This window comes from Arachis ipaensis, chromosome B7 (assembly GCF_059453495.1).
Source record: "Arachis ipaensis isolate K30076 ecotype BB chromosome B7, ASM5945349v1, whole genome shotgun sequence".
Lineage (NCBI taxonomy): Eukaryota > Viridiplantae > Streptophyta > Magnoliopsida > Fabales > Fabaceae > Arachis > Arachis ipaensis.
In genome coordinates, this window is record NC_142442.1 from 91,288,661 (window position 1) to 91,360,749 (window position 72,089).

At 39.9% G+C, this 72,089-nt stretch overlaps 1 pseudogene; it reads left to right on the forward strand.

The window, feature by feature from the left end:
* Positions 1 to 16,895: 16,895 nt before the first annotated feature.
* Positions 16,896 to 30,140, forward strand: LOC148553352 (uncharacterized; annotated as a pseudogene).
* Positions 30,141 to 72,089: the final 41,949 nt, after the last annotated feature.

Consider the following 72,089-nt stretch of genomic DNA (forward strand, 5'->3'; position numbering starts at 1 on the left):
GATCCGAAAGAAAAAGGCAAGGCTAAGGCCAGTTTCGGTAAGAGGAAGAGAGGACCGTCATCCGTTGCTCTGGCGGATATCCTCTCGAATGAGTCTTGGTGTGAAAAGAACTTTACTGATTAAGAAAATGTTGATCAACTAGTGCCTGCAAATGACCCAGTCAAATTCACCAATCTTTACTATGAACACAAGTTTCTGGTCTTTGCGGACAAATGGCACCTCTACTTAGAAAGATCGCTTAAAATACCAACTGAATTAAGGAAGTACACTGAAGATTAGATCAAACAGAGAGGTTAGGTGTTTCTGGAAAGAGATCTGACAGAGGTAAACACATTATGGGTCCGTGAGTTCTATTAAAACTATTATAAGACGACCCTTGATGCCGTGCAGCTTAGAGAAAAGCAGATCTTAGTCACAGAGGAGGCGATAGAGGATATCCTCCACTTCCAGCCTAAAACAAATTCTACAGATGGTTATTAGAAGGCCAAGAATTCTATTAGATTCATGAGTTTTGATTGGGATACTGTCCGGCATACCATAGCCATTGATCCTAATGTTCCGTGGGCTATGGGAAAGTCGAAATTAACTCCACGGGGTATGAAGATTATTTATCTCAATGATGAGGCTAGGCTGTGGCAACAGATACTGAGTAATTATGATATACCTAGTACTCACTTTTCAGAAGTGCCAGCTGCCATGATCATTCTTCTTTGGTGCGTCATGGAAAGAAAGGACCTATACCTTCCAAGAATCATTAGAATTTACATGTCTAGAGTTCATGTCAGAGGTACCCTGCCCTTTCCCTATTTGATCACACACATGGCTCGTCGAGCTGAGGTGCCTTGGGAGCAAGAGGATGAAAAACCACCGATTACTGACCGCAAGAAGGTTATTCCGCACGACAAGTGGTTCGGACCTCTAGGCCACAGACCACCTATTACTACTACCTCTACTGATGCAGCCACATCCTCAGCAGCACCTTCAGCACCTGCCACACCACCTGCTTTCACAGCTCCATCATCCGCTTCTCAGCCAGTCTACCATCTTGTGCACCGTCTTTTTGAGCGCCTTGATTAGATGGAGCGCCACAATCAGCGGCGTTATGAGCAGTCCGAGTGTCGCAGCAAGCGATGCTATACCCATCTGAAGCTGATTGTGACTACTGGGCGTACTGACATCCCTCCGAGCCTAACACGACCTCGGAGCACTCTGAGGAGGAGGAGCAAGAGGAGGCACAAAGGGAGGATCAGTAGCATGCAAAGTACGAGGAGACTCAGCCTGAGCCGCATGCAGAGCCACAGGCACCTGCACTGCCACCGCAGACAGAGTCAACGGCACACCCTTCAGCAGGCGATGACCCTTCACACCCGGCTTGACTAGGGCATCGAGGACGATGATATGATATAAGTGTGGGGAGGTCACCATTTCTGGCAAATGATATTTTGGTGAACTATTTCAGACTTTTTATCCTATTTTTCTTTATTCTGTATTTTGCTTTATTTTATTTTTCTTTTAGTACTTGCACATTTCTATTTCATTATACTCTTGCTTATTTTTACTTTGTTGCATTTTGCACTTTGGACTTGTATATATCTTGGATATTTAGCTTGAATTGCACTTTTAGTTTATTAGTTGTGATGTGGAAAAACATGGATTATTAAGTTTAGTCTACCCTTTTGGCATATGAGCATTTGGTTTGATTGAAAAGAGGGATAAACTAAAAACTTTTAGCTTTTCATATTCACAACATCTCATTTAGTATACATATATAATATAAAAAATGTTGGTCAAATTGATGAAATTTTTAAGGAATGTATCTTTTTCTTGAAAAGGGCATTTAGGATTCACATTGCTTTGAGATAAAACTTTTTGTAACTTGCATGATATATATATAGATAATTAGAATATGGTATTTGAGCTAAGAACATACAACCCATGAGTTTTGAGCTTAATTATATGGTTACATTATTTAACCATAATTTTTATTCTTGTGTGTTCTCTTTTCTATCATTGTAATCTTTACTTTACTCCATTCTATATGTCCATTATTTAGTGTATATTCATGCATACATATAATTGAGGCCATCATTTGTTATTAGCTCACTTATCCCAAATAGCCTACCCTTTTATTTACATTTATTTGCCACTTTGATCATTTTTAACCCCCAATTGTTCTTTATGTTACCACATCACTAGCCTTAAGCGAAAAACAATTAATTACCCTAATTGAATCTTTGGTTAGCTTAAAATAGAGATTGTGCATCAACCAAGTGTGGGGAATTGTGGGAACTTGGGTTGATGAGAAAGTGTTGAGTTTTATTGACAAGATATTGGGAATTTGGGTGCCTACTCATGTGAAACCAGAAAAACCATATGTATTGATATGTTGTGTTTGCTTTTATATATAAAAAAAAGTTTAAGTTTAATAAATAGGGGACAAAATTACCCCAATGTTGAGTTTAACAAAGGATCAATGCATATATGGTGAAATTAAAGAAAATTTGATGCATGAGTATGTGAAATATGCAAAAGTGGGAATTATGAGTAGCTAGGAATAATTTCATATATATAGAGTGTGTGTATGTTAGGTGAGAGCTTAGGTTAGTCAAAGATTCATATTATAGCTCACTTGGCCATACATATATCCTCACCCTTACCTTAGCCCCATTACAACCTTGAAATGACCTCATGATGTTTACATTTGTACACTAAATTTTTGTTGATTGGTTAGATGAAGAGCAAAGTTTTAGAAAGCATGACTGGAGGAAACTAGAGTGGATTAACCCTAGACACTTGAGTGATTAGAGTGCATATACAAATCCAGTGAGGGTTCAATAGCTCATTTCCATATGTCCATGTTTGATCATTGCCTATCTTGCAAGTATGTGAACTCTTTTGATTAACTCAACTCAGTTGTGAATATATTTTGATTGATTTAGCCCTTGAGTGTGCATATGTGGTTTCTTAGAAATTTGACTCAATTTGACCACATGTATGCTTATATATATATAGATAGATAGTAATTAGAATAGCATGACGCATGTAGGTGTCTCACATCTAAATAGGTTACATTGCATAAGTTCCACCCTTCTGCCTTCACTCTTTTGGCTTTCTTGAGCTTAGCATGAAGACATGCTAATGTTTAAGTGTGGGGAGATTGATAAACCACTATTTTATAGTCTATCTTGTGCTAAATGGAGTGGTCTTTATCAATTCTTTGTACACTTATTCATAAAAATTGCATGGTTTTACAAGTCCTTCCCAAATTTGTTCTATGATTAAAAACTCGCTTCCTAAGCCTTTAAATTGTGTAATTTTTATCCCTCTATATACCATTCGAAGCCGTGATCTGTGTGTTAAGTGTTTTCAGGCTTTATAGGGAAGGAATGGCTTAGAGGATGGAGAGAAGGCTTGCAAAAATGGAAGAAACATAAGAACAAAGGAGAAAGCTAGCGAGAATCGACGCGCACGCAAGGCTCACACGTGCGTGTGACTTGAAGATTTTCACAGCGATGCGTGCGCGTACCTGACGCGTGCGCGTGACTTGGAGACTTGCACATCGACGAGTATGCATGACTGATGCGTATGTGTGACATGTGCCACATGCAGAAAGTGTAGAAAGCGCTGGGGGCGATTTCTGGGCTCCATTTTTGGCCTAGTTCCAAGCTCGAAAACACAGAATAGAAGCTGCAAAGTGGGGGAATCATGTAGGGGAGAACGGATTCATTCACGGATCATCATTCATAATTTTAGGTTTTAGATGTAGTTTTCTAAAGAAGGAGGTTTTTAGGTTTATTTCTTCCCAATTCCAGGTTTAATGTTCCTTTAATTTAGTTCTCCTACACTCTTATTCATTCTAGTACTTTGGTTTATCTATTCCTCTTGTTGATTCTCTTCTTTTCGAATTTGGTTTATGAACTTCATGTTAGATTTGATTTTCTATTTAATGTAATTTGAGGTATTTCATATTTATGAACGCTTTCTTTAATTTATGTTATTGATGCTCTCAATTGGTTATTTGGATTTTATTATCTGTTATTGCTTTTCTATGCTTTTGTGTTGTGCCTTCCAAGTGTTTGATAAAATGCTTGGGAGGGTTTTAAGTTAGATTTTTCTCCTTTTGGCCTTGGTTGAGTAATTGGTGACACTTGAGTTATCAAGCTCCTTTGTTGATTGATAATTGAAAGTTGCTTATTGATTTGGATTCCACTAAAGCTAGTCTTTCCTTAGGAGTTGACTAGGACTTGAGGAATCAAATTGATTCGTCCACTTGACTTTCCTTCATAATTAGAGGGTTAACTAAGTGGGAGCAATGAAAAATTCTTATCACAATTGATAAGGATAGCTAAGGTAGGACTTCCAGTTCATATACCTTGCCAAGAGCCTTTCTAGTTATTAGTCTATTCCTTTTGAAATTTACTTTACTTGTTTCATATCCAAAACCCCCAAAACACACTTTTCCATAACAAATTATAAGCACACTTCTCTGTAATTCCTTGAGAGACGACCCGAGGTTCAAATATTTCGGTTATCAATTTTACTAGGGTTTGTTACTTGTGACAACCAAATTTTTGTATGAAAGGACGTTTGTCGGTCTAGAAGCTATACTTGCAACGAGAACTTATTTGTAAATTCTAGACCACGCAAAAGTCCGTTCATCAGTGGCATTGGCTAAGGGTTCTGCCTCAATCCATTTTGTAAAATAGTCTATTCCCACAATGAGGAATTTGACTTGTCCTGACCCCTGGGGGAGGGGTCAAAGAAGGTCAAGCCCCCATTTTGCAAATGGCCAGGGCGATGTAACACTGATGAGCTCCTCTGGTGTAGCGATATGGAAATTAGCATGCTTCTAACATGGTGGGCACATTTTAACAAACTCAGTTGCTTCTTTCTGCAAAGTTGGCCAAAAGAACCCAGCTCGGAGTACCTTTTTGGAAGGAGCTCGTGCCCCCAAGTGGTTGCCACACATGCCGCTATGTACTTCTTCCAGGACTTCCCTAGTATTGGAGGTCGGCACACATTTTAGGAGTGGTGTTGAGATCCCTCTCCTATATAAGATGTCGCCCACTATAGTGCAGTACTGTGCTTCTCGTATTAGCCTTTTTGCCTCCTTCTTATCTATGGGGAGTGTCTCTGACTTGAGGTAGTTGATTATGGGTGTCATCCATCCTTGATCCTGACCTGATATAGTTAGGACATTTTCTTCCTCCGAGATTGATGGGCTTTGTAATGTCTCCTGGATGAGGCTTCTATTATTGCCCCCTGGTTTGGTGCTGGCTAGTTTCGAGAGTGTATCAGCTCGAGCATTTTGTTCCCGAGGTATATGTTGGACCTCATATTCCCCAAATTGTCCTAGATGTTCTCTGATTTTATCCAGGTACTTTTTCATTGCGGGATCCTTGGCTTGGTAACTCCCTTCTATTTGTGAGGTGACTACTTATGAATCACTGAATATGGTAAGTTTTTGTACTCCTACCTCCCTGGCCAGCCTCAAACCAGCTAGTAGTGCCTCGTATTCAGCTTGGTTGTTTGAGGCAGGGAATTCGAACTTTAGTGAGAGCTCAATTTGGGTTCCTTGATCACTTTCTATAATTACACCTGCTCCACTCCCGATTTTATTTGAAGAACCATCCACGTAGAGATTCCATTTCGTGGGGGTTCCTGGGGTGTCAATGTACTCGACAATGAAGTCGGCCAAGTACTGTGACTTGATGGCTGTCCGGGCTTCGTATTGAAGATTAAATTCGGATAGCTCGACTGCCCACTGTAGGATTCTTCCAACTAAGTCTATTTTCTGTAGGATACCTTTTATGGGCTGGTTGGTCCGAACCTTAATAGTGTGAGATTGGAAGTATGGACATAGTCGTCAAGAAGTAAGTATGCGGGCGTAGAGCCTTGCTGATGAAGTAGATGGGTTGCTGTCCGCTTTCATCTTCTCTGACTAGTGCTGAGGCTATTGCTCGACTTCCTACTGCGAGATATAGTACGAGTTCTTCATTTTCCCGTGGTCGTGTGAGAATGGGTGGTTGCCCCAAGATTTTTTTGAAATCTTGGAATGTTTGCTCAAACTCTGTCGTCCATTCGAACCTCTTTCCCTTCTTTAATGTTGTGTGAAAGGGGAGAGATCTTATGGCTGATCCGGCTAGAAATCTGGATAAAGCTGCCAGTCTGCCATTGAGCTGTTGTACCTCTTTGATGCAGGTCGAACTTTTCATGTTGAGTATAGCCCGGCATTTATCCGGATTCGCTTCGATTCCTCTTTGTGTGAGTATAAAGCCTAAGAATTCGCCAACTTCTACCGTAAAGGTGCACTTTGCGGGATTAAGTCGCATACCATGCTTTCTTATGGTGTCGAACACTGTGGTGAAGTCAGACAACAATGATTCCTCACTTTGTGTTTTTATCAGCATGTCGTCTACATAGACCTCTATCAACTTTCCAATATGGTCAGCAAATACTTTGTTCATCAATCTTTGGTAGGTAGCTCCTGCGTTTTTTAGCCCGAATGGCATGACATGTAGCAGTAATTTGCTTTGGGGTTAAGAACGAGGTATTTTCTTGGTCGGAGGGATACATCGGGATTTGGTTGTATCCTGAATAAGCATCCATGAAGGAGAGGTACTTGTATCCAGAAGAAGCATCCACTAGAGTGTCAATATTTGGGAGTGGGTACGGATCTTTTACGCAGTCCTTATTGAGATCGGTGTAATCTGTGCACATCCGCCACTTTCTCTTTGACTTTTTTACCAAGACAACGTTGGCTAGTGATAAACCATTATTTTATGGTTTATATTGTGTTTAATTGTGTAGTTTTATCAAATCTTTACCCACTTATTCATATGATTAGCATGTATTTACAATTCCTTCCCAAAATTACTCCATGGTTGAAAACTTGCTTCCTAGAGACTTTTAATTATGTATTTTAATTCTCCTTTATTCCATTCGATGTCGTGATCCGTGTGTTAAGTGTTTCAGGCTTTATAGGGCATGAATGACTTGGAGATTGGAGAGGAAGCTTGCAAAAATAGAAGGAACACAAGAAATTAAGGAGATGACCAGTGAGAAGCGACGCGGACGCATGGCTCACGCGACCGCGCGAAATGGAGAAAATGGAGTGACGCGCTCGCGTGCCTAACGCGAACGCGTGAATTGGAAGCTGAACGAGTGAGGCGAATGCATGGACAACGCGCACGCGTGGCAAGCCAAAATGCTGGATAACGTGAATGCGTGAATGACGCGATCGCGTGACGTGCGCGATCTGCAGAATCTGCAGAATTCGTTTGGGGTGATTTTGGCCCATGTTTTGGCCCAGTTTTCATTCCGCATAATTTTTAGTTTTTAGATCTGAATTTACTCCTCCTCTAGGTTTTCTCTCTACGCATTCATAGTTCTTAGGATTTTGTTTTTATTGCTTTTTGGATTGGGATATTGAGAAGAGTTATTACCTCCGCCAAGACTTCATCATTCTAGTTTGTTTTCCTTACTTGTCACTTACTCTTTCATATCCTTAATTTGTTCAGAGTTACTATTGGATTATTTTTAATTTATTAATACAAGAACTATTTTTATTTTTAATTGATCTTTTTGATTATTATTCATCATGTCTTTCTTTATTTTCCTTTTTTATTTTGTGAAGTTTACATTCATAATGAGCGAGTAGTTCCATAACTTAATTGGGAGTTGATTGAAAGGAGAACCATGAGTTGGAATGCTCAAGAGTAAAATTGTAATTGAGTTTATTGTTGGATCGTCCTCTAGTCACTGACACTAATCCTTCCCAAGGGAGAGGATTAGAACTTGTGAATAGAAATAGACTTCCAATTTGCTTGACTTTCCTCTACTTGGGAAAGGATAACTGAGCAGAACAACCTTTAATTATCAATTAATCTTGGGAGAACTCCAACAAGGATAGACTTTCCGACTAATCTACTCCTGGTCAAGATTTTTATTTAAATTACATAAATTCTCTGATTTAATTTCCTGTTATCAAACTCAAAACTATTTTTGAAAACATCTGATTAATAAAATAGCACATCTTTCTGCAACTCGTTGGGAGACGACCTGGGATTCATACTCCCAGTACTTTAATTCTAATTTTGTGACAACCCTTCTAAATTGATAAGCAGATTTTTGTTGGTTAAGAACTATACTTGCAACGTATCTCTTATAATAATTTCTTAACCCGCCAATTTCCGCCACGTCAATTTTTGGCGCCGTTGCCGGGGAGTTGCAATAGAGTGCTAAGTTATTGATTGGAATTTATTTATTTGGATTTTATATTATTTTGTTACTATGAGCTGCATGTTTCTTTCATTAAATGACGCATTCATTTCCTGATCCAAGCTTGCCAGTATTTGATCCTGAGATTGAAAGAACTATTTCACGTATAAGGCAAGCTCAGCATCGGTTAGTCCTCTCCGAGGGCGAATCTGAAACGTCACGTAAGGAAGAAACAAGCTCCCTTTCTACTGATTCGGTTGATTTACGTGCAGGTGACATGGCAGCACCTAGGAGAGTTACTATCCAGGAGGCTAGAGCCCCTGATTTTACAATGCAACCGTTTCAAGTGCATCACCCAGTGGTGGCTACAGATTTTGAAATAAAGACTGCACTACTCAACTTGATGCCTAAGTTTCATGGCTTACCTGGTCAAGAGCCTATCAAGCACTTTAGGGATTTCCAAGCAGCCTGTTCTACTGTCAGGCGCGATGGTACAGATGAAACTTCTATTTTGTTAAAAGCCTTCCTATTCTCTCTTAAGGGAAAGGCAAGAGAGTGGTACTACACTCAACCCGCAGCAATTATTTCTGACTGGGATATGCTTAGAAGAGAATTTTTGGAAAAATTCTTTCCAGCTGAAGTTACTGATAAATTGAGGAAAGACATTTCCATGATTGTTCAAGACGAATCCGAGACTCTCTACGAATACTGGTAGCGCTTCAACAATCTTCTGGAAGCATGACCCCACCATATGATTGACAAGATAGTGTTGCTCAGCTACGTCACACAGGGCATGAGGCCTTAAGATAAGACCACATTGGAAAGTGCTAGCAATGGGTCTATAAAAAAGTACAAGACCACTGATGAGGCATGGCAATTGTTCAGCGATTTAGCTGAATCTACTCAGAATCATAGGCAGAAACAAAGCCGGTCAAAAGCTGTTGCAGAGGTATCTTCTAGCAAAGAGACTACTGCTCTGACTCAGAGTATATGTGAAATGACCAAGTTACTGAAGCAGATGCAGTTGAGTCAACAACAAGCGCAACAAAGCCAACAGTTAGTCTCATAGAGAGTGTGCAGAATCTGTGCTGATTATAGCCATTATACTGATGAATGTCCCCAGCTCCAACAGGAAGACAACACTGTGGTAGCCACTCATAACTTCTATAACCGCCCCAATCAAGGATACAATCAAGGTGGCAGCTACAACCATGGATGGCAGGGCAATTCCAACCAAGGTTGGAGAAATAATTCTAACCAGGGTTGGAGGGACAACAATAATAACAGAGGAGGCAGAGACAATCAAGGAAATCAGAGGTGGAATAATAACAACAACAGGCAGCAGAACCAGAACCAGCCTTACAGAACACCCACCTGAGGTAATCCCAAGGACCACAGCACAACCAACAACAAGTTCCTCAGATCACTTATTCTAATTCCTCTCCGAATGACGAGGTGTTTCAATCCATTGTGCAAGGACAAAAGAACGTGGAAAGTTCACTTAACGGTCTAACATCCGCTATACAAGCTCTCATCTCTCAGATGGGATCATCCAATACTTCAAACACTCAACATGCAAGCTCCAGTGGAATTCCTTCTCAACCCTTACCCAATCCAAAGGGTGGCATCAATGCCATCACCCTAAGGTCCAGAACAACACTGCAAGAGAGGAATCAGGAGGAGCCAAACCCACTAGAACACGCCTTAGCTGAAGAGGTAGTGAAAGTAGAGGATGCTGAAGAGGAAGAGAACATACAAGACATGGTTGAAGAAGAAGAAGCTCAACCACAAAAAGAAGCACCAAAGGATACAGACACTGCAGAAAACGCCCTTCCTATTCCATTTCCACAAATTGCAAGGAAGCCCAGGAAGCAGATGGAACTTGATCGCAACATGGTAGAAATATTCAAAAAGGTTGAGGTAACTGACGTTAGGATTTTTGCCAGTAAAGAATGTCATAAAAACAGTCGCGTTGTAGATATAGTCTCTAAACCGACAAAAATCCCTTCGTACAAACGTTTTGGGTGTCACAAGTAACAAACCCCTTCAAAAATTGTTAACCGAGTATTCAAACCTCGGGTCGTCTTCTCAAGGAACTGCGAGGAGGTATGTTCTTATTATTGGCTATAAAGGTTGTAATCGGGGTTTAGAAGATGAGAAGCAAGTAATTTAAATGACAAGTAAAGTAATTGGCAATTAAAATAAATAAATACTGTAAAGCAGACTTTTGGCAAGGTAAGAGAAGTTGGAGGTCCAATGTAGTTATCTCTCTCAACTATAATGAAAGTTGAATCTAAACTCCACTTGGTCAACCTTTACTAGGGCAAAGGAAAGTCAAGGGACTAATTAAATTGACCTTTGAATCCTATTTATTTCCTAAGAAAAGGTTGGGATTACTTAAGTTCAGCTCAATTAGCGAGATAACGATTATCAATTATGTTGAGTTTAATAACTGTTGAGTTACTGAATTCTTAACCAGAACCAAAAGGGGAAAAAGTAAAATTGCTGAAATAATAAAAATGTCCTTAGATGGGAAGCAATGGTAACTTAAATCAAAGATAACAATCATAAACTGAAAATACCTCAATTATCATTAATTCAAATAACAATCTGTAACATGGAAGAATTCATAGATTCAATTATAAAGGTAAATAGCCAACTCAGATACTGAAATAAATAAATAAAGTGAAAGGGAAGTTTAGAACAAAGAAATATAAAACCTGGATTGAGAGTCACTCTTAAAGCAAGAAGAAATCCTAAATCCTAAGAGAGAGAGCAGAAGATCTCCCTCTCAACTAAATCTAAATCATTGAAAAATAAAATATGCGAGCTCTCTTTTGAATGGGTGCATTCCCACACTTTATAACCTCTGGTCTATGTTGTCTGTACTTGGATCTGGGCAAAAAAGGGCTTCAGAAATCGCTGGGGGCGTATTCTGTAAATTCTGATATGTGGCCTCTGTTACGCGTCCGCGTGGGTCACGCGGTCGCGTCATTCGGAGCTTTTCCTTGCCACGCGGTCGTGTCAGTCACGCGTCCGCGTCGTATGCGTTCTGCTTATGTCACGCGGTCGCGTCAGTCATGCGGCCGCGTCGCTGCATCTTCGCTTCTGGCATGCGATCGCGTCGTCCATGCGATCACGTGAATACCAGTTTCCTTCAAAGCTCCATTTTGCTTTCTCCTTCCATTTTTGTATGTTTTTTTTCCATCCTTTAAGTCATTCTGCCTTAGAAAATCTGAAACTACTCAACACACTAATCACGGCATCGAATGGAAATGAAGGTAATTAAAATAATTAATTTTTAAAGCTTAGAAAAACATGTTTTTTCACAATATGACATAATAAGGAAGGGAAAGTAAAACCATGCAGTTATTATGAATAAGTAGGTGGAGGATTGAATAAATCACTCAAATTAAGCACAAAAAAACTCATGAAATATGGGTTTATCAGTAACTGTTCCCCTTTTTGATGTTATTCAGCAGGTACCTAAATACGCAAAGTTTCTAAAAGATCTATGTATACATAAGGACAAAATTAATGAATTAGAAACTATTCCTTTAGGTAGTTCTATATCTACTTTAATGGGAGGTATACCTGAGAAGGGTAGTGATCCAGGTCCATGTATGGTTAATTATACTATTGGTGGTGTGATATTTTCTGACTGCATGTGTGATTTAGGAGCGTGTGTTAGTATAATGCTTTTGTCTATATATGATACTTTGAGGCTCCCTCCCTTAAAAAGGTCAGCAGCTCGTTTTGTGTTAGAAAATAAAAGCATTATTACAGTGATTGGAATTGCTGAAGATGTATTAGTGAGCATTAAGGGGCTCATATTTCCCATTGACTTCTATATCCTGGAAATGCCCCCTAATGACTTAGGAAGGCCATCATCAATCCTGCTTGGAAGACCATTCCTGAAGACTTCAAAGTTCAAGCTGGACGCATTTTCTGGAACTTATTCTTTTGAAATAGATGGCAGAATAGTGAAATTCAGTTTAAATGGAGCTATGAAGTACCCTCCGGATGATCATTCTATCTCCCAGTGTGACATCATAGATGAAACCATGGCTGAAGTTTACCAGGAGGAATTAGAAGAGAAGTACATAGGGCAAGTCCAAGTGTGGGGACATTCTCGGAGGACAATGAGAGCACTTCACCATTATCACGAGCTCCAGATAATCCAGAGCCTGACCATGAGCAGAAATTAGAATTAAAACCCCTCCCTCCACACCTCAAGTATGCTTACCTTGAGGACAAGCAGAAGTTTCCAGTTATCATTGCAAGGGAACTCACTTTCCAACAAGAAGAACAGCTACTCATTGTGCTGAGAAAACACAAGAAAGCAATTGGATGTAGCCTAGCGGATATTGTAGGCATCAACCCTCAAGTTTGTGAGCACAGAATATTCCTAGAAGAGGGAGAAAAGCCTGTCCATCAACCTCAGAGAATACTGAATTCCACCATCCTAGAAGTTGTCAAGAAAGAAGTGACCAGGCTACTTGAAGCAGATATCATTTACCCCATCTCAGATAGCGAATGGGTCAGTCCAGTACAAGTGGTGCCCAAGACGTCTGGAATCACAACAGTAAGAAATGAGCATGGAGAGCTTCTGACAACTAGAGTGCAGAATTCATGGAGAGTTTGCATTGACTATAGGCATCTCAACCAAGCCACTCGCAAGGATCATTACCCCTTGCCATTCATTGATCAGATGCTTGATCACCTGTCAGGTAAATCCCATTATTGCTTTTTAGATGGTTATACAGGTTATTTTCAAATCCATATAGCTCCTGAAGATCAGGAAGATTACTTTTACATGTCCTTTTAGAACTTATGATTATAAGAGAATGCCCTTTGGCTTATGCAATGCACCAGCTACTTTCCAAAGGTGCATGATGAGTCTTTTCTCTGACATTATTGAGAACTGTATGGAGGTTTTTATGGATGATTTTAGCGTTTATAATGATTCATTTAGCCTTTGCTTGGATAGTTTATCTACAGTATTAGATAGATGTGTCAGTACAAACCTTGTATTGAATTTTGAAAAATGTCACTTTATGGTAAAACAAGGGATTGTACTAGGACATGTTGTGTCTAATACTAGCATTTCTGTAGATCCAGCAAAGGTGGATTTTAATTCTAGTTTGCCTTACCCCTCCTCTGTGAGGGAAGTCCGTTGGTTCCTTGGCCATGCAGGTTTTTACTAGAGATTCATTAAGGACTTTAGTAAGGTAGCACTACCTTTATCCAGACTACTGCAGAAAGATATTGAGTTTGAGTTTAGTGAGGATTGTAAACAAGCGTTTGATAAACTGAAGACCGCCCTAACTCAAGCTCCAATTGTGAGAGGACCAGACTGGAGCTAGCCATTTGAAATCTTGTGCGATGCTTCCAACCATGCAGTGGGAGCGGCGCTGGCTCAGCGTGAAGGTAAGGATCCTTTTGTAATTGCTTATGTGTCTAAGACTTTAGACGCTGCTCAGTCTAATTACACTACTACTGAGAAAGAGCTTCTTGCTATTGTTATTGCTCTGGATGAATTCTGAGCCTATTTACTTGGTGCTAAAGTAGTAGTGTACTCAGACCACGGAGCTCTAAAGTATTTATTAGCTAAAAAGGAATCCAAACCAAGGCTTATACGTTGGATACTGCTACTACAAGAATTTGATTTAGAAATTAAGGATAGGAGTGGTAACCAGAATCTAGTGGCAGACCACTTGAGTCGCCTTGAGCACATTAGGGATGACTCCACTCCTATAGATGATAATTTTCCATTTGATAACCTGCAAGCAGTATCTGAAGTAGTCCCTTGGTATGCGCCTGTAGCTAATTATCTAGTTAGCCGCACTTTTCCTCCAAACTTTACTAAGCAACAAAGAGACAAGCTGAAAAATGAGTCCAAATATTATATATGGGATGACCCATATTTATGGAGATGTGGTGCTGACCAGGTAATTAGACGATGTGTGCCTCAATCAGAATTCTAGTCCATTTTAGAGGCCTGCCACTCATCTGATAGTGGAGGACATTTTGGCCCTCAAAGAACAGCTAGAAAAATTTTAGACTGTGGATTCTGGTGGCCTACTCTTTTTAAAGACGCTGCTGAATTTTGCAAATCTTGTTCCCCATGCCAAATGTTTGGTAATATATCCAAGAGGGATGAGATGCCTCAACAGATTATGCTTTTCTGTGAAATTTTTGATGTTTGGGGCATTGACTTCATGGGTCCATTTCCAAATTCTAATGGTTATTTTTATATATTGTTAGCTGTAGATTACGTTTCTAAATGGGTGGAAGTAATTCCTACCCGCACTGATGATGCTAACACTGTTGTTTCCTTTGTTAGAAACCATATCATTTGTCACTTTGGATTACCACGAGCAATCGTGAGCGATCAAGGCACCCATTTTTGTAACAGGAGACTAACAAGATTACTGAAGAAGCATGGGATAATTCATAAAGTGGCAACAGCCTACCATCCCCAGACCAATGGGCAAGCCGAGGTGTCTAATAGAGAGATAAAGCGTATATTGCAGAAAATAGTCAAACTTCATAGAAGAGATTGGAGCACCAGGCTACAAGATGCACTCTGGGCATACATAACAGCATACAAGACACCCAATTGGATGAGTCCCTTCCGCTTAGTTTATGGAAAAGCCTGTCACCTCCCAGTTGAGGTAGAGCACAAAGCCTTTTGGGCAGTAAAGGAGTGCAACATGGGATTTGAGAAAGCCGGAGCTGAAAGGAAGTTGCAACTGCAAGAATTAGAAAGCCTTCGCCTAGAAGCTTATGATAACTCAAGGCTGTACAAGGAAAAGATGAAGGCTGTGCATGATAAGCACATCAGAAGGAGAGAGTTCCAACCTGGGGACTTAGTCCTCCTTTACAACTCTAGACTGAGGCTCATGTCAGGCAAGTTTAGATCAAGATGGGAAGGTCCATATAGAGTAGAGAAGGCTGAGCCATTCAGAATTTTCCACCTGAGTCATCCTTCAAGCTCTGAATTCATCAAAGTTAATGGACATCGCTTAAAGCTATATCATGGTGAGAAGGCGACAAAAAACAAGGAGCTAGAGATCTTCCTCTTAGAGGATCCACCCATAGCAGAAGACTGAGCTAGTGGAGCGTCCAACTTAAGGACGTTAAAGCAAAGTGCTAGGTGGGAGACAACCCACCATGGTATGATCGTTCCTTTCTTTCTTCTTAGTTTTCTTTTTCAATAACTCTTCTCATTATTAGCACATTTAGTTTCCCTATTCATTTGCACAATTGCATATAAAAAAAAGCGAAAGGAGGAAAGCGGCATGCGACGCGACAGCGTCACCGACGCGTCCGCATCGTATTGGCCCAGGAAAGCAAAAGCAAACTTAACAGAAAGTCACGCGAGAGCGTGGCTGGAGGCGTGCCTTTGGCACAAATTGACCCACACGACCGCGTCGTTAACGCGTCTGCGTCATTTGCGAAAAATGCCTCCCACGCGTCCGCGTCACCCATGCGAACGCGTGACCTGAAAATCAGCGTAATAAGGGGTGCATGGCAGCAAGTTGTGATGGAATGGGGCTGGAATGGCGCTAGCCGCACAAGCCCTACCACGCGAGCGTGTGCCCCACGCGTCCACATCGTCTTCCAACCTTGGCCATTCACACGATCGCGTCCACCACGCGAACGCGTCACCCTAAAATTTGGCAACAATGAGTTTCGAACAGAGAGTTGTGCGAGTGCGAGGCTGCCCCCGCGCCAGTAGCACAGAATGAGTCACGCGTTCGCGTGAGTGACGCGTCCGCGTCGATTCACATAAGCGCCATCTGCGCGAACGCGTACCCCACGAGTCCGCGTCGCTGGCGCCGCACAACATATCCATATCTGCCAAAATATCTTATCTTTCTCTTCCCCAAATCCTATTTTTTCTTTTTCCTTCTTATTTCTTTCTTCCCCTTTCTTCTTTCTTCCTTCTTTCTCACTTTCTACTCTCTCCCCTTCTCACCACCATTATCAAGATTTTTCTTTTTTTCTTCCCTCCTTACTTTTCTATTCTTCTTCTTATTTTTATGTTTTCTTCTTCTTTTCTTTTTCTTTTTACTTTCATTATCCATGTATTCTTTTTCTTTCCTTTTCTTTTAGTTGGTGTTGGAAATTTATTTGGGTCATTATTATTTCTTTTGATTTGCTTGTGGACTGTTAAGGAATTGTTTGACAATTATATATTACTTTTTAAAGGGTTGCTTGCATGTTCAATTTATTATTTTCATTAGCTTATTTACCATGCATGCTATGTGTTTGTGAAAACGCCCGTATGACATTATGCACTGTTTTTCGATATCTTTTATTCTACTACTCTAAATGCTTGCTTTTCACAAAACCATTTTATATTATATTATTTAAATATAATTGTTATTACAAACAGGTTATTAGTTTGAAAGGCTTGGTAATCTAACTTGGACATTGAATGCTTGATCTATGCTACTCATGCATTTGCCTGCATGCCAATAAACACCTTGCATTTAATTGTCATCACATGCACTTGCTATATTTCCATTGATGATTTTTCACATGTAGTCATGACCATGTGTTAACATCATTCATCTTTTAATGTGCATTGATTACCCCCTTTCCCGTTCTCTTCTTTGCTCTAACCCTTGACATTTTAACATACTTTCTCTTTTCTTTCTTTTAGGATGGCCACCAAGAAAGGCAAAGAGAAAGCTACTCCCAAATCAATAGCAAGAAAAGGAATAAAAAGAGCATTAGTGGCAAAGCCATCTTCAACTGCAGTTAAGCCCTCAAAAAAAAGAATTAAGAGGATTATAAAGGTTGATGAAAAAGAGAAAGCCTTCCCAGCAAAGGACACTGCACGATTTACCAACCGCTAATGTGAGCAGATGTTCCCCATCCTGGCAGAAAGGAGTTACAACAATGAATACCTTCTTATCCTCCCGACTCATATTGCTAAATTTGTTGAGCCGCGAATTGAGCGACAACAATGGGGATTCCTACAGAGACAGCCACGGCAGGTTAATCTTTCCTGGGTAGTTGAGTTCTACTCTAATTTCCACCTACCAACCTTGCAGTCTGTCTATGTCTGTCAGAAGCAAGTCCCCATTACAGAAGAGGCCATTAAACGAGCTTTAGATCTTCCCCCCACGGCAGAAGGACCGGACGCATTTCAAGAGGCCGCACTCAAGCGCCAGACGTACCAATTTGATTGGGACGCTGTTCTCAGAGTTATCGCACTACCTGGCAGTAGATGGATTTATGGATACCATCGTTCCCATCCTAAGGGAATATCGGCTTCCGCACTTACCTTGGAGGCTCGCGTATGGGCATAGATTATGTCCCATTACGTTTTCCCGAGCACTCACGAGTCCTCCTTCACTGCAGACAAGGCCGTTCTACTATGGTGCATCCTTACAGACCAGCCTCTAAACCTACTAAGACACATCCGTAATGCCATGGGACACGTATAAATTGCGGGCAACTTACCTTTTCCCGCCTTGATCTCAGATCTTGTCTCAGCAGCCGGAGTCTCCTACAGAGCTGGAGACACCACAGCCATGCTCCCACGGGATGATCAGTACGTCCCTAACGGGAAATATATCAGACCTCCAGCAGCCACTACAAGCCAGCCTACTGAACCGGCTGAAGACATTCCCCCTTCAACACCACAAGCACCTACAACAAACCAACTGCTCCATCAGATACTTGAGAGGTTGGATCAGCAGGAACACAAAGCAAAGCTAAGAGAGTGCCGTAACAAGCGCCTATTCACATACCTCAAGGAGCTACTTATGGGGAAATACAAAGACCCAGACACCCCGGACTCCACTTCCTTTACCAGCACAGGGAGCCATGACGGTCCCGACTGTGGAGATACTGCTACCAGCCCACCTTTGTTCCTGACAGATGGTACCGAGGACGGTGCAAAGCCTTAAGTGTGGGGAGGTCAGTCAGTACCTGACTTCCGGAGGTAATTTCTCTTCCTTAACATCAATAAAATAGGATATTTAGTTAGTTTTTCAATTTTTTTTTTTGTTTTAGAATGTGATAGATTGCATAGTAATAGGTTAGTTGCATGCATATTCTACTTGATTGAAAAGATAATAAGTTTCTTCTAAGACCCTATCTTTTTGAACAAAATTTTACTAATTTTAATCAAAACTTTTATGTTAAATTTGCTTGAAGTTATATTTGGAACATAGTTTAAAAAGCTAAGAACACAAAACCCGTAAAATTTGAGCTTAGTTACATGGTTACATTATTTAACCATAATTATTTTATTCTTGTGTGTTTACTTCTCTATGATTGTAATCTATTTTTTCCTTCATTCTATATGTCCAATGCTTAGTATATTTATATGCTTGCATATGATTGAGGTCATTATTTGTTTAGCTCACTTATCCAAATTAAGCCTACCCCTTAAGTTACCCTTGTTAGCCACTTTGAGCGTTTAAATCCCATTTGTTCTGTATTTTACCACATCACTAGTCTTAAGCGAAAAAACAATTATATATCCCAATTGAATCTTTGGTTAGCTTAAGATAGATTTGTGTGTTAATTGAGTATGGGAAGATTGTGGGAACAAAAGATAATAAGGGAATGTGTCATGATAATGTAATGGGAATTTGGGTACCTACTCATGTGAAACTATAAAAGAATTAAGAATCCATGTGCATTGATAAGCTATGTTTATTTTTAATTAAAAAAAATCCAAACAATATTCAATAAATAAATAAGGGGACAAAATTACCCCAATGCCAAGTTAAAATTCAAGGATCAATGCATATATGATAAAATTAAAATAAAAGTTGATACATGAGTATAGAATGTGAAAGGGAAATTTTGGGTAGCTAGGTATGAAATTTAAGTTATATAGAATATATATATGTGTGTTAGGTGAAAGCTTGGGTTAATTAAAGATTCAATTTATAAGCTTACTTAGCCATATATGTACCCTTACCCTTACCTTGGCCCCATTACAACCTTGAAAAGACCTCATGATGTTTGCATTGGTACATTAAATGTTGTTGATTGGTTAGGTGAAGAACAAAAAAATTAGAGAGCATGATTAGAGAAGGATAGAGTGATTACCCTATACACTTGAGAGATCAGAGTGTACATACATCATCAGTGAGGGTTCAATGCTTGAATTTTATGTTCCCTACTTTCATGAGCTACCTTCTTGCTTTTTTATCTGTTGTTACTATATAAGAATTGAATTAGTGGAATTTGATTTGTGATTGTCTTGATGAGCTTATTTAATTTTGACCAGTGGACAAGAATCATATAGTTGCATTCATATGCATAGGTTGCATTGCACTGCATGAGTTTTACATGTTCCTACTCATTTATTTTATCTCCTCCAACTAAGCATGAGGACATGCTAATGTTTAAGTGTGGGGAGGTTGATAAACCATTATTTTGTGGTTTATATTGTGTTTAATTGTGTGGTTTTATCAAATCTTTACCCACTTATTCATATGATTAGGCTGTATTTACAATTCCTTCCCAAAATTACTCCATGGTTGAAAACTTGCTTCCTAGAGACTTTTAATTATGTATTTTAATTCTCCTTTATTCCATTCGATGCCGTGATCCGTGTGTTAAGTGTTTCAGGCTTTATAGGGCATGAATGACTTGGAGATTGGAGAGGAGGCTTGAAAAACTGGAAGGAACACAAGAAATTAAGGAGATGACCAGCGAGAAGCGACGCGGACGAATGGCTCACACAACCACGCAAAATGGAGAAATCGGAGTGACGCGCTCCCGTGCCTAACACGAACGCGTGAATTGGAAGCTACACGAGTGACGCGAATGCATGGACGACGCGCACGCGTGGCAAGGCAAAACGCTGGATGACGCGATCGTGTGACGTGCGCGATCTGCAGAATCTGCAGAATTCACTGGGGGCGATTTTGGGCCATGTTTTGACCCAATTTTCGGCCCAGAAATGCAGATTAGAGCCAGGAAACATGCAGAAATGAAGAGACATTCATTCTACATAATTTTTAGTTTTTAGATCTGAATTTACTCCTCCTCTAGGTTTTCTCTCTACGCATTCATAGTTCTTAGGATTTTGTTTTTATTGCTTTTTGGATTGGGATATTGAGAAGAGTTATTACCTCCGCCAAGACTTCATCATTCTAGTTTGTTTTCCTTACTTGTCACTTACTCTTTCATATCCTTAATTTGTTCAGAGTTACTATTGGATTATTTTTAATTTATTAATACAAGAACTATCTTTATTTTTAATTGATCTTTTTTATTATTATTCATCATGTCTTTCTTTATTTTCCTTTCTTATTTTGTGAAGTTTACATTCATAATGAGCAAGTAGTTCCATAACTTGATTGGGAGTTGATTGAAAGGAGAACCTTGAGTTGGAATGCTCAAGAGTAAAACTATAATTGGGTTTATCGTTGGATCGCCCTCTAGTCACTGACACTAATCCTTCCCAAGGGAGAGGATTAGAACTTGTGAATAGAAATAGACTTCCAATTTGCTTGACTTTCGTCTACTTGGTAAAGGATAACTAAGCAGAACAACCTTCAATTATCAATTAATCTTGGGAGAACTCCAACAAGGATAGACTTTCCGACTAATCTACTCCCGGTCAAGATTTTTATTTAAATTACATAAATTATCTGATTTAATTTCCTGTTATCAAACTCAAAACCATTTTTGAAAACATCTGATTAATAAAATAGCACATCTTTCTGCAACTCGTTGGGAGACGACCTAGGATTCATACTCCCAGTATTTTAATTCTAATTTTGTGACAACCCTTTTAAATTGATAAGCGGATTTTTGTTGGTTAAGAACTGTACTTGCAACGTATCTCTTATAATAATTTCTTAACCCGCCAATTTCCGCCACGTTAACTAACCATAATGGGTACTTGACCTCCCTTATGAATCCTGCCTCCAGTATGGCTTGTACCTGCTCTTCCAGGACTTGCGACCTTTCTGGTCCGAGCTTCCTACGCTTCTGTTGCACTGGCTGAGATCCTGAGTATACCGCCAGTTTGTGGCACATTATTTTGGGATCTATGCCTGGCATGTCTGCGGCCTTCCATGCAAAGAGGTCAAAATTATCCTTTAGGAACTGTATCAGAGGCTTCTTCAAGTCTCCCATTAAGGTTGCCCCGACATTGGTTGTCTTACCCGGGCATCGCCGATCTGGACTTCTTCAGTCTTTCCTTCAGGTTGTGGACGAAGTTCCTCATGAGCTCGAACTCCCCCAAGTTCAATAGTGTTAATTTCCTCTCCTCTGGGGTTGCCTCTAAGGTTCAGACCTTTCGATGAGATATTTTGGAGGAAAATAAATTTCTCCCAAAACACACGAATCTAACCGGCAAGTGCACCGGGTCGCATCAAGTAATAAAACTCACGGGAGTGAGGTCGATCCCACAGGGATTGATGGATCAAGCAATTTTAGTGGGTGATTAGTTTAGTCAAGCTGACATTCAGTGAATTGTGTGAAATGTAGCCAACAAAAATTAAATTGTAATGAATCTTAAAGATGCAGAAAGTAAAATTGCAAGTAAGTTAAAGAACAAGAAAGTAAAATAGCTGAAACTTAAATTGCAAGAAAAGTAAATTGCATGAAAAGTAAAGGGGCTGGGGGTGTTGGAAATTAAAAAGAGCAATAGATCACGCAACTGGAAATTTAAATTGCAGGAAGAATAAAGGAAATTGGATGCTGGGAATCAAAACAGAATTGAAATTTTGAAGTGCAGTGAATTAAAAGCAGCAAGAAAAACAAAGAGAAATCTCAGAGGGAGAATGAAACAGAACACCTTCAATTCTCCACCCAAGATTCAAAACAAAGAAAATTAAAGAGAGAGCTCTCAAATTCTAGTGCTCCCTAGTGGAGCCAGCCTCCCCACAAATATGAAAATGATGCCTTATATAGGCTTTACAAAATGGAAATGAAAATGAAATTAAAAAAAAATTACAATTAAATGAAATTCCTATTTTATCTATTTCTTGTGCCTTTGAGTGATGATCATTTGGGCCCTTGCTCTTGATGGAATTGGGTTGATAAAGGCCTTGGTTGATTGCTCTTGGAGTTTGAAGAGGAACCGAATTGAACCGGGTTGAGTTTGCAAAAGTTGGACCAATAGTTGGAGCTAAAGTTAGGGGTCTAACTTTGGCTCCAACTTTTCATAGCAGCCCACAAAACTTGCTGGTATGAACGTTGGTGCCAACGTTAGGGGTCTAACTTTGACCCTAACGTTGGCCTCCCTTATGCACATTTATGGCGCCAACTTTGTCCTCTTGTCATGTTGCCAATGTTTTTGCCCAATATAGACTATCATATATGGTTGGAAAGCTCTGAATGTCAGCTTTCTAACCCACTTGGAATCACTTCAATTGGACATCTACAACTCAAGTTATGATCATTTGAAGAGGGCATGGTCGCTGGCTTTGGTGTGCAGCGTTTGAGGTAACGTTTGCCTCAAACGTTGGCGAAAATGCCAGTTCTGGAGGCTCAAACGTATTGTCCACCCCATACTATTATACATTGTTGGAAAGCCCTGGATGTCTACTTTCCAATGCCGTTGGGAGCACATCATTTGGAGCTCTACAGCTCGAGTTATACTCCGTTGAAGGTGCAGAGGTCAGTTGGCCTCACTGCAGGTTGTCACCATGTTCGTTTATGCACATTGCGGGGCAGTTCTCTCCCTCAATTTTAGTGTCCACCATGCACTGCCATATATGCTTGGAAAGCTCTTGATTCCTACTTTCCAATGCTTCTTGAATCACCGCATTTGGAGCTCTGTAGCTCAAGTTATTCTTGTTGGAAGTATACCCCTTGTATGCCTTGTGGCGCCAACGTTAGCCCAAAAGTTAGGGGTCTAACGTTGGCGCAAACTTTTGCTCCTCTTTGTATTTCCCATGTGCCAACGTTAGCCTCCAAGTTAGGGGTCTAACGTTGGCGCAAACGTTAGGTGGCCAGGGAGGAGTTTCTCATGCCAACGTTAGCCTCCAAGTTAGGGGGCTAACGTTGGCGCAAACGTGGGGTGCCCAGGGAGTAATCTTCATGTCTAACGTTAGCCCTCACGTTTGGGGTCTAACTTTGAGGCTAACTTTAAGTCCAACTTTTTGCTTCATGGTTCAATTTCACTTACTCCATTGTCCTCTCTTTACTCCTAGCCCTTCCTTCTTGCTTCAACCTTTCTCCAAGCTTTCTTCACCTATCATTAATCAACCAAACACATCAAAGCTATGCTCAAAATCATGAGATATTCATTCTTTCATAATATGCAACAATTATAGCATAAAATCTCATGAAATGGCATGAATTCATACATGGTTGATTAAATCAAAGGAAACATGAAAATCTACTCAATTGGCTTGCTTAGAGCTCAAGAAAGTGCATAAAACCTATTGAAAACAGAGGGAAAAAGCATAGAAAAACATGACATGGTGACATGTCATCACAACACCAAACTTAAGCCTTGCTTGTCCCCAAGCAAGAAAAGAATCATGCAATAAGGATTGACAATCCAAGGCAAGAAGAATAGCAACTCAATGTTCATGGTAAGCTAGTTTTCTAAGCATGCTACAATCACAAAAGAAATGTAGATGATTGATGCTTCTATCTAGCTCATTTTATGAAATCTTTTCCTTATATTTCTTCCTTGAAACAAGCTTTTTGCTTTTCTTCTTAGCTTCTCCTTTTGGGTGCTTTGCCCCATGAGTTGATAACAAAGCTACGACTTCTAAATGCTTTGTTTTCAAGTATTACCACTTGATACATAAGCACCACAAGCATTTGATTAGAGGACTTCATTAAGCTCATTTTTCTTTTCTTTTCTTGACTCTCTAATCATTGATGCTCAGAGCCTTGAGCTTTGAGGGAGTGCTTTTGCACTTTGAGCCTAACCTTGACTTCTAAGTGTTTTGTTTTCAAGCATTTGGCTTGATACATAAACACCACAAGTACTTAGCAAATAAATTGCCATTGATACTCAGAGCCTTCAGCTTTCTCATTCTTTCCCTTTTTCTTTTCTTGCTTTATTTTGCATTTGCTTTCAAGGTTTTAATGATTTTCAAAAGATTTCACAAAATGTCCTAGATGAAAACTTCAATTAAATAAAATCCAATGCAATTGAGCAACAATCAAACATACTAGCTTCCCAATACTTTTATGCACATGCTAAAATATTCTTTAATGCCTTGTTTGTTTATGATCATGATACTTTACTGCTTTTGAATTCACAAAACTCAAGTTGGTAGTCATAATGCCACTGCAACATGTTACAAATCAAGATTCAAGCTATGCTTTATTCATACACACATGTAAACAGAAAAGATAAAGACAATCATGCAGTTTATAGTGCTTGAAATAAATGAGAGGAAAAGGAACTTTACAACCTTGTAGTTCATCTTCTCTATTGTTGTCATTTTCCTCCCATTCTCCTCCTTCCCATACCAAACTCAGAATGCTTGCTCATCCTCAAGCAACAATTAGGACAATGGCTATGGGGCTAAGATGGATCATAAGTGTCTTTACACAATGAAATGTTAGTAGCACATGTGTTTTAAGCAAGCAAAATTAAAGATAATAATCAAGGCACAAGAGACAGAGACATTGTGATTGCAAACTTAAGAAGGTGAGCATAATACTTTGCATAAAAGATAAGTGGCACACCAAACTTAATGTGACACTTTCGCTTGGAATCAATGCAAGTATCCAGTAAAGATTTGAAGCAAATTGTGTTGCATAGCAACACCAAACTTAGAATGCAATCCTATGTCCATTTATCTGAACTAAAACTAAACAAAAGAAATTGTTATATGTTAAATACAATCACCAAATGAAGAATCTGTTATGAATAAGGATGTCGTGGTGATGTATGAACAAAAACAGTTAATGAAGGAAAGCATTAAAAACAAGTAAATAAATGAAACAAAGAGAAAACAAAAATTATCCAACTAAGAAGAAAAATAACACTGTAAAAGGCAATATGATTATACAGACAAGTGATGTTGCTGGATTGGTTTGCATAGAAAAATAGGTGGCACACCAAACTTAGAATCTTGGTGTGTCACTTTCATGTAAAATTGATGCAATCATCCATGAGGATGGAAAACAGTTTGTTGCAGGGCAACACCAAACTTATAATGTAACCATATGCCAATTTATTGAAATTTAAACAAAGCAAGAAATGTACCTACTGTCTACCTGTTCTTTACTTTCTTCCTCTTCTTCCAATTTATTAAGAGAAATGACTTCAAAGGAGGAGAAGATTCAGCTATTACCCCCTGTCTTGGTCTCTCCTCAGCAAGCTTTCTTTTGTACATGGCTTGATTGAGCTTGCTTGCTATTAGTCCAGGGGTTAGATTGCTTGTGGTTGACCTCCTCTTGAATGTTGTCCTTGGTAGTTTGGTCACAATCCTCTTTTCGGTGCTTTTGTCAATTGCCTTCACTTCTTTGAATCCAAGTCTTGGTGGTTGTGTGATTGTTGGAGTTTTGTATTCATCCAGAGCCTTTTGTATTGGTGGTTCCATGAATTCTTCCTTCATGTACTTCTTTGCCTCACTTGAGTTTGGAATGACTTCTTCACTTTCTTGCTCCTCCACTTCCTCTTTTACACCCAACATTTGTTTCAATCGCTCTATCATGGGGGAGGTTTGTCGATCTTCCCAACATTTCTTCATCTCCTCGTCATACCTTTCAATCATGGATTCAAATGTTGAGGCGTTTTGGTCCAGGGAGGTTTGTGAGAGTTGTGAGTCTTCATGTTCTCTTGTCATCTCAAGTGCAGTTTCAGGTTCAACCACCTCATTCTTCATTGAAAGTTCACTTGATGCAGTGGCCTCCTTATCTTGCTCTTCCACTTTCTCCTTCATATCCATCAATTGGTCTTCATTTTCCTTGCTTAGTAGTTCTAAGCGTTTATCTGTGTCCTCCAATTGCTTATCCGTCTCCTGAGAGAGGATTTCTAGTTCCCTCCGGGATTGTTGATATTCCTCCGCCATTCTGTTGAACCTAGACTCAAATTCTGAAAACCATGAGTGGTTCATGGAAGTTTGTGTGGGTGGTGAGTTTTGAAAGGGGCTTTCGGTTGAAGTATCGTCAAGTGATGATATCTCTGGATGAATATCATATGGAGCACTAGAATTCCCTTCCCAGCCACCATTAGAATCATGACTTGCATTATTTTGTGGTGGAGAGAAATATCCCATATGATTTTCTTTCTCATCTTGTGGTTCTGAAGCATAGCTCCATGAATTGGAGTGCCCAGAATTTGAAGTTTCTTGGTGATATCCCCAGCCATCATTAGAGATTGGTGATGGTGGGTGATATCCCATAGAATTTGTTTGATCATAAGATGAGTTGAACTCCATTTGAGTTTTGTAAAACACACAACCAAGGAAAATTGAAATTACTCATATCAGAGATGAGAATTTCTTAGTGAGGAAAAACTCAAACACCTTGGTTTCAACTTAGAGCAGAGAACAAAAACAAAGAAAATGCTTGATCTAGACTTCTCACCCACTTAATCATTGTTGATCTAATCAATCCCCGGCAACGGCGCCAAAAACTTGATGAGATATTTTGGAGGAAAATAAATTTCTCCCAAAACACACGAATCTAACCGGCAAGTGCACCGGGTCGCATCAAGTAATAAAACTCACGGGAGTGAGGTCGATCCCACAGGGATTGATGGATCAAGCAATTTTAGTGGGTGATTAGTTTAGTCAAGCTGACATTCAGTGAATTGTGTGAAATGTAGCCAACAGAAATTAAATTGTAATGAATCTTAAAGATGCAGAAAGTAAAATTGCAAGTAAGTTAAAGAACAAGAAAGTAAAATAGCTGAAACTTAAATTGCAAGAAAAGTAAATTGCATGAAAAGTAAAGGGGCTGGGGGTGTTGGAAATTAAAAAGAGCAATAGATCACGCAACTGGAAATTTAAATTGCAGGAAGAATAAAGGAAATTGGATGCTGGGAATCAAAACAGAATTGAAATTTTGAAGTGCAGTGAATTAAAAGCAGCAAGAAAAACAAAGAGAAATCTCAGAGGGAGAATGAAACAGAACACCTTCAATTCTCCACCCAAGATTCAAAACAAAGAAAATTAAAGAGAGAGCTCTCAAATTCTAGTGCTCCCTAGTGGAGCCAGCCTCCCCACAAATATGAAAATGATGCCTTATATAGGCTTTACAAAATGGAAATGAAAATGAAATTAAAAAAAAATTACAATTAAATGAAATTCCTATTTTATCTATTTCTTGTGCCTTTGAGTGATGATCATTTGGGCCCTTGCTCTTGATGGAATTGGGTTGATAAAGGCCTTGGTTGATTGCTCTTGGAGTTTGAAGAGGAACCGAATTGAACTGGGTTGAGTTTGCAAAAGTTGGACCAAAAGTTGGAGCTAAAGTTAGGGGTCTAACTTTGGCTCCAACTTTTCATAGCAGCCCACAAAACTTGCTGGTATGAACGTTGGTGCCAACGTTAGGGGTCTAACTTTGACCCTAACGTTGGCCTCCCTTATGCACATTTATGGCGCCAACTTTGTCCTCTTGTCATGTTGCCAATTGTTTTGCCCAATATAGACTATCATATATGGTTGGAAAGCTCTGAATGTCAGCTTTCTAACCCACTTGGAATCACTTCAATTGAACATCTACAACTCAAGTTATGATCATTTGAAGAGGGCATGGTCGCTGGCTTTGGTGTGCAGCGTTTGAGGTAACGTTTGCCTCAAACGTTGGCGAAAACGCCAGTTCTGGAGGCTTAAACGTATTGTCTACCCCATACTATTATACATTGTTGGAAAGCCCTGGATGTCTACTTTCCAATGCCGTTGGGAGCACATCATTTGGAGCTCTACAGCTCGAGTTATACGCCGTTGAAGGTGCAGAGGTCAGTTGGCCTCACTGCAGGTTGTCACCATGTTCGTTTATGCACATTGCGGGGCAGTTCTCTCCCTCAATTTTAGTGTCCACCATACACTGCCATATATGCTTGGAAAGCTCTTGATTCCTACTTTCCAATTCTTCTTGAATCACCTCATTTGGAGCTCTGTAGCTCAAGTTATTCTTGTTGGAAGTATACCCCTTGTATGCCTTGTGGCGCCAACGTTAGCCCAAAAGTTAGGGGTCTAACGTTGGCGCAAACTTTTGCTCCTCTTTGTATTTCCCATGTGCCAACGTTAGCCTCCAAGTTAGGGGTCTAACGTTGGCGCAAACGTTAGGTGGCCAGGGAGGAGTTTCTCATGCCAACGTTAGCCTCCAAGTTAGGGGGCTAACGTTGGCGCAAACGCGGGGTGCCCAGGGAGTAATCTTCATGTCTAACGTTAGCCCTCACGTTTGGGGTCTAACTTTGAGGCTAACTTTAAGTCCAACTTTTTGCTTCATGGTTCAATTTCACTTACTCCATTGTCCTTTCTTTACTCCTAGCCCTTCCTTCTTGCTTCAACCTTTCTCCAAGCTTTCTTCACCTATCATTAATCAACCAAACACATCAAAGCTATGCTCAAAATCATGAGATATTCATTCTTTCATAATATGCAACAATTATAGCATAAAATCTCATGAAATGGCATGAATTCATACATGGTTGATTAAATCAAAGGAAACATGAAAACTACTCAATTGGCTTGCTTAGAGCTCAAGAAAGTGCATAAAACCTATTGAAAACAGAGGGAAAAAGCATAGAAAAACATGACATGGTGACATGTCATCACCTTTGTTGTAACAGCGTCGCGTAATCTTCTGATCTCCCTTTATCGTGGCGATCCCTTCTGGAGTTAGGAATTTCATGCACAGATGTGGAGTTGAGACCACTGCGGCGAGCTGGTTCAGTGTTGTCTGACCTATTAGGGCATTGTAAGCTGAGCTCACGTTGACTACAATGAAGTCTATGTTGAGTGTCCTTGACTGGGTTCCCTTTCCAAAGGTTGTGTGTAGTGAGATATATCCAAGTGGTTAGATTGGAGTGTCTCCCAATCCGAACAAGTTATTCGGGTATGCTCTAAGCTCTTTATCTTGCAAGCCGAGTTTGTCGAAGGCAGATTTAAACAAGATATCCGCAGAGATTCCTTGGTCTATCAGTGTTCGGTGGAGATTAGCGTTGGCCAATATGATGATGATGACCATGGGATCATCATGCCTTGGGATGATGTCTGCTGCGTCTTCTTGAGTGAAGGTGATATTGGGGAGGTCGACTGACCTGTCTTCCCCTCCGACATGGTACACCTCTTTGAGGTGTCATTTGCGTGATGATTTAGAGATCCCTTCTCCTGCAAATCCTCTATTGATTATGTGCACATGCCTCTCCAGGGTGTAATGAGGACGCTTAACTCACCCGATCTCTTCTTCCCTTCTTCTTTTCTTTGTTTCATCTGTTTTATTGCCCAGGAACCTGTCTAATCTTCCTCCCCGGGCTAACTTTTCTATAATGTTCTTTAGTTTGTAGCATTCATTGGTAGGGTGCCCGTAGACTCGGTGGTATTCGCAGTACTCGGTCCGACTTCTTCCTCTTCTATGTTTAATCGGACAAGGGTGTGGGATATTTTCAGTGTTGCATATCTCTCTGTATCATCCATAAGAGACACTCTAAGTGGAGTGTAATTGTGGTATTTTATAAGTTTTTCAATGGCTTGGTCTTCTTTTTTCCTGGATTCTTTTTCCTTATCCCGAGGGGGGTAGGAGAATCTGGATTTAGAGGTTTCTCCTTGCCAGGAATTCTCCTCCATGTTTATATACTTCTCTGTCCTTTCTTGTACTTCGTTCTGAGATGTTGGATGCTTTTTTGATATAGAGTGGCTAAAGGGTCCCTCTCGCAGTCCGTTGATGAGACCCATGATGGCTGCTTCAGTTGGCAGGCTTTGTATATCCAGACAGGCCTTGTTGAATCTTTCCATATGGCTGCAGAGGCTTTCTCGGTCTCCTTGCTTAATCCCTAATAGGCTCGGGGCGTGTTTGGCTTTGTCCTTTTGGATGCAGAATCTGGTTAGGAACTTCTTGGTGAGGTCGTCGAAGCTTGTTATTGACCTAAGAGGCAAACTGTCGAACCACTTTATTGCCATTTTAGTTAGAGTGGTTGGGAAAGCTTTGCAACAAATTACGTCCGAGGCATCTGTGAGATATATCCTGCTTCTGAAATTGCTGAGATGATGGCTTGGATCCGATGTGCCGTCGTATGGGGTCATGTCAGGAGCTTTGAAGTCCTTTGGGACTTTAGCTTTTATGATCTCTTTGGTGAATGGGTCTTGATCTTTATGGGAGCTATCTTCGTGACTAGATCGAATGGTTTTGGTTTTAAGGTCGGCCTCGAGCTTTAGGAGCTTATCCTCTAACTCTCGACGTCATCTTGTTTCCCTCTAGAGGTCTCTTTAGGCTTCACGCTGGTGTTTGGCTTCCTGTTCGAGCTGTTTGAGACGATCCTGCAATTCTCGAAGGGCATCTAAAATTTTTGTGTTTGGGGAATGCTTGTCTCCATTTGGTTGAGGTGTATCTTTTGGTATGATGTCCGCGTTTTTATGCGGTGTTATGTTTTCTAAATCAGAATTGTGATCGCTGTCAAGGTTGTCTGCCATGATGATGGAATGACTTCCAGGTTCCCCGGCAATGGCACCAATATTCTGAGGGTTACCTGAAACTGAAGGTTGATCTTAGATGAGAACTGCTGTGGTGGCCGAAGCTATCGTGTCCAACTTGTTGGACTTGGTGTTCAGCTGATCCTTCGTCGCCGGAGGGTGGTGGTACCTGCAAGAGACTCCGATGCTTAAGTTAGCACATGCTTTAGGCAGGATTTTGTGTAGAATTAGAGTATGAGTTATACCTGGGTGCTCCAGTATATTTATAATAGTGTGGAATGACCTTTCTAGAGATAAGTTAGTTATCTTATCTTATCTTTTGAGTGAACTCATTTTATCTTTCTGGGCTTTTGCTGCCTTTAGATTGGGCTATTTTCCCTTATTTCGGCCTACTTTGGGCTCCTATGGCAATTTGGCCGAACTCTTTAAGAAGAGGTCGGTGGCGTCCCAACCTGAAGAGGTTAGTCACTTGTGTCTTTGGTCAGCCCCAGTCGCACAGCTCGACCTAGGGTATGAACAGTATTTGATAAGGAACTGTGTGAATTGTGAGTTATACATATATATATATATATATATATATATATATATATATATATATATATATATATATATATATATATATATTGATTGGTTAATTTTGGGCCGGAGGCCGGAAGAGGTAACGAAGGTGAGTTAATGTGTGTGTTGTGTGATAATGCTTGATGATTTTGATGAGTGTGATATTGGGTTTGTATGTTTGTGGATGTTAATAAATGAAGATGCTTGGTGATGTGGATATAGGATGGTGGAATGATATTTTTGTGATGTATATTGTTAAGGTTTACATTTTTATAAGTAGAATGTGGGTATGGAATGGATGATCTATGTGATGCTTGATAAACCCCAATTTTGTGGTTTATCTTGTGCTTAATTTAGGGGATTTTATCACCCTTTTCCCACATTTATTCAATGAAATAGCATAGTTTTGTAATTCTCCTTCAATTTGTGCTTAAGTGTGAAAACATGCTTTTTAGGCCCTTAAATTGGTGATTTTGATTCACCTTAAATCCATTCTATGCCTTGATGTGTTTGTTAGTGATTTCAAGTCCATAAGGCAAGTATTGGATAGAAGAAGTGAAGAGAAAAGCATGCAAAGTGGAGAATGCATGAGGAAACAAGGATTGGGAGTGCACCAATGGACGCGCACACGTACAAGGCGCGCGTGCGTGAAAGTGATGTTGCATGGCGACGTGTACGCGTACATGGCGCGTACACTTGGATAGGAAAATTGCCAAGCGACGCGTACGCGTGGGTGCTCGAATGTGACTCACTCAAAGGCAAAACGCTGGAGGCGATTTCTGAGCTGGCCAGGCCCAATCCAACTCATTCCTGAAGCTATTTCATGCAGAATTCAAGCTAGAGCAAAGGGGGGGGGGGAAGCACTTAGTTAGTATACATGAGCCTTTAGTTAGTTTTCTAGAGAGAGAAGCTCACTCTTCTCTCTAGAATTAGGTTAGGATTAGGTTAAATTCTCTTGGATCTAATTATAATTTGTTGATTTCATCCTGTTTACTTCACAATTCCTTGTTCTAGTATCTTCATTCCCTTGATCTCCTGTTAATTTCTTGTTGTGCTCTCTTGTATGTTAATGAACCATTATTGAATCTTGATTTCTTTGAATGCAATTTGATGTTTTTGTGTCTTTTGATGTTTATTTCACTTATTATTGTTGATTTCTTACTTGTATTAGTTATGGGTCTCATTAATTCTTGCATTTTGTGATATTTAATTCTTTTGCACTCTAGTTGTTTGATGAAATATTCTCTCTAGTTTTTTAGTAGTTTTCCTCACTCTTGGCCTAGGCTAAAAGAATTGAGTGACCTTGACTCATTGGGTCTCAATGAATTGGTAATTTGAGAACCCTTGGTGATCAAGTTGATACTAATTGACACAACCCACTACTAATCTAATTAGTAGATAGGTTGGGACTTATGGGTTGATGTGATCAAGCCTATTTGACGTACCTAAAGCTTAGGAGTAGATTATACGTACTTAAAGCTTTTGGAGGTAGACTTAATAGGTTGGCTCTTCATAATTGTCAATATATGGTTTGTAGACGAGGATGGTGATCTCAATTACCTATGTCTAGCCAAGAGTATTTTTACTTTATTTTATTAGTTAATCGTTCATTTACCTTTCTTGCCCCTTATCAACCAAACCCCTTTGCACCTTCATAGCCAATAATTGAGCACTTCATTGCAATTCCTCGTGAGATGACCCGGAGTTTAAATACTTCGGTTAATTCTTATTTGGGGTTTATACTTATGACAAGCAAATTTTTTATTGAGAGAATTGTTTGTTGGTGTAGAACTATACTTGCAACTAGAATTCATTTATTCGTGAAAATTCTATACCGATACCACAATTATCCGCACATCAAAATGGCGCCGTTGCCGGAGATTTGTAATGGTGTTATATTATTGACTATTGTACATATTGTGAATAGTTTGATTTTTGGCTTGTTTGTTAGTTTTTGCTAGTTATAGGATTTGACCTTATTTGTTTCTTGTTAGTTTTTATTTTTATTTTCTCTTATCACTATGAATTCTCATCCTCACTTTGGCTATGAGTTTGGCTCAAATTATGTTAAAGGAAATGAGAACTACAATGGCAACATGCATCAAGGATGGAACAATCAAAGATGGGAGGAGCCCCAAGGGATTGATCAACCTTCTTGGCAACCACAACCTCCGATTTCTTATGGGTATGATTCCAATCCTATTGCATATCAATCTAATGGATGTGGTGACCCTTATTCTGATTGTCAACACCCACCACCACATGCCTATGAACTACCTCCTCAATATAATTTTGAACCACCTTACTCACAAGCCCCTTACCACCAACCACCTCATTATGACCCCAATCCTTATCCACCATACCAACCACCTTATGAACCACATGAACCATACATGGAGCCACCACCATTCCAACATAATTACTCTCAAGAACCACCTCAATATATATCACCTCCATACCCTTACCAAGATGAACCAACTTCCAATTATGAAACTTCCCTCCCAAACAATGAACCCTCTTTTCCCCATCACCTCCAATGGATAATTCTCTCCAGGGATGCATTAGCTCTTACATCCAAAGGTAAGAAGAGAACCAAATGGAGTTCAAGGAGCTAGAAGCTAAGATAGCTACCGTAGCGGAAGCCGTTCGTAAGCTAGTCTCCTCCTGCCTAAGCCTACGCGATCAAGGCACTCCCATTGTAGAATGTGGAGAAGCAATCAAAGTGCTTAATGAAGGAGAGAATTCGAAGCTCCACGGTAAAGAAGAGGAGTTGAAGCAAGAATTGCACCGAGAGGAAGAAGTTGAGGTTATCAATGTTAAGGAAGTGGATAACGAGATGAGGGAAAATGATCAAGAAGTGGGTTCCATTGTTAGCGATTTTTTGTCCACCTTGACCAACCCCTTTGATATCGACGACGAGAAGGGTATGCAACCTCCAAAGCAAATCATGATTAAAGATTTCGAGAAGATTGACCAAGAGAGGGATTCAATCATTGGTGACTTCCTCTATATAATTGAATCTCCTTCCATGAATCTTGGAGTAGAGACTAAGGAAGAGGTGGAAGTTGTAAAGGAAGAGCACAAGGGAATGGATCTCGCATTAGCTAAGTATGGGAAAGTCTCCCTTCCTAAGTCACCATCACTCCTTACAACATTCAGGTGGGTAAAATTCTCATCCCTAAGCTTTACCTTCTCACTTGAATATGGTTTGATTGAAAATGATGGTCAACTTAGAGCTCTTGGTGGAGTTAAGAGTAAGAGAGAATTGTGTAGTGGTTGGAAACATCACCCTATGTTCATGATGGTTGCATGCTCAAAGTGGAATAGTAATGGTTGGTTTAGAACCAAAGTGTGTGGGTCTAAGAAGAGAAATTGGTGCCCTGAGGAGAATTCTAAGTGCCTACCACCCAAGTGGAATCATGACAATCAATTAGAAGACGGGTGTGAAGATACGGTATGGGATCCCGAATCACAACATGAAGATCGATTTTGGGAGCTCATATCTTGGGAAGAACTTCACCCAACCTTGGTGAAGATTGTTGGAATTTCTGACAATTGTTCGAGAAGCAAGCATTCTTGGAGGTTCAAGGATGAACATAAGCATAAGCCACCATGACAATGAGCCTCCTAAATGTCCAACTTAAGGACTTAAATTAAAAGTGCTTGGTGGGAGACACCCTACCATGGTAAACTCTTTCCATTCTGTTGTAGATATAATAATGAGTGAATTGAGTGCCGTTGTAGGTAGTCTCTTTACTTTTTCGCATATTTAGCTTTGGTTGCTAGCTCGTTCATACATTTTATGCATTGAATAAGGATGATTCTTTGAATTTGAGTTTTTGCTTGGATTGCAAGTTTTCTCAAATTATTTGAAAAATCCTTAGAAATTTAACAATATATTGATTTTGTATTATTGGCTGGTTTTTGAGTCATAGAAAAGGTTAGGAGTACTATAGGCTGTTTATAGGGTTTCTGAAAAAAAAAGGGGGGGTTGTGATGCACGCGTATGCGTACATGACGCGTACGCGTCAGAGCGCTGCTGCAGCATCCTTGCTTCAGACCCAAGAGTTGTGCCAACTTTGGGCTAGCTTTGTGCCTCAGGCCTATATCTCAACCCACGCGGACGCGTACATCGCGCATCTGCGTCCATCCGCATACCCACACTCACGCGTAGGTGCCCATGGCGCTTCCGTGCCCATTCGTCCTTCCGCCCACCCACGTGCACGCGTCTAGGACGCATACGCGTGGATTCAAAAATCCATAACCCCAAGGGACGTGACCCCCTAGCCCTCGCGTCCATCACTTCCAGTGCCCCTATCTCCTCCTTCCTCAACCCCCCAACATTCCCTCTTCTACCATAACTGTCCAAGCTCCGCCACTGTCCGGCGACCCAAACACCACCGCCACACCACCATCCCCTCTCCTTCTCTCTCATTTCTTCCCTCTTCTCACTTCTCTCTCTCACCGCCATCCCACTCTCACTTCTCTCTGCGCAACCGCCGCGACCGCCTCTGTCGCCGCCGGTGACGCAGCAACCACCACAACCCTTTTCTTCTTTCCTCTCTTCCCTTCTTCTCTCTCTCAGTCCCCTGTCTCACGCCCCTTGCTACCTCTACCCTTGCTCTGTTTTTCGCCATCCCCTGCCCTGCTCCGAACTGCCAACCTGCGCCACCGCGAGCTCAGCCCTGCCGCCGTCGTTGGTGGTTCTGCATCCCCTCTTCTCTTCCCTTCTGTTTCCAATTATGCTTTTGTTACTCTGCCAAGTTCCGTACTACCTACTGCTCTATTTTTCTTTCTTTAATTCTGTTTGTTAATGATTAGATTAGAGTAGTTAATTGATTATTCTGTTTGTTAGAATAGATAGATATATATGCTGTTAGGTAGTTAGGATGTGGTTAGAGGATTCTAGGCCTGATAAGTGCTCCGTTCTTGTTTACTGCTTGAATGTTGCATGCTTAGATGAATGGTGATTGCTTCTGCTGATTTATGCATTGTTGTTAATGCTATACTGAGTTTTTGGTTCTTATATGCTGCCTTGCTGAGTTTCATTGTATAATTGTGTTTAATGCTGCCTAAACATATGTAATCCATGTTCTTATCATGCTTGTTTCAAATTTTGGATTCATATGCTTATATTTTTCTATTTGCTATCTGGGAACATCCAATTTACTGCTGGAATGCTACCCAAATTTCTAGAAATTGTTTTGTCTTCAACTTGTACCTAGAATTGAACTTGCAACTTCTTCAATTTAGGTTATTTGACCTCACCAAGTTCAATTCTTAGGCTACTTGGTTAGCATTCCCGTGGTTATTTTGATTCCCGTTGATAGTCATTGAAAAGGGTGGGCCAAGGAACTCTTTGTCGGATTTCTGTGACAATTAGCATCCTGCCCGTCCCTATGCCTTCACTTTGAACCTTTTTATACCTTCACTTTCCAAGTTAAGTCAATTGTTTTTTTAACTCAAACTAAACTTATCAATTGACTTTGACTTGTGATTTTCTTCAATAAGGTTCATTTAATTGTAATAATTGGTGAATCTCACTAGTATGACATTTTTTATTCAAAATTGTTTTCAAAATTGTTCTTCGTTACACATAGTGCATACTTCATATCCTTACACCAATTTTTGCATATCTAGTGACTATAACATTGATTAATGACTTGCTTTTAATTAATTTCTCTTGTTGCAATTTCATATTTCATCATCAATGACTGCATCTTCCTCATGAATGTGAACATGCTTGTTTCCCATACTTTGTACATTTCCCGTAATTGATCCAATAACCGTCATACCACTGATTTTTGAACCGGTTCTCTAACTTCTAACTTCATTAACCAATTGACTTTTCTTTTCACTTTCAAACCGACCCTTTTCACCATTCTTTTGGATATGATGCTTATGGGGCTTAATAAACAAGCATTGTGCAATTACAGCTTGAATTCTTGGTTTATGGCTTTGTTTGATTTCTGAATCATGTTTTTTGCATTCCAAAAATTCATATTTCTTAACTCACTTCATGATTATATGTCAATCCTCTTGTTTTCTGAATGTATCATTCCTTGCTTTCATTTCTTCTACTTGACTTAACTGTTTACACCCTGTCATATCTATTTTTCAGAATGACTGACAGAGGAAAAGCTAAGGCTTACCTCAAGAAAGAGGAAGAAAGCTCAAGCCTCTACTTCTCCTTTCACGGCCTATGCGAAGAACCCAATTAATCCAAAGGAGAAGGCCGATCAGTTGCTACCTGCCCATGACACAGATAGGTTCCCTAACCTATACTGTAAACTTCACTTCCCAAGCTACAATAAAAAGAACCTGAATATAGAAAAGAAGCTTGCCATTCCATCCGACCTGTGGCTAGCCATTAGCAGTCGTATCGAGAGAATGGGGATGGAATTCATTGACAGGGAGCTGGGTACAGTGAACAGATCTTGGGTTCAAGAGTTTTATTGCAACTTCTTCAGACACACCTTCGAGGCAGTTTTTATCAGAGGCACCCTGGTGCCAATCACAGAGGCAGCTATTGAGGATGCACTCACCTGTAGGCCCAAGACCAATGACACAGATGCATTTGACCAGGTTGAGGTAGAGCTGCATTGCATGACATTTGATTATGATGCTCTACAGAGTGTAGTGGCCACACCGAACGCCCCTGGGTGATGGATTCTGATAATAAGAAGCCCAAGGGGATGCTATTCAATTATCTAACTAGAGAGGCTAGGACGTGGCAGCAGATCTTTGCCCATTAAGTCATGCCGACTACCCACTTTATAGAGATTCCAGTAGCCATGCTGGTCCTGATCAGTTGCATTCTGGAGGGGAAGGAGGTATAATTCCTCTGGCTAATTAGGAGGTTTATATGGCACGCTCACATCCGTGGCTCATTCCCATTCCCGACGTTGGTCACTCAGATGATCCAGAGAGCCGGTGTCCGGTGGTTGGTAGAGGACTTGTCTCTACCTCCCGTCCTCCCCGAAAAGGATGAATTCATTCTGTAGGGGATGATAAACCCCATTTTTAGGGTTTATTTTATGTTGGATTTAGAGGGTTTTGTCAACTTTTCTCCCATGTAATGAAATAGCATGGTTTTGTAAATTCTCCTTTAATTGTGCTTAAGAATGAAAACATGCTTTTTAGGTCTTAAAATAGCTAAATTCAATTCACCTTGATTCCATTATATGTCTTGATATGTTTGTTAAGTGATTTCAGATTTAGGAGACAAAGATTGGATCAAGGGAATGAAGGAAAAGCATGTAAAAATGGAGAACTAATGAAGAAATGAAGGAATCACAAAAGCTGTCAAGCCGACCTCTTCGCACTTAATTGACCATAACTTGAGCTACAGAGGTCCAAATGATGCAGTTCTAGTTGCGTTGGAAAGCTAACATCCGGGACTTCGAAATGATATTTGCCATTGTTGCATCGCGTTTAAGGGCGCAGACACGCATGGTACGCGTACGCGCCGATTGTTACACATGGTTCACTTAATGCAACTCGTGGCCAGCGATTTTAGAAGCCTTGTGGGCCGAATCCAACTCATTTCTGATGCTATTTAACCCAAGGATTAAAGAGGGATGAGACACATACTTCATATTTTAGTTTTAGTCTAGTTTTTTGGAGGGAAAGTTAGTTTTAGAGATAGAAGCTCTCTCTTCCAACTAGGATTAGGATTAGGTTTACGTTTAGGCTAATATCTTCTTAGATCTAGGTTTAATTCATGCTTTGATCTACTTTTCTTTTACAATTTCTTGTTCCTCTACTCTTCCTCTCTGTAATTTTGTATTTCATTCTTGTAATTGCTTACTTTGTTGTTGATGCACTCTTTCTTCTTCTATTTTCGTTTAATGCAATTTGAGGTAATTAATGTAGATCTTGTTTTCTTTAATTGTTGTTGTTAATTCCTTGCAATTAGTTGTTGTTAGTTTTTGCTTTGTTGATTTACTATGCTTTCCTTTTATGCCTTCCAAGTGTTTGATAAAATGCTTGGTTGGATTTTAGAGTAGAATTTTATGCTCTTGACTTGGGAAGGTAACTTAGGAACTCTTGAGTTACTAATGTCCAAGTGATTGATGATTGGGAGCCATTAACGCTATATCTCACGAATTGATTTGGTGGAGAACTAGGACTTATGGACTTGGATTGATATAGCTCGCTTGACTTTCCTTTACTATTAGTTAGAGGATGACTTAGTGGGATTGATCCTTGCCAATTCTCATGTTGTGGTTAGTAATAAGGATAGAGATCCTTGACCACCAACCCTTGCCAAGACCTTTTTGTTAGTTTATTTTCATTGCCATTTACATTTCATGTCTCTTATTTCAAAAACCCCAAAAAATAACTCATAACCAATAAAAGACACTTTATTGCAATTCTTAGGGAGAACGACCCGAGGTTTAAATACTTCGGTTTATAATTTTAGGTGTTTGTTACTTGTGACCAACAAATGTTTGTATGAAAGGATTATTGTTGGTTTAGAAACTATACTTTACAACAAGACTTCTATTAGTGAATTCTAAACCGTCAACAAAGTCCAATTCATCAGGGGACATGGGTGAATGAGAAGCCCCCATCCTGGCGCAGATCCCGAGCCAGAGCAGCAGTAGAGGGAGCTGGACCTTCTTCTTCCTCAGCTGCAGCAGGTCCATCAGCACCATCTGCCCTAGCAGCTATAGCACCACCACCACCAGCACCCCAGCCGACATATCTTGTGGTGCAACGTCTGTTTCGCTTCCTCGAGCGTGTTGAGGTCGCGTCATGCGACGCCTGAATAGGATGGATCAGATGTTTGTGGCGCTGGGCATTGAGTTGCCCCCTCTCCCCGACTCTTCCGCATCCGAGGAGGAACAGCACGAGGAGGAGCCAGCTCAGTCAAAGGCACCACCAGAGACACAGGCCGTCCCAGAGGGTCAGTAGCCACAGCCACAGCCACAGCCACAGCCTGAGCCTCAGTAGTCTAACGCGACTGTTGACCCCCATCCTGAGGCCGAGTAGTAGCATCGAGGACGATGCTTCATCTTCAAGTGTGGGGAGGTCACCGTCGTTAACGTCGGTGGATATCATTTATGTGGTGAACATTTTCAGACATTTATCTCCTAGTTTCTGTTATTTTGCTTTATTTTGCATTTCCTTTTTAGGATTATTGTATATATCAGTATTGTGGATACTTTCATTTTAGCTATGCATACTTTTATTTTAGTTTATTACATTTTGCACTTTGGTTAGTAAATATTTTTGTTGGATTTTCTTTATATAGTTGTTTTAGCTTTTGGTTGTGATTAGAAAAATATTTTGGATTGTTGAAATCTGTAACAGCCCAGACCACCCGCTAGCATGATATTGTCCGCTTTGTCACACAAGGCCTTACGGTTTTGCCTTTGACGATAGGGACGATAGCCGAAGCCCCCTACACTCACTCGTCAAAATGCGTCATGCTAGGGAGAGGTATCCACACCCTTATAAGGCATGCTTCATTCTCCTCCCCAACCAATGTGGGACCTTACAATCCACCCCCCTAAGGGAGCCCAGCGCCCTCGCTGGCACATCGATCCGGGCTCCGGCTCTGATACCATTTGTAACAATCCAGACCACCCGCTAGCACGATATTGTCCGCTTTGGCACACAAGGCCTCACGGTTTTCCCTTTGACGATAGGGATGATAGCCGAAGCCCCCCACACTCACTCATCAAAATGCGTCATGTTAGGGAGAGGTATCCACACCCTTATAAGGCATGCTTTGTTCTCCTCCCTAACCGATGTGGGACCTTACAAAATCTAGTTGACCTTTTTTGCATATGAGATTTGTTTTGATTGAAAAAAGGGTAGACTAAGGAATTTTTAAAATTTTTTAATCACAACATTGCACTAATAAGCTTAGTCAAAATGATGAAAATTTTCAAGAACTTTATTTGTAGGGTACCACCTCAATTGATTGAAATTTTTTTTTAGAACTTGCTTGAATTATACACTTTATGGATCATGTTTTAAGCTAAGAACACAAGCTTGTGAAATTTGAGCCTAATGGCGTGGTTACATTTTATAACTACTTGTTTTCCCTCTTTTGTGAAATTGTTATCTTTCTATGATTGTAATCCTTAATTTGTTTAATTCTATATGTCCATCATTCCTTGTATACATGCACTTATATGATTGAGGCCGTTATTTCATTAGCTCACTTACCTAAATAGCCTACCTTTTACTCTCCATTGTTAGTCAAATTTGAGCCTATGCTTAACCCAATTGTTCTTTATTGTAGCACATTACGAGCCTAAAATGAAAAACAATAAAAGTCCCTTGTTTGGATCTTTGATTAGCTTAGGCTTGTGAGAGTATTTATTATTCAAGTTTGGGGAGGTTTGGGAACACTGGTTGGGATAAAAGGGTGTATTATATAATTCCATATTTGGGAATTGGGTACATCCTCATGTATAGATTAAATGTATTGGCCTTATGCATTGATGTTATTGTACAAAGTTGAAAGAAAGAAAAAAAAAAGAGAAAACAAAAGAAAGATGAAAACAAAGAAAAGAAGAAAAACAATAAAAAGGGGACAAAATAAATGCCTCCAAAGTAAGGTTCAATAAAATCAATGCATAAGTGTGTAAAGTGAAGAGAAATGCATGAGTATGTGAAAAGTGAAGAATGGGTAGTTAGGTTAGTACTTAATTGTATAGGTTATCATATAGGTTAGGTGGGAAGTCTAGGTTAATCAAAGATTCAAATATTAGTCCACTTAACCATATATGACCCTACCTTGACCCTAACCCCATTACAACCTTATGGAAAGTCCTCATGATGATTGTATGCATGCATTGAATGATTGTTGATTGTTAGATGAAGAACAAATCTTGGAAAACATAATTAGGGGAGAATTGAGTGAATCAACCCCTAAACACTTGAATGACTAGAGCGAATACACATCCGGTGAGGGTTCGATTGCTCAATTACATGTCTCCACCATGATCATTTTTCTTCATTCAAGTTTGTAAATCTTCTTGATAATTCAATGCAATTGTGGGTTTAGTTTTGTTTGAGTTGATTCCTATAGCTCTAGCCCTTATACTTACATATGTTTTCTTGGAAGTTGATTTGTTTTGACCGAGTGATTGCATTCATATAGATAGTCGCATTTAGATAGGTTGCATTTAGGTAGTTTACATTGAATAAATGATGATACCCTTTTGTCTTTTTCTTGAATTTAGCATGAGGACATGCTTAGTTTAAGTGTGGGGAGGTTTGATAAACCCCAATTTTGTGGTTTATCTTGTGCTTAATTTAGGGGATTTTATCACCATTTTCCCACATTTATTCAATGAAATAGCATGGTTTTGTAATTCTCCTTCAATTTGTGTTTAAGTGTGAAAACATGCTTTTTAGGCCCTTAAATTGGTGATTTTGATTCACCTTAATTCCATTTGATGCCTTGATGTGTTTGTTAGTGATTTCAGGTCTATAAGGCAAGTATTGGATGGAAGAAGTCAAGAGAAAAGCATGCAAAGTAGAGAATGCGTGAGGAAACAAGGATTGAGAGTGCACCAATGGACGCGCACGCGCGTGGAAGTGATGTTGCATGGCGACGCATACGCGTACATGGCGCGTACGCATGGATAGGAAAATTGCCAAGCGACGCGCACGCGTGACCCACGCGTATGCGTCGATGCTCGAATGTGACTCACTCAAAGGCAAAACGCTGGGGGCGATTTCTGAGCTGCCCAGGCCCAATCCAACTAATTCCTGGAGCTATTTCATTTAGAATTCAAGCTAGAGCAAAGGGGGGGGGAAGCACTTAGTTAGTCAACATGAGCCTTTAGATAATTTTCTAGAGAGAGAAGCTCCCTCTCCTCTCTAGAATTAGGTTAGGATTAGGTTAAATTCTCTTGGATCTAAGTGTAATTTGTTGATTTCATCTTGTTTACTTCACAATTCCTTGTTCTAGTATCTTAATTCCCTTGATCTCCTGTTGATTTCTTGTTGTGCTCTCTTGTATGTTGATGAACCATTATTGAATCTTGATTTCTTTGAATGCAATTTGATGTTTTTGTGTCTTTTGATGTTTATTTCACTTGTTATTGTTGATTTCTTACTTGTATTAGTTATGGGTCTCATTAATTCTTGCATTTTGTCATGTTTAATTCTTTTGTACTCTAGTTGTTTGATGAAATTTTCTCTCTAGTTTTTGAGTAGTTTTCCTCACTCTTCGCCTAGGCTAAAGGAATTGAGTGACCTTGAGTCATTGGCTCTCAAGGGTTTGGTGATTTGAGAACCTTTGGTGATCAAGTTGGTACTCATTGACACCAACCCACTACTAATCTAATTAGTAGATAGGTTGGGACTTATGGGTTGATATGATCAAGCCTATTTGACGTACCTGAAGCTTAGGAGTAGATTATACGTACTTAAAGCTTTTGGAGGTAGACTTTATAGGTTGGCTCTTCATAATTGTCAATATATAGTTTGTAGACGAGGATGGTTATCTCAATCACCTATGTCTAGCCAAGAGTATTTTTCCTTTATTTTATTAGTTAATCGTTCATTTACCTTTCTTGCCCCTTATCAACCAAACCCCTTTGCACCTTCATAGCCAATAATTGAGCACTTCATTGCAATTCCTCGTGAGATGACCTAGAGTTTAAATACTTCGATTAATTCTTATTTGGGGTTTGTACTTGTGCAACCAAATTTTTGATTGGGAGGATTGTTTGTTGGTGTAGAACTATACTTGCAACGAGAATTCATTTATGTGTGAAAATTCTATACCGATATGACAATTATCTGCACATCAATGCCAGGTGTTGGAATGACGAAAACGTATATGAATATGAATTAAGCACATTAGAATTGCTTTGAATGTGGAATAAGTGATGTTGGATTGAAATTTGGTAAAATTGAGGTTTAGAGATTTTGGGTAAAAATGGATTTCTAGTGAACTTTGATGGATCATATCTTGAGCTTCGGTTTTTGAAATTTAATGATTTTTGTATCAAAATAAAGACAATTCAAAGAGCTTTAAAATGGTATCAATTTTGTAGAAATCTGAAATTTTGTAGAGAAAGATATGATCATCAAAGGTTGGTATTCGAAATCTGAATTCTTTGATGCTACAGAATTTTTGATTTCTGGTTTGTGTGCCCACGCACAACCGTGTGTGCACGCATACGCTGTGTATATTTTTGAAAGTGTGCGTACGCACACCCTTGTGTGCATGCACACATGGGGATATGGCTGCTGCTGGGAGCGCTAGCACACCCTGTGCGCACACACAACCAATGAAGTTTTGCAAGTTGTGCGCACGCACAGTCCTGTGCGCCCGCACACACTGGGAAGTGTGTTCTGTTGGGGGCATTCGCACGTTCTGTGCGTACGCTCTGCTTTGTGCATACACACACTTTCTGAAAATTCTTCTGGGCGTGCGTACGCACAGCCCTATGCGTATGCGCACTGCCCTGTTTTTCAATAAAAACTTGTTTTTAACTGTTTGACCTTCCTTATGAGCTTGCAAACTTCTGTAACACTTACTTAACACTTTTTACAAGTTTTATGGTATTGAATAAAGGGAGAGAATAGTAAAGGAATAAAAAGGGTAATTTTGGTTATGAGTTTAGATGATGGTGGTTTAAGCTTGGTAATTTTTGTGGATGAAATCATAGGAGAATTAATGATGATTCGTGAGAAAGATGAATGAGTTAACTTGAGGTTGAGTATGAAATTGAGACAAGATTAATGATGAGAGTGATTAAGAGTGTGATACTGAAATTGAATATGATCTGATTGTGATATACCTGCCTGGGTAGATGCAGTGGAGTGATTCCGCTTGTTCTGGGTTTAGTCTGAACTCCTGGGGTAGATGCAGTGGTTAGCCCCCACTTGCTCCCAGTCGAGGATAATTTGAGATTTGTGAAATTATCTATGTTTTGGATATCCTTGGGTAGATGCAGTGGGTCGGCTCCACTTGCTCCAGGTTGAGATCCGAGATTTTGTTGACCATGCGTCGTAAGAAGTGGCCAGACACTTATACCTTTCTGGATGAGCTCTCCCCAATAGATATTTTATTTTGATTTTTGAGCTTGGGGATGCGCGCTCACAGGGACTGTCCAATTGTTAGCTACCAGGACATGTCGGTTTGGCTTTGTAACCGACAGATGATATCACCGGCCATAGGGTAGGCATATATCATTTGCATTTGTTTGACTTGTTTGGGTTTGCCTTTTTGTTTTGTTTTGATAAACTGTTCATATATGATATGTTACTTGAGTAAATGCTACTTGCTCTAATTGTACCTTAATTTTGTATTACTTGTCTGTATTGCTTATGTTTGTACAACTAAGAGGTCCCTCATGCTGGTGTCGGTTGACGCTGAGGGCTATTCTTGACGCGATGACTTCATGATATAATTAAATAATGATATGATTATTAAAGGAGATAATTTGAGCTCCCTGGGTAGACGCAGTGAAGTGATTTCACTTGCTCCAGGTAGAGAATGAGACAATTGGTAATTGGAGTACTGAGTCTGAATTACTAGTTATAGTTGTTATGAATTGAGTGATGAGAGGTTTGAAAAGAAGGGAAAGATGAGGTGTGGCCTAGACTTAGTATCACCTAGAAAGATTGCCTAATTCATAGATTAGAATTGACGAAGCGAGTTTAGGATGCTTAGTGAGTTTTTATTACAATGCATTGTATTTATTTAGCACTTTTACCGTACTGGTAACCCATGGGTCAGGGGTTCTCATTCCGTATATATCTCTTGTTTTTTAGATGCAGGTCCAGGTGCTCAACAGTGAGTTACGGTTTTTCTGAAAGATAGCGAAGACCTTTGTATTTTTCTGCTTTATATTTTGTTTAGGATCTCCCCATCTTTATATTGAAATACTTATTTTATTATGTATTAACCTCTTTTGGAACTTGCCTATAGAGGCTTTATGTATATTTTGGGAGTGATAGGACCTAATGTTGTGAAATTGTTTTTATTCTGCACCTAGCCGGCCTAAACTTCGCGGGTCGTGACTAGTGATTATTTATCTATGTTGTATATCAATATTTTGTTTTATCTTATTCTTCCCTACAAACTTATATTTATGACGTTTGAGATTAAGCTTTATCTCCATTTTAATTATCGGTTACGTGAGTTTTACGACTTCGTGATTTTATTTTTACTCTTTTTAGGCTTCTTGATTGATACTCCTTTTGATTATACTTATAACTATGTATTAAAAATCCACCTAAGAGTCGTACCATTTTATTATCATTGACTTATGACTCGAGCATAAGGATTTGAATATTAGTGTCTCGAGGGTTACCTGAAACATTGAGGTCAATCTCGGACGAGGTCTCCCAGTTCGGTTGAGGTGCCGCCGGTCGTTGGTCTTTGGGGAGGAGGAGTGGTGGTACCTGCAAGAGACTCCGATGCTTAAGTCAGTACGGGCTTTAGGCAGGTTTCTTTTGTAGAATTAGCGTATGAGTTATACCTGGATTCTCCAGTGTATTTATAGTGGTGTTTGGCGATCTTCCTTGAGATAAGATTGTTATCTTATCTTGTCCTTTGTGGGTGAGATTATATCTCTTGGCAACCGCCTTCCAGTGGGCAGTAGCTCTTTGATTTGGGCCTCTTTGGGCCTCTTTGGAGGTCTTCCAAGCTCTTTGAGGAGAGGTCGGCAATGGGGCAACCTTCCGTGAGGTCGGCCCCTTTGTCTTCGGTCAATCCGACCTTCTAGCTCGGTTAGTGTACAAACAGTGCCCCTGCTTGAGCTTCGACCTCTTCACGAGGTCGTGCTCGTTCTGAGCTTCGACCTCTTTGGGGAGGTTGTGCTCAAGCATCTTTCTGTTGGTCATGTCCTGCGTGTTTTTATCCTTTTTGGGCAAATTTTGTGCCTTTAATTCTTTCGAAATGCGAAGCATTTTTGCTTTTAAATGCTGCACCATTCTCAAGCGCAGCAGTTTCTTGGATACGCGCGACCGCTTTTAAGGCCTATTAATTGGGCTTTTATTGTTTTTCCATTTCGTTTTCCCTCCATGTGCCTTGTTTAAAACCAAGGGACTTAGCTTACTTCCCTATTTGCTTTCATCTGTTTTGTTTTACTTTCTGGAGAAAGAAGCTTTCTTTCACTTGCTCCTTGATTGCCCCTAGCTTTTCTTTCCTTTGCTTTATCGAAGCGTACATCGGTGGGGATCGTTCGTGATTTTGCCGCTCGCCCGTTACCGTTCCCACTTTTTCTTTTCAGGTTGGAACTTTGTATTTTGTGTTTTTCTTATTTGATGGTAATTGCGATTCTTCCTCTCTACTTCTGTGTTTTGCCTCTGGTGATGTTGTCTGCTTTTGTTTCTTTTAAAGTTTTAATCTTTTTTATACTGCTACTGAATGGCTAGGGCTTTTTTATCTTTTTTGATCTTTGGCGCTTTCCTGTCTGTGTTTGTACTACCTCCAAAGGGTGTGTCTAGGTTGTAGCATTGGTTGTTTTTCGCGAACCTTAGGACGCCCTTTGCTGTCTTAATGTTGCTTACTGGCTTTTTTCTTCATCTTGCCTTTTGGCCGAGTTGCTGGTGGTGACACCTTTTCATTTTCTTGTTGTAGGTATAGTGTCTATGTCTCGTAGAAATATTATTGAAATGTCCACAAAGGTTCCTCCTGGTAGTGTTGGGTTGTGTGACTGTAGCAGATCGGGAGTATTGTGAGAAATTTAGGAGATATCACAGGATTTGTGGGAATAAGGAGGAAGAGAAGTGTTCCGAGAGTTACCTGAAACTGAAGGTCAATCTCGGACGAGATCTGCTGTGGTGGCCGGAGCTGCCGTGTCCGACTTGTTGGATCTGGTGGCCGGAGCTGTCGTGTCCGACTTGTTGGATCTGGTGGCCGGAGCTGTCGTGTCCAACCTGGTGGAACTAGTGGAGCTGAAGATGTTGCTGATCCTTCATCACCGGAGGGTGGTGGTACCTGCAAGAGTCTCCGATGCTTAAGTTAGCATGGGCTTTAAGCAGGTTTTTAGTAGAGTTAGAGTATGAGTTATACCTGGGTGCTACAGTGTATTTATAGTAGTGTAGGCTCACCTTTCCAGATAAGATAAGTTAGTTATCTTATCTTATCTTCTGAGTGAAGTCATCTTATCTCTAAGGCGAACCGCCCTTATCTTTCTAGGCTTTAGCTGGCTTTAGATTGGGCTGTGTCCCTTTATTTGGGCCTTTCTTGGGCCTTTCTAGTGATTTGGCCAAACTCCTTGAAAGGAGGTCGGGTAATCCTGACCTGAAGAGGTCGGTCAACTTGTCTTCAATCAGGGGCACTGCTCACAGGGTTTGTAGTAATAGAGATATGGAGAAGAATTATGAGTTAATAGTGCCTGACCCTGATGAGAGGGTTTGTTTTCCTACCTTGACTCAGGGGGAACGTCCCTTCTTTTATGCGTATGATTACTTTTTTAGCCAAATGAGCATTACCCGTCCTTTTACTTCCTTTGAGACCAACCTGTTGTGGTCCTGCAACGTAGCTACTTCTCAACTTCACCCGAACTCATGGGGTTTCATAAAAATCTTCCAATTGTTGTGCTAAGAATTGGATGTCTGACCTTCTCAAACTCTCTTTCTTTATCTTTTTGTTTTGACGAAGCCTGGGGCAGCTAAGAAGAAGGCTTCCTAGATTTTTTTTCGAGCTGTCCAGGGAAAGAAAGTTTTTTCTATGTATGACAAATCTTTTAGGGATTTCAAAAACTATTATTTCAAGGTCCGAGCTATTGAAGGAGCTCAGCCTTTCTTCTTGGAACAAAATAATGAACCTTCCTTCCCCTTATGCTGGCAACAGAATATGGTAGTGTCTAGGTATACTTGGAAAAATGCTAGATGAAATCGAGCAGGCCTTTGTACATGTGTTGGAGGAGAATTTGGGGGAACCTCCTCACCTCGACACAAAAAGGTTCTTAGGGGATCCTTCCCCTCTCCGAGCTGAATTGGGTAGTTTGCCGATTTCTTCGCTGGCTTTTCTCCTTATTTTATTTGTTTGTTTTATCAATCACCCACTTCTCACTTGCAATTCTGGTTTTTTCTGCATTTTCAGAGAGGGTAAAGACCACTGATTCTATGAAGGCCTTTAAGAGGGCGAGGAAGGCGACTGTGGCTCAGTACATCTCGGCCAAAATTTTTGGGGAGGAATCTTCCAAAGTTACCCTGAGGAGGTCGACCTCGGACACTTCTGGACCGAGGAAAGTCATCCCGACTCCCCAGGTTCACTTGGTCCCTTCTGATCTTCCGTAGCCGACCTCCAGTGCTGCCTCTCCCTCTGCTGTTGGTCCTCCTCCTAAAAAGCAAAGGATTGTTGAGCCCTTCAATTTAGATGCCCCTGACTTTGATGCTGTGGGGTTTGTGGATAACCAGATCGCTCCTTATGGACGACATCCTATGGAGGATGTCTCCATCCTGCACAACCTGGATTTTACAACCAATAGTAGTGTGCGAATGGCGCATATGGGTGCAGCTTTGTTTCGCTCTATCCAAGATTCTCCTGTCCATGCGACGAAGCCCTTTATGCAGGAAGCCAAGTCAGAATTCGATAGGATCAAGGGGTTGAAGGATGAGCTGGACGCCAAAGTGGCCAAGTTAGAGCTAGATGTAGAGAAGGAAAAATCCAGGGCTGTTGCTGCAGAGGCTACTGCAAATCTGTCTGAGGAGATGGCCAAGAAGTGGAAAGAGAGTTATACTCGAACCTATGGTGAGCTGTTGGAGACCAGGGAGAGGCTGGAGTTCGCTCATGCTGACTATGCTGAGCTCCAGGGCCATCTCATAGGCAGCGTGACTGACGCTTATGAAAACTTAAAAGCTCAAGTCCGAGTTCTGGCTCCCGAGCTCGACCTGAGTCTTTTTAGTTTGGAGAATATCGTTGAAAATGGTTAGATTATTCCTACCCCAGAGGAAGATAAGGAGGATGGTCCTCCCTTGAGCCCCCTGTCAAAGCTCCTACTGTGGTGACTTCTTCAACTGCTACAGCTGAGGTCAGCCACCCTGAGTCCGATCCCGATGTCCAAATCTTAAATCGGGATAGAACTGTAGATGTGATTCCGATGAAGATCATACCTCCCCCGATGACTCAGGGTGTCGTTCCTGAGGAGAACTTAGATCCCCTGTGACTTTTTCTGATGTATTTTGTATAGCCCAGTTTGTAGGTTTTTAAACTCTACTTTTTTGTAATTGAGACCTGGTGTGGCCCTAACATTTCAGTTGCTTTTCTTAGCAACTTTATTTAGCAAAAAATGATTGCTTTTGAACTCCTGAGGTCAACCTTCAGGTGGCTTTCTGAGTTTTTATTGTAGTAGCTTTGTCTCTCTTTCTGTGTTTGTTTGCAACCTTTGATGCTTCCAGGAATCTTTAAAGTGTTGGACTTTGCTATCCGACCTCTTTTGATTACCTTTGTGTTTGTTTGTTTCCTGCTTTAGTCAGAGTGACCTTTGAGGCTAGCTTTGTTTGATGACTTTCTAATGTTCTTATGGAACCTTTTTATTCTCAACAATTCTGATAGCTTTTTGTGAAGTCGTGGCTTTTTAGGTCGAGCTGTGTCCCTTCTACCGTACACCTTTTGTTGGTCCGACTTCTCTTGTCGATTCTTCTCGGGTTATTTTTAGTAATCCATTTTTAATCAGGGCTGATCAGGCCTCTTTCTATGGATTACTTTTTATAACTTTGTCGCTTTGATTGATAGGTTCGACTTCTTCATGTCGGTCCATTCTAAGTTATTTTTAGCAATCCATTTTTTCTCAAACCTCGTCAGGTCTCTTTCTATGAATTACTTTTTATAACTTTTGTCACTTTCATGTCGATTGGTCCGACTTCTTCATGTCGGTTCGTTCTAAGTTATTTTTAGCAATCCATTTTTTCTCAGACCTCGTCAGGCCTCTTTCTATAGATCACTTTTTATAACCTTTTGTGACTTTGGTCGATTGGTCCGACTTCTTCACGTCGGTCCGTTCTAAGTTATTTTTAGCAATCCATTTTTTCTCAGACCTCGTCAGGACTCTTTCTATGGATTACTTTTTATAACTTTTCGCATTAATCTGTTTTTATCGCTTTTTTATCTTGCCGATTTTGTAGAAATCGGGCAGTGAGTTTGGTTCTCACTTGGCCAACCTTTGTAGAAATTCGAACGATGAATTCGATTTTCATCGTGGTCGGGTGGTGAATTTGGTTTTCACCTTGCCGACCTGTAGCTTGTAATCGGACGATGAATTTCTTGCGTTCAGATTAATGCGTCTTGGTAGAGAAACTTTGTAGAGAATCTAAAAAGTTTTATTCCAGTAGAAAGTAGACATATAGGCAAACAAAATATATACATGTGGGTTCTTACCCTTTTAAGTCAGGCAATTTCGTGGATCTTGAGTTGGTGCCTCGTTAAAAAACCTTTTCAGGAAAAAGAGTGCACCTTGACCAAAGATCTTTTATCACCTCCTAACTATAATACCTTCTTAGGTTGTAGGCATTCCATGACCTTGGTAGCTCTCGCCCCTCGAGTTCGGACACCCTGTAGTAGCCTTTTCGCAATACCTCTATGACTTGGTAGGGTCCTTTCCAGTTAGCTGCTAGCTTCCCCTCTCCTGATCGACTTGTTCCGATATCATTTCGGATTAGGATGAGGTCGTTGTTGGCAAAACTTCGCTGTACTACCCTCTGATTGTATCTTGAGGTCATTCGATGTTTTAATGCCTCCTCCCTGATCCGAGCTCTTTCTCGGATTTCTGGAAGTAGGTCGAGCTCTTCCCTTTGAAGTTGAGAGTTGGCCTTTTCACTGTAGTGGATCGTTCTGGGAGATCCTTCTTTGACCTCTACTGGGATCATTGCCTCCATTTCGTAAGCCAATCGGAAAGGTGATTCCTTTGTAGTAGAGTATGGAGTTGTCCGATATGCCTATAGGACCTGTGAGAGCTCTTCAGCCCAGGCTCCCTTCGCGTCCTGTAGTCTCCATTTTAACCCGGCTAGTATGACTTTGTTGGCAGCTTCTGCTTGTCCATTAGCCTGTAGGTGTTCTATGGATGTGAATTGGTGCTTTATTTTCAAGTCAGCTACCAACTTCCTAAAACCTGTGTCTGTGAATTAAATGCCATTGTCTGTTATGATGGAGTGAGGAACCCCAAACCTTGTGACAATGTTTCTATATAAGAATTTCTGGCTTCTTTGAGTAGTGGCATTAGCTAGGGGCTCTGCGTCAATCCATTTTGTGAGGTAATCGACCCCTACAATGAGAAACTTAACTTGTCCTGATCCTTGGGGAAAGGGTCCCAGGAGATCGAGTCCCCATTTTGCAAACGGCCAAGGTGATGTTACGCTAATGAGCTCCTCTGGTGAGGCGATGTGGAAGTTGGCATGTTTCTGACATGGTGGACATATCTTTACGAACTCTGTTGCTTCCTTTTACAAAGTCGGCCAAAAGAATCTGGCTCGGAGTACTTTTTTGGAGAGAGCTCGTGCTCCAAGATGGTTGCCACATATGCCACTGTGTATCTCTTTCAAGACATCTTTTGTGTTGGAGGTCGGCACACATTTTAATAGGGGTGTCGAGATCCCTCTCTTGTATAAGATGTTGATTATGATGGTGTAGTATTGTGCTTCTCTTTTCAGCCTCTTCGCCTCGTTCTTATCTGCAGGGAGTGTTTCCGATTTGAGGTAGTTGATTATGGGGGTCATCCATCCCTGATCCTGACCTGATATGGCTAGGACCTTTTCTTCCTCTGAGATTGATGGGTTTTACAGTATTTCCTAAATGAGGCTTCTATTATTGCCCACTGGTTTGGTGCTGGCTAATTTTGAGAGTGCATCAGCTCGAGCATTCTATTCCCGAGGTATATGGTGGACCTCATATTCCCTGAGTTGTTCGAGCTATTCCACGCTTTTGTCCAGGTACTTTTTCATGGTATGGTCCTTAGCTTGGTAACTCCCTGCTATTTGTGAAGTGACTACTTGGAAATCACTAAAGATGATAAGCTTTTGAACTCCAACTTCCTTAGCCAGTCTCAAACCAGCTAGTAAGGCCTCGTATTCGGCTTGATTGTTTGAAGCATGGAACTCAAATTTCAGGGAGAGTTCGATTTGGGTTCCCTGGCCACTTTCTATTATCACACCTGCACCACTCCCAGTTTTGTTTGAAGAACCATCTACATAGAGATTCTATTTTGTAGGAGTTCTCGGGGTGTCAGTGTACTCAGCGATGAAATCGGCCAAATACTGAGACTTGATGGCCATCCGAGCTTCATATTGAAGATCGAACTCAGATAGCTCGACTACCCACTGTAGAATTCTTTCCGCTAAGTCTGTCTTCTGTAGAATGCCTTTCATGGGTTGGTTAGTCCGAACCTTGATGGTGTGAGCTTGAAAATATGGGCGAAGTCGTCTAGAAGTTAGTATGAGAGCGTAGGCGAACTTTTTTATCTTTTGATAGTTCAGTTTGGCCCCTTGTATGGTTTTGCTGATGAAGTAGATAGGTTGTTGCCCACTTTCATCTTCTCTGACTAGCGCTGAGGCTATTGTCTGACTTCCCACTGTGAGGTATAATATGAGTGCTTCTCCTTCCCGTGGTCGAGTAAGAATGGGTGGTTGTCCTAAGAACTCTTTGAAATCCTGGAAGGCTTGCTCGCATTCTGTCATCCATTCAAACCTCTTTCCCTTTCTTAGTGTGGCATAAAAGGGAAGAGATCTTATGGCCGATCCGGCTAGAAATCTGGACAAGGCTGCCAGTCTCCCATTGAGTTGTTGTACTTCTTTCACACAGGTCGGACTTTTCATGTTGAGTATAGCCCGGTATTTATCCGGTTTTGCCTCAATTCCTCATTGTGTTAGCATGAAACCCAAGAATTTGCCAGTGCCTACTGCAAAGGTACACTTTGCGGGATTAAGTTGCATGCCATGCTTTCTAATGGTATCGAGCACTTTGTGTTTTTACCAAAGTAATGATTCCTCACTTTGTGTTTTTACCAACATGTCGTCCACATATACCTCCACGAGTTTCCCGATATGGTCTGCGAAGACCTTATTCATTAATCTTTGATAGGTAGCTCCTGCGTTTTTGAGTCCGAATGGCATGACGACATGACAGTAATTTGCATTTGAGGTTAGGAATGAGGTCTTTTCTTGATTAGGTGAATAAATTGGGATTTGATTATATCCTGAATAAGCATCCATGAAGGAAAGGTACTTATATCCGGAGGAGACATCCACTAGAGTGTCTATGCTTGGGAGTGAATAGGGATCTTTTGGACAGGCTTTATTGAGGTCAGTGTAATCAGTGCACATCCGCTATTTCCCATTTGACTTTTTCACCAATACCACATTGGCCAGCCATAGTGAGTACTTGACTTCTCTTATGAATCCTGCCTCCAGTAGAGCTTGTAACTGTTCTTCCACAGCTTGGGATCTCTCTGGTCCGAGTTTCTGACACATTTGTTGTACTGGCCAAGATCCCGGGTATACTGCCAGTTTGTGACACATTAGTTTGGGATCTATGACTAGTGTAATGACCCAATTTTCAGTATGCCTAGGACATACCAGAAACTGAGTGCTACCAATTTGTCATCCTAATTATTATCTATTATTTATTATATGAGCCTGATTCGTTGTTAGAAGCGTAGTTAGTTAGCGAGGTACTTTTTTTTTTTGAAAATATTTGGTTTAATAAACAAAATCATTTATAATCAATTCACAAATAATAACAAATAAAATAGTTATAAACAACCACACATAAATACATCACAAGTAATTGACAACATTCGGTGATTCAGCCTTTATTAGAACATAGACTGTTAGTTAGAACACCCCTAGATATAGCTAGATAATAACTATATACATATATATACATACAACATCCCAGGTCCTAACCTGTTCAAGAGGTCCCTAAGCTGGCACCTAGGCTAGCCATAACTCTATACTCACCTAGTCCCTCTAAACTACTAAAGGGAGGGAAGGTACGTTCTAGGTCATCAAAACTCAAATCAGGTGGAACATCACCAAAAGGTGGAACATCATCTACTACTCCTCTGCACGATCATTCATTGCCATATGACGTCTCTCTGGTACCTCATCAAGCAACCACATAACAAGAGTCTCGTACATAGGATTTAAGTTAAAGTTTCCATACAAACGGGGTGCAGACGTTGGCTGGTCTCATAGTATATATACATATAAACAGGAAACGAAGTTCACTCTAGACTCAGAAGACTACCTAGAGCAGAAATCCTCTTTGCGGAACGATCATCAACGAACTATGGAAGGATACTCTTATTTCCGTCTGAAGTGGGAAGGGAGAGAGAAGGGGTAAGAACTGGGGAGTTCTTAGTAGGGTCGGGGTTATTTGTTAAGTTCATTAATTTGTGTCGCTTAGCAGATATATAGCAGAATATAGAGACGTAGTAAACAGAAGACAGATGAATCGAGAAAATAGAGTAAACTGAAAACAGATCACGAACAGAAGAATATAAGAAAGAAAAACACAAACACAGAGAAGAGAATACAACAAGGAAAGCATACATTCATACAACAATCATAATAGAGGAAATGCGCAACCAAGTATGATGCATGCATGTCCTATGCAGGCCATGAGCTCACGTGTCGGTTTACACCGTGCAGCCCGACATTACCTAGGAACTAGTCCTAGATATGGCTTATTTTCTGTAGGTGAACTTTGGCCTACAGAAATAGCACTCCCGTAAGTGAACTTCGGCTTACAGGAATAGTCTAAACACAACACAACAACTTTCTGTAGGTGAACTTCGGCCTACAGAAATAACACCTCTGTAAGTGAACTTCGGCTTACAGAAAAAGTCTAATTACAGCAGAACAACTTTCTGTAGGTAAACTTCGGCCTACAGAAATGACACCTCTGTAAGTGAACTTCGGCTTACAGGAATCATAACTCTCTGTAGGTGAACTTCGGCCTACAGGAGCAACACCCTGAGATACACAATTGATATTCACTGTAGGTGAACTTCGGCCTACAGGAATAACAACTCACTGTAGGTGAACTTGGGCCTACAGGACCTCTAGGGCCAATGGAAAAGCAGCAGATGAACATACAATAGAATATCATGCCACAAGGCTTAACTCTTTATTTTTATACTCTTTTCCTCTATTCGCTTTGTTATATTACTCTTTTCTCTTTGCCTCTTTGCTCTGCTCTGGTTAGCCTTTCCTCTATATCTCTTTACTCTGTTTTGATTACTCTATTTAACATATGTATTTGAAGCTTATGTAAATTTCGATATGAATAGTTAGCCTGTCCCAAGTATAGGTTCATTAAGTCTATACTGAAATAGTTTAACTTTTCATATTATACTTAACCCTAGCCGCAACTCAAGGACTAACTATGTTTCCCTAGTTCGTTCACTAATTTCTGTCTGTTTTTCTGTCATTAAAACTTTACAGACTTTCTCTTTGGTTTTTATCTTTTCTTTAACTTTTTATCTTTCATTTTTCTTTGCCTCACTAATATGTTCTTACCACTCCCTAAGTGTTTTATGAAGGTAATTATGAGATTCTGCGCTTAAAGTTGTCTTTTTAAAGCTTTTATAGAAAACTGCATTTTCCGCATTATTTTATTATTTTTATTAAAATAATATTTTTAATTAAATATTATTATTTAATATTTTATTATTATTTAATATTTTATTACTAAATTTTCGAAAATTACCTTGCCTTTACCTTTTAATGTTTAAAATTAACTTTTTACTCCGGTAACTTTTAATATTTCTATTTTAACCACCCTAACTTTTAGAAATTACCAAATAACCCCTCAAACACCAAAAATCTTACTTCCTTGCCCTTTTAAAGATCTAAAGCCTGTTCTTCATTGTTCTTCATCACGCTCAAAGTGTTCTTCATGTTCTTCATAAATTCTTCAGATTCTTTCTCTGTTTTTACCCGTTTTTTAGTCTTTTCAGCAACCGATTTTTACTATAATTCATAATAAATTAGCAGCCACTAAAACCCCATATTTTCTACATGATTTCAACACAAATTGAACTTCAATTTAAGCTTAGGGTTTCGTTTTTCCAGCTGCCCCAAGAACATGAACTTTAAAGCTTGAATTTCATCAAATTTCATCAAAATTTCACCAAATTTTCACCAAGAATCAATCATATATGCAACAAATTTTTAGCACAGCCAAATCATACAACATTCACACCACTCAAACACAAATAATCAAGATTAATTTCGTGATACCCTACTTGGTTTTGCTGCTCCTAATTCAGTTAGACTTTCACGTGGTCCTTTAGCACTTTTTCCTCCTAAATCATATCAAGAACAACTTTAAATCCAAAAACCCTCAACTAACCAAATCTCCCTCAGCATGTTAGGAGGTGATTTCTAACCTTAGACTTGCTGGAAAGTCACATTTCTTGGCCCTCAAGTCAAGTTAAGCATGATTCCTAAGGAAGAACATCAAGAAAACACATGTTTAAGCATGTTTCCTTGAAAACCAAATTGAAAGGGGAAAGGAACAGCCATCTCACCTTATTTCCAGCCTTGATAAGTTACATGGTTATTTAGAGGAAGACGAGAGGATCATTTTGGTGAAATCGGAGTTTTGATTTGAGTTTTGGTTTAGAAGAAATCAAGCTTTGAAGATTAAGTGTTCATGAAGTTTTCTCTCTTTTCTCTCCTTTCAATTTCGGCCAAAGGGAGTAAATGACCAGCCTTGGAGTGTCTTGGGGGTGTAAGGTGAGTTGTGATTGGTTGGCTTGGAGGTGGGTTAAAATAATATTAAAATATATCAGGTGTATAACTATTGAAACTAGATGTATCAGAACACCTGTAAAAACATCTCTAAAAATTATTTTCTGAGCTACTAGCATAAATGACACTAGTAACATATTTATTATGAGAATAAAACATGTATAATGAGGCCTTAGCATTGCTAAAGTCATTAGAGAGTGCTGGTGCTAAGCTGCACCAGTAAACTGTGAACCAGGTTAAACTGATTTTCTGTTTTTAACTAAAACAGACCAGGGAACCTTATAATATCATTCAAGTATTTTCTAATACTAATATAATGATAATATTATACTATTATCTCTCTTCTATCATGAATCGAGTCCGGTTCGTCAAACTGAGACTATTTACGAAAACTAGAATCAAAACTCCTAACCGATACGGTTCAAAAACTAGGTTCTTCGCGATTGCGTTGTCAGGCCTTTCTCAACTAAGGTCCTGAGTTAAAGATAATATAATGACAATGAGGATTGAGATGCTTGATGATACAGAAGAGGTATTCCATTTACTTATCTTTCGGAGAAATCCGTGTCTTCAGAAATGATCTCGCGTACTCGAAAATTAGAGTTGTTACATTCTACCCTCCTAAAAGAAAATTTTGCCCTCAAAATTTCAGCCACGTGCAGAATCCATCTTTAAGCAGTCTATTTCCTTCAAGCCATGCTAACGAAGAGATAGGTCCGTTCCTTACAACTTCCAAATCTCACACAGCCATAGCCATGAAGATCATAGTAGCTATGAAGATAACTGTGGCTCACGTCGATTCATCGTTCGGAGCTCGATTAAACCATGCCTATTCACAGTCATTGAGGTCTTATCCGCACCAAACAATCAACATTAAGGTGATCAGTCTTAATATCTCAAGTTAAGTACAAACATTTCCCAAAATGAGCACTCATAGACATTCATGCCAAATGTATCTTAAAGATACCCTAACAGCATGAGACACACAAGCAGAGTAAACAATGAAGCAAAGTCAGTTCACTCCCCAGGCTCTACTGGGAACGAACTTCTCTTATACCAAATTGTAACAACCCAATTTTCAGTACGCCTAGGACATACCAGAAACTGAGTGCTACCAATTTGTCATCCTAATTATTATCTATTATTTATTATATGAGCCTGATTCGTTGTTAGATGCGTAGTTAGTTAGCGAGGTACTTTTTTTTTTTTGAAAATATTCGGTTTAATAAACAGAATCATTTATAATCAATTCACAAATAATAACAAATAAAATAGTTATAAACAACCACACATAAATACATCACAAGTAATTGACAACATTCGGTGATTCAGCCTTTATTAGAACATAGACTGTTAGTTAGAATACCCCTAGATAAAGCTAGATAATAACTATATACATATATATACATACAACATCCCAGGTCCTGACCTGTTCAAGAGGTCCCTAAGCTGGCACCTAGGCTAGCCTAGACTCTATACTCACCTAGTTCCTCTAAACAACTAAAGCGAGGGAAGGTACGTTCTAGGTCTTCAAAACTCAAATAAGGTGGAACATCATCTACTACTCCTCTGCACGATTAGTCATTACCATATGACTTCTCTCTGGTACCTCATCAAGCAGCCACATAACAGGAGTCTCGTACATAGGATTTAAGTTAAAGTTTGCATACAAACGGGGTGTAGACATTGGCTGGTCTCACAGTATATATACATATAAACAGGAAATGGAGTTCACTCTAGACTCAGAAGACTACCTAGAGCGAAAATCCTCTTTGCGGAATGATCATCAATGAACTACGGAAGGATACTCTTATTTCCATCTGAAGGGGGAAGGGAGAGAGAAGGGGTAAGAACTGGGGAGTTCTTAGTAGGGTCGGGGTTATTTGTTAAGTTCATTAATTTGTGTCACTTAGCAGATATATAGCAGAATATAGAGATGTAGTACACAGAAGACAGATGAATCGAGAAAATAGAGTAAACTGAAAACAGATCATGAACAGAAGAATATAAGAAAGAAAAACACAAACACAGAGAAGAGAATACAACAAGGAAAGCATACATTCATACAACAATCATAATAGATGAAATGCGCAACCAAGTATGATGCATGCCTGTCCTATGCAGGCCATGAGCTCAGGTGTCGGTTTACACCCTACAACTCGACATTACCTAGGAACTAGTCCTAGATATGGCTTATTTTCTGTAGGTGAACTTCGGCCTACAGAAATAGCACTCCCGTAAGTGAACTTCGGCTTACAGGAATAGTCTAAGCACAACACAAAAACTTTCTGTAGGTGAACTTCGGCCTACAGAAATAACACCTCTGTAAGTGAACTTCGGCTTACAGAAAAAGTCTAATTACAGCACAACAACTTTCTGTAGGTGAACTTCGGCCTACAGAAATGACACCTCTGTAAGTGAACTTCGGCTTACATGAATCACAACTCTCTGTAGGTGAACTTCAGCCTACAGGAGCGACACCCTGAGATACACAATTGATATTCACTGTAGGTGAACTTCGGCCTACAGGAATAACAACTCACTGTAGGTGAACTTGGGCCTACAGGACCTCTAGGGCCAATGGAAAAGCAGCAGATGAACATACAATAGAATATCATGCCACAAGACTTAACTCTTTATTTTTATACTCTTTTCCTCTATTCGCTTTGTTATATTACTCTTTTCTCTTTGCCTCTTTGCTCTGCTCTGGTTAGCCTTTCCTCTATATCTCTTTACTCTGTTTTGATTACTCTGTTTAACATATGTATTTGAAGCTTATGTAAATTTTGATATGAATAGTTAGCCTGTCCCAAGTATAGGTTCATTAAGTCTATACTGAAATAGTATAACTTTTCATATTATACCTAACCCTAGCTGCAACTCAAGGACTAACTATGTTTCCCTAGTTCGTTCACTAATTTCTGTCTGTTTTTCTGTCATTAAAACTTTACAGACTTTCTCTTTGGTTTTTATTTTTTCTTTAACTTTTTATCTTTCATTTATCTTTGCCTCACTAATATGTTCTTACCACTCCCTAAGTGTTTTATGAAGGTAATTATGAGATTCTGCGCTTAAAGTTGTCTTTCAAAAGCTTTTACAGAAAACTGCATTTTCCGCATTATTTTATTATTTTTATTAAAATAATATTTTTTATTAAATATTATTATTTAATATTTTATTATTATTTAATATTTTATTACTAAATTTTCGAAAATGACCTTGCCTTTACCTTTTAACCTTTAAAATTAACTTTTTACCCCAGTAATTTTTAATATTTCTACTTTAACCACCCTAACTTTCAGAAATTACCAAATAACCCCCCAAACACCAAAAATCTTACTTCCTTGCCCTTTTAAGGATCTAAAGCCTGTTTTTCATTTTTCTTCATCACACTCAAAGTGTTCTTCATGTTCTTCATAAATTCTTCAGATTCTTTCTCTGTTTTTACCCGTTTTTCAGTCTTTTTAGCAACCAATTTTTACTATAATTCATAATAAATTAGCAGCCACTAAAACCCCATATTTTCTACATGATTTCAACACAAATTGAACCTCAATTTAAGCTTAGGGTTTCGTTTTTCCAGCTGCCCCAAGAACATGAACTTTAAAGCTTGAATTTTCTCAAATTTCATCAAAATTTCACCAAATTTTCACCAAGAATCAATCATATATGCAACCAATTTTTAGCACATCCAAATCATACAACATTCACACAACTCAAACACAAATAATCAAGATTAATTTCGTGACACCCTACCTGGTTTTGCTGTTCCTAATTCAATTAGACTTTCAGGTGGTCCTTTAGCACTTTTTCCTCCTAAATCACATCAAGAACAACTTTAAATCCAAAAACCCTCAACTAACCAAATCTCCCTCAGCATGTTAGGAGGTGATTTCTAACCTTAGACTTGCTGGAAAGTCACATTTCTTGGCCCTCAAGTCAAGTTAAGCATGATTCCTAAGGAAGAACATCAAGAAAACACATGTTTAAGCATGTTTCCTTGAAAACCAAATTGAAAGGGGAAAGGAACAGCCATCTCACCTTATTTCCAGCCTTGATAAGTTACATGGTTATTTAGAGGAAGACGAGAGGATCATTTTGGTGAAATCGGAGTTTTGATTTGAGTTTTGGTTCAGAAGAAATCAAGCTTTGAAGATTAAGTGTTCATGAAGTTTTCTCTCTTTTCTCTCCTTTCAATTTCGGCCAAAGGGAGTAAATGACCAGCCTTGGAGTGTCTTGGGGGTGTAAGGTGAGTTGTGATTGGTTGGCTTGGAGGTGGGTTAAAATAATATTAAAATATATCAGGTGTATAACTATTGAAACTAGATGTATCAGAACACCTGTAAAAACATCTCTAAAAATTATTTTCTGAGCTACTAGCATAAATGACACTAGTAACATATTTATTATGAGAATAAAACATGTATAATGAGGCCTTAGCATTGCTAAAGTCATCAGAGAGTGCTGGTGCTAAGCTGCACCAGTAAACTGTGAACCAGGTTAAGCTGATTTTCTTTTTTTTAACTAAAACAGACCAGGTAACCTTATAATATCATTCAAACATTTTCTAATACTAATATAATGATAATATTATAGTATTATCTCTTTTCTATCATGAATCGAGTCCGGTTCGTCAAACTGAGACTATTTACGAAAACTAGAATCAAAACTCCTAACCGATACAGTTCAAAAACTAGGTTCTTCGCGATTGCGTTGTCAGGCCTGTCTCAACTAAGGTCCTGAGTTAAAGATAATATAATGACAACGAGGATTGAGATGCTTGATGATACAGAAGAGGTATTCCCTTTACCTATCTTTCAGAGAAATCCGCGTACTCGAAAATTAGGGTTGTTACACCTAGCAAGTCCGCAGCTTTCCATGCAAAGAGGTCGGCATTATCTCTTAGGAATTGTATCAGAGACTCTTTGACGTGGCAGAAATTGGCGAGTCAAGAATTGTTATAAAATATGCGTTACAAGTATAGTTCTTAACCAACCAGAAATCCGCTTATCAATTTAGAAGGGTTGTCACAAAAATTAAAATTAAAATACTGGGATTATGAATCCCAGGTCGTCTCCCAACGAGTTGCAGAAAGGTGTGCTATTTTATTAATCAGATATTTTCAAAAAGAGTTTGAGTTGAATAAACAGGAAATTAAATTGGGGAAATTAAGTAATTTAAATAAAAAGCCTTGACTGGGAGTAGATTAGTTGGAAGCCCTATTCTTGTTGTAGTACTCTCAAGATTAATTGATAATTGAAGGTTGTTCTGTTTAGTTATCCCTTACTAGGTAAGTGAAAGTCAAACAAGTTGAAATGCTGTTTCTATTCACAAGTCCCAATCCGCTTAATTGGAAGGACTAGCGTTAGTGACTAGATGGCAACCCAACAATAAACCCAACTACAATTTCTCTTTTGAGCATTCCAACTCAAGGGTTCCTTACAATCAACTCCCCATCAAGTTAGGGAACTACTCGCTCATTGTGAATGTAGAACTCATAACATAGGAAAGGGAATTAAAGAAAGACATGATAAATAAAACTCAAAGGAATCAATTAAAAATAAAAGTAACTCTTGTATTGATAAATTCTAAAATAATCCAATAGTAAAATTGAGTAAATTAAAGGACATGGAAGAGTAAAGCCAAGTAAAGAAAACGAACTAGAATGACAAAGTCTTGATGAGGTAATAACTCTTCTCAATATCCCAATACAAAGAGCAATAGAAATAAAAATCCTAAGAACTATGAATGTGTAGAGAGAAAACCTAGAGGAGGAGTAAAACTAGATCTAAAAACTAAAAACTGTGTAGAATGAATGTTGTTTTGGTTTCTGCATGTTCTCTGGCTCTAGTATGCTTTTCTGGGCCGAAAACTGCGTCAAAACAGGTACCAAAATTGCCTCTAGCGAATTCTGCAGATTATGCAGATCGCGCATGTCACGCGATCGCATCATTCATGCGGACGCGTCATTCGGCGTTTTCCTTTGCCACGCGGGCGCGTCGTCCACGCCTCCGCATCACTTGTGCTATTCCAATCCGCACGGTCGCGTGAGCCATGCGGCCGCGTCACTACGATTTCCTCTCTTCTGCGTGGTCGCGTGAGCCATGCGGCCGCGTCACTTCTCGCTGGTAATCTCCTTAATTTCTTGTGTTCCTTCCATTTTTGCAAGCTTCTTTTCCAATCTCCAACTCATTCATGCCCTATAAAGCCTGAAACACTTAACACACAGATCACGTCATCGAATGGAATAAAGGAGAATTAAAATACATAATTAAAAGTCTCTAGGAAGCAAGTTTTCAATCATGTAATAATTTTAGGAAGGAAATATAAATGCATGCTAATCATATGAATAAGTGGGTAAAGATCATGATAAAACCACACAATTAAACACATTATAAACCATAAAATAGTGGTTTATCAACCTCCCCACACTTAAACATTAGCATGTCCTCATGATTAGTTGAAGGAGATAAAATAAATGAGTAGGAATATGTAAAACTCATGCAATGCAATTCAACCTATATATGTAAATGCAACTATATGATTCTTGTCCACTTGATCAATAGTAAATAGGCTCTTCAAAACAATTACAAATCAAGTTCCACTAATTCAATTCTCATGCAGTAAGAACAGATAAAAATGCAAGAAGATAGCTCATGAAAGCAGGGAACATAGAATTTCAAGCATTGAACCCTCACTGATGATGTATGTACACTCTAGTCTCTCTAGTGTATAGGGTGATCACTCTATCCTTCTCTAATCATGCTCTCTAATTTTTGTTCTTCTCCTAACCAATCAACAACATATAATATACCAATGCAAACATCATGAGGTCTTTTCAAGGTTGTAATGGGGCCAAGGTAAGGGTAAGGATACATATATGGCTAAGTAAGCTTATAAATTGAATCTTTAATTAACCTAAGCTTTCACCTAACCTCTATATATATTCTATATAACTTTAGAATGCATACCTAACTACCCAGAAATTCCTTTCACATTCCATACTCATGTATCAACTTTTATTTTAATTTTATCATACATGCATTGATCCTTGAATTCTTAACTTAGCATTGGGGTAATTTTGTCCCCTTATTTATTTATTGAATATTTTTGGTTTTTTTTTTCATAAGCATAAAAATAAACATAGCTTATCAATGCATATAGATTTTTAATTATTATAGTTTCACATGAGTAGGTTTCCAAATTTCTATTATATTATCATGACACATTCCCTTATTATCTTTTGTTCCCACAAATTCCCATACTTAATTAGCACACACAATTCTATCTTAAGCTAACCAAAGATTCAGTTTGGGATATATAATTGTTTTTCCGCTTAAGGCTAGTAATGTGGCAAACAGAACAAATGGGACTCAAAGGCTCAAAGTGGCTAACAAAGGTAATTGAAAGGGTAGGCTTAATTTGGATAAGTGAGCTAAACAATTAAATATAATAAATATTGGACATATAGGATGAAACAAAATATAGATTACAATCATAGAGAAGTAAACACACAAGAATAAAATAATTATGGTTAAATAATGTAATCATGCATAAAGGCTCAAATCTCACAGGTTGTGTGTTCTTTAGCTCAAAAATCATGTTCCAAATACAACTTCAAGCAAATTTAACATAAAAATTTTAATTAAAATTAGTGAAATTTTGTTGCAAAAATAGAGTCTTAGAAGAAACTTATTGTCTTTTCAATCAAGTAGAACATGCATGCAACTAATCTATTACTATGTAATTTATCCTATTCTATAAAAGAAAAACTAACTAAATATCCTAATTTATTGGTGTTTAGGGAAGAAAAATTACCTCAGGGAGTTAGGTACTGACTGACCTCCCCACACTTAAGGCTTTGCACCGTCCTCAGTGCCATCTTTCAGGAACAGGGGTGGGCTGGTAGCAGTATCTCCACAGTCGGGACCATCATGGCTCCCTGTGCTGGTAAAGGAAGTGGAGTCCGGAGTGTCTGAGTCCTTGAATATTCCCATGATCAGCTCCTTGAGGTAAGTGAATCGGCGCTTGTTACGGCGCTCTCTCATCTTAGCTTTGTGTTCCTTCCAATCTAACCTTTCGAGAATCTGATGGAGCATTTGGTCTGTGATAGGTACTTGTGGTACTGAAGGAGGAATGTCTACAGCCGGTTCAATAGGCTGGCTTGTACTGGCTGCTGAGGGTCTGATATATTTCCCATTAGGGACATATTGATCATCCCGTGGAAGCATGGCTTTGGTGTCCCCAGTTCTGAAGGAGACTCCGGTTGCGGAGACGAGATCTGAGACCAATGCGGGAAAAGGTAAGTTGCCCGCAATTTGTACGTGTCCCATGGCATTCCGGATGTGTCTTGGTAGGTTCAGAGGTTAGTCAGTAAGGATGCCACCATAGTAGAACGGCCATGTCCGCAGTGAAGGAGGACTCATGAGTGATCAGAAAGACGTAATGGGACATGATCTGTGCCCATACGCGAGCCTCCAAGGTAAGTGCTGAAGCCGAGATTCCCTTAGGGCAGGTACGATGGTATCCATAGATCTATCGGCTGCCAGGTAGTGCGATAACTCTGAGAACGGCATCCCAGTTAAATTGGTACATCTGGCGCTTGAGTACGGCTTCTTGAAAGGCGTCCAAACCTTCTGGAATAGGGGGAAGACCTAGAGCTCTTTGAATGGCCTCTTCTGTAATGGGGACTTGCTTTTGACGGACAAAGACAGACTGCAGGGTTGGCAGGTGGAAGTTGGAGTAGAACTCAACTACTCAAGAAAGATTGACCTGCCTCGGCTGTCTCTGTAGGAAACCCCATTGTCTTTGTGCAATTTGCGGCTCAACAAAGGTAGCAATATGGTTTGGGAGGAGAAGAAGGTATTCGTTGTTGTAGCTCCTTTCTGCCAGGATGGGGAACATCTGCTCACAGTAGCGATTGGGAAATTGCGCAGTGTCCTTTGCTGGGAAGGCTTTTTCTTTATCATCAACCTTTATAATCCTCTTAAGTCTCTTTGTTGAGGGCTTTACCGTAGTTGAAGAGGGTTCTGCCACTAGTGCTCTTTTTGTTCCTCTTCTTGCTGTTGATTTGGGAGTAGCTTTCTCTTTTCCTTTCTTGGTGGCCATTCTGAAAAAGGGAAGAGAAAGTAAATTAAATTCAAAGAGATAGAGCAAGGAAGAGAACGGAAAATGATGGTTATGAATTCACATTTAAAGGTAAATGATGTTAACATATGGTCATGACTACATGTGAAAAGTCATTAATGGAAAATAGTTAGTGCATATGACGACAAGTGAATGCAAGGTGTTTATTGGCATGCTGGCAAAGGCATGAGTAGCATAGATCAAGAATCACTTCTAACAAACCATCACGTTTGTATTGACAATTATTTTTAACGAATAAAATATGAAAGAGGTTTTGTGAAAAACGGGGCATTTAATAGTAGAATAGAATAACGTAGAAAAGTGCATAATGTCATATGGACTTTTTCACAAACACATAGCATGCATGGTGAAATAATATATTGAAAGTATTAAATTGAACATGCAAGCAACCTTTTAAAAAGTAATATATAATTGCCAAACAAATTTTGAACAATCCACAAGCATATAATGAGAAATAATGACTCAAATAAATTTCTAACACCAAGTAAAAGGAAAAAAGAAAGAAAAAGAAAATGTGAATAATGAAAGTAAAAAGAAAAGAAAAGAAGATAACATATAAAAATAAGAAGAAAAATAGAAAAGTAAGGAGAGAAGAAGAAAAAGAAAAACCTTGTTAATGGGGTGAGAGAGAGTGAGGGTGTAAAAAGTGAGAAAGAATGAAGAAGAAAGAAGGGAGGAGGAAGAAATTAGGAGGGAAAAGAGAAAATAGGATTTGAGGAGAAAAAGATAAGATAAGTGGCAAATCAGGGGAGCTATGCGGCGCAATCGACGTGGTCGCGTGGAGCACGCGGTCGCGCGATTTGCGCTTATAATAATTGATGCGGTCGCGTCGGTCACGCGGTCGCGTGACCCGTTTTATGCTACTGGCGCGAGGGCAACCTCGCACTCACACAACTCTCTGTTCAAAATCATTAATTGCCAAATATTGGGTGACGCAATCGCGTGGGGCATGCAATCGCGCGAGTGGTCATGAGAAGGATATGACGCGGTCGCGTCGGTCACGCGGCCGCGTGGGAAGAATTTGTGCGTTAGCACCAATCCAGCACCACTCTTGCATAACTTTCGGTCGTGCACCCTTTTTATGTCGAAATCCAGGGCACGCGGCCGCGTGGGTGACGTGGTCGCGTGGGAGGCCAATGTTCTCACTCGTCGCGGACGCGTCGGCGACGCGATCGCGTGGGGCGATTTGTGCCATTGGCACGCCTCCAACCACGCTCCTGCGTGACTCTCTATTCGTTTATTATTTTCTCCCATCTCCTTGCGACGCGGACGCGTCAATGATGCGGTCGCGTCGCGTGAAATTTTTTTTTTAAATAAAAGTAAAAGTATGTAAATGCAGATGCACGAAATGTACTAATAAAGAGAAGAGTTATTAAATAGAAAAACTAAAAATAAAGAAAAGAACGATCATACCATGGTGGGTTGTCTCCCACCTAGCACTTTGCTTTAACGTCCGTAAGTTGGATGCTCTATTAGCTCAATCTTCGTCTATGTGAGGATCTTCCAAGAGGAAGATCTCGAGCTCCTTGTTTTTCTGCATCCTCTCTCCATGGTACAGCTTTAAACGATGTCCATTACGGTTCGGCCTTCTCTACTCTGTATGGACCATGCCATCTTGATCTCAACTTGCCTGGCATGAGCCTCAGTCGAGATTTGTAAAGGAGGACTAAGTCCCCAGGATGGAACTCTTTTCTCTTAATGTGCTGATCATGTACAGCCTTCATCTTCTCCTTGTATAGTTTTGAGTTCTCATAAGCTTCTAGGCGAAGGCTTTCCAATTCTTGCAGTTGCAATTTCCTTTCAGCTCCAGCTTCTTCATGCTTCTTCATTAATCATGTTAGTCTCCTGTTACAAAAATGGGTGCCTTGATCGCTCACGATTGCTCGTGGTGATCCAAAGCGACAAATAATGTGGTTTCTCACAAAAGAAACAACAGTGTTAGCATCATCAGTGCGGGTAGGAATTGCTTCTACCCATTTGGAAACGTAATCCACAGCTAACAATATATAAAAATAACCATTAGAATTTGGAAATAGACCCATGAAGTCAATGCCCCAGACGTCAAAAATTTCACAGAAAAGCATAATTTGTTGAGGCCTCTCATCCCTCCTGGATATATTACCAAATTTTTGGCATGGAAAATAAGATCTACAAAATTCAGCAGCGTCTCTAAAAAGTGTAGGCCACCAAAATCCACAGTCTAAGATTTTTCTAGCTGTTCTTTGAGGGCCAAAATGTCCTCCACTCTCAGATGAGTGACAAACCTCTAAGATGGACTGGAATTCTGATTGAGGCACACACCGTCTAATTACCTGGTCAGTGCCACATCTCTATAAATATGGGTCATCCAATATATAATATTTAGACTCACTTTTCAGCTTGTCTCTTTGATGCTTAAAAAAGTTTGGAGGAAAGGTGCGGCTAACTAGATAATTAGCTACAAGTGCATACCAAGGGATTACCTCAGATACTGCTTGCAGGTTATCAAATGGGAAATTATCAGCTATAGGAGTGGGATCATCTGTAATGTGCTCGAGGCGACTCAATTGGTCTGCCACTAAATTCTGGTTACCACTCCTATCCTTAATTTCTAAATCAAATTCTTGTAATAGCAGTATCCAACGTATAAGCTTTGGTTTGGACTCCTTTTTAGCTAATAGATACTTTAGAGCTGCGTGGTCTGAGTACACTACTACCTTCGTACCAAGTAAAAAGGCTCAGAATTTATCCAGAGCAAAAACAATAGCAAGAAGCTCCTTCTCAGTAGTCGTGTAATTGGACTGTGCGGCATCTAGAGTTTTAGACGCATAAGCAATAACAAAAGGATCCTTACCTTCACGCTGTGCCAATGCTGCTCCTACTGCATGGTTGGAAGCGTCGCACATTATTTTGAATGGCTGGTTCTAGTCTGGTCCTCTCACAATTGGAGCTTGAGTCAGGGCGGTCTTCAGCCTATTAAACGCTTGTTTGCAATCTTCACTGAACTCGAACTCAATATCCTTCTGCAGTAGTCTGGATAAGGAAAGTGCTACCTTACTGAAGTCCTTAATGAATCTCCTGTAAAAACCTGCATGGCCAAGGAACGAGCGGACTTCCCTCACAGAAGAGGGGTAAGGTAAACTAGAAATAACATCCACCTTTGCTAGATCTACAGAAATGCCAGTATTAGACACAACATGTCCTAGTACAATCCCTTGTTTAACCATAAAGTGACATTTTTCAATATTTAATACAAGGTTTGTATTGACACATCTATCTAATACTCTAGATAATCCATCTAAGCAAAGGCTAAAGGAATCTCCATAAACACTAAAATCATCCATAAAAACTTCCATACCGTCCTCAACAAGATCAGAGAAAAGACTCATCATGCACCTTTGGAAGGTAGTTGGTGCATTTCACAAGCAAAGGGCATTCTCTTGTAAGCATAAGTTCCAAAAGGACATGTAAAAGTAGTCTTTTCCTGATCCTCAAGAACTATATGAATCTGGAAATAACCTGTGTAACCATCTAAAAAGCAATAATGTGATTTACCTGACAGGCGATCCAGCATTTGATCAATGAATAGAAGAGGATAGTGATCCTTATGGGTTGCTTGGTTGAGGCGTCTGTAATCAATGCAGACCCTCCAAGCATTCTGTACTCTGGTTGCTATGAGCTCTCTATGCTCATTCTTCACTGTAGTGACTTCAGACTTCTTTGGCACCACTTGTACTGGGCTTACCCATTCACTGTCTGAGATGGGATAGAAGATATCTGCCTCCAGTAGTCTGGTCACTTCCTTCTTGACAACCTCTAAGATAGTGGGGTTCAGTCTTCTCTAGGGTTGACGAACGGGCCTTGCTCCGTCATCTAAAAATATTCTGTGCTCACATACTTGAGGGTTGATGCCTACTATATCCACCAAACTCCACCCAATTACCTTCTTATGCCTCCTCAGCACACTAAGTAACTGCTCTTCTTGTTGAGAAGTGAGTTCCCTTGCAATGATAACTGGACAATTTTGCTTGTCCTCAAGGTAAGCATATTTGAGGTGTGGAGGAAGGGGTTTCAACTCTAACTTCTGCTCATGGTCAGGCTCTGGATTGTCTGAAGCTGGTTAAAATGGCGAAGTGCCATCATTGTTGTTCAAGAGTGTCCCCACACTCGGACATTGTCCTGTGTGCTTCTCTTCTAACTCCTCCTGGTGAACTTTATCTACGGTTTCGTCAATGATGTCACACTGGAAGATAGAATGATCTTCTGGAGGGTGCTTCATAACTCCATTCAGATTGAAACTTACTAATCGGCCATCTATTTCAAAAGAGTATGTTCCTGAAAAAGCATCCAATTTGAACTTTGATGTCTTCAGGAAAGGTCTTCCAAGTAGGATTGATGACGGCTTCTCTGAGTCATTTTGGGGCATCTCCAGAATATAAAAATCAGTGGGGAATGTGAGCCCCTTAATGCCCACTAATACATCTTCAACAACTCCAACCACTGTAATAATGCTTTTATCTGCTAACACAAAATGAGCTGCCGACCTTTTTAAGGGAGGGAGCCTCAAAATATCATATATAGACAAAGGCATTATACTCATACATGCTCCTAAATCACACATGCAGTCAGAAATTATCACACCACCAATAGTACAATTAACCATACAAGGACCTAGGTCACTACACTTTTCAGGTAAACCTCCCATTAAAGCAGATATGGAACTACCTAAAGGAATAAGTTCTAATTCATTAATTTTGTCTTTATGTATACATAAATCTTTTAGAAACTTTGCATATTTAAGTACCTGTTGAATAACATCAAAAAGAGGAACAATTACCTCAACCTTTTTGAATATCCCTACCACTTTGGGATCAGGTTCCAGCTGCTTCCTGGGCTTCCTTGCAAGTTGTGGAAATGGAATGGCAGTGGTGTCTTCTGCAGTAT